This window comes from Beta vulgaris, chromosome 7 (assembly GCF_026745355.1).
Source record: "Beta vulgaris subsp. vulgaris cultivar EL10 chromosome 7, EL10.2, whole genome shotgun sequence".
In the NCBI taxonomy this organism is placed as follows: Eukaryota; Viridiplantae; Streptophyta; class Magnoliopsida; order Caryophyllales; family Amaranthaceae; genus Beta; species Beta vulgaris.
The window spans coordinates 47,222,655-47,294,400 of record NC_079208.1 but is presented as its reverse complement, the minus strand read 5'-3'; the positions used below and the strand labels follow the sequence as shown (position 1 = coordinate 47,294,400).

The 71,746-nt window shown below is 37.0% G+C and overlaps 5 protein-coding genes and 1 long non-coding RNA gene across 8 annotated transcripts; 3 read left to right on the top strand and 3 right to left on the bottom strand.

Moving 5' to 3' along the window:
- The first annotated feature begins 1,277 nt into the window (after window positions 1-1,277).
- LOC104908558 (BTB/POZ and TAZ domain-containing protein 2) lies at window positions 1,278-8,190 on the top strand. 2 transcript variants are annotated; one of them, XM_010697676.4, is made up of 5 exons: window positions 1,278-2,126; window positions 2,495-2,631; window positions 4,055-4,358; window positions 5,301-5,617; window positions 7,596-8,190. In XM_010697676.4, exons 1-5 carry the CDS (start codon window positions 1,977-1,979, stop codon window positions 7,765-7,767), a joined length of 1,080 nt encoding a protein of 359 aa, XP_010695978.1. In that variant the 5' UTR covers window positions 1,278-1,976; the 3' UTR covers window positions 7,768-8,190. The 2 variants fall into 2 exon arrangements, with proteins under 2 accessions (XP_010695978.1, XP_048503796.1); XM_048647839.2 differs by lacking the exon at window positions 2,495-2,631 and having other exon boundaries at window positions 1,985-2,126.
- Window positions 8,191-17,361: 9,171 nt separating this feature from the next.
- Window positions 17,362-20,749, top strand: LOC104908559 (peptide methionine sulfoxide reductase). The gene is made up of 2 exons (XM_010697677.4): window positions 17,362-17,811; window positions 20,263-20,749. The coding sequence occupies exons 1-2, from the start codon at window positions 17,494-17,496 to the stop codon at window positions 20,515-20,517; spliced, it is 573 nt and encodes a 190-aa protein (XP_010695979.1). The 5' UTR covers window positions 17,362-17,493; the 3' UTR covers window positions 20,518-20,749.
- A 206-nt stretch (window positions 20,750-20,955) lies between these two features.
- On the bottom strand, window positions 20,956-23,441 carry LOC104908602 (probable cysteine protease RDL5). Its single transcript, XM_010697726.1, has 2 exons — window positions 23,139-23,441; window positions 20,956-21,156 (listed from the first exon to the last, which is right to left on the bottom strand). The coding sequence occupies exons 1-2, from the start codon at window positions 23,439-23,441 to the stop codon at window positions 20,956-20,958; spliced, it is 504 nt and encodes a 167-aa protein (XP_010696028.1).
- Window positions 23,442-49,504: 26,063 nt separating this feature from the next.
- LOC125499544 (uncharacterized) lies at window positions 49,505-56,183 on the top strand. Its single transcript, XR_007276444.2, has 3 exons — window positions 49,505-49,936; window positions 54,454-54,504; window positions 55,278-56,183. It is a non-coding gene; the product is annotated as an uncharacterized LOC125499544 (long non-coding RNA).
- On the bottom strand, window positions 53,828-55,710 carry LOC104908560 (vignain). Its single transcript, XM_010697678.3, has 4 exons — window positions 55,254-55,710; window positions 54,780-55,015; window positions 54,407-54,547; window positions 53,828-54,306 (listed from the first exon to the last, which is right to left on the bottom strand). Exons 1-4 carry the CDS (start codon window positions 55,708-55,710, stop codon window positions 54,037-54,039), a joined length of 1,104 nt encoding a protein of 367 aa, XP_010695980.1. The 3' UTR covers window positions 53,828-54,036.
- Window positions 56,184-63,168: 6,985 nt separating the features above from the next.
- LOC104908561 (autophagy-related protein 16) lies at window positions 63,169-71,262 on the bottom strand. Of its 2 annotated transcripts, none has more exons than XM_010697679.4 (5): window positions 70,936-71,262; window positions 70,675-70,807; window positions 66,126-66,307; window positions 65,830-66,025; window positions 63,169-64,376 (listed from the first exon to the last, which is right to left on the bottom strand). In XM_010697679.4, the coding sequence occupies exons 1-5, from the start codon at window positions 70,950-70,952 to the stop codon at window positions 63,354-63,356; spliced, it is 1,551 nt and encodes a 516-aa protein (XP_010695981.1). In that variant the 5' UTR covers window positions 70,953-71,262; the 3' UTR covers window positions 63,169-63,353. The 2 variants fall into 2 exon arrangements, with proteins under 2 accessions (XP_010695981.1, XP_010695982.1); XM_010697680.4 differs by having other exon boundaries at window positions 70,675-70,804.
- Window positions 71,263-71,746: the final 484 nt, after the last annotated feature.

Genomic DNA, 71,746 nt, shown 5'->3' with positions numbered 1-71,746 from the left:
AAGCTATTACCTTGTCATTTGAAATTCTCTCCTCATATATATCCAACTCCATGAGTATCTATATCCCAACTTCACTTATTTCTCTCTCCTTTACTAAATCCATACTTTTTCTCTCTCCTCCATCAAACCCCCATTTATATCTCCCCTATCAAACCCTCTTTACAAAACAGTGATTAGGAATTAAAATACAAAATTTAAATTCCAAATTTCAGTTCCATTATTTGAAATGAAATACAAATTTTCAAGCACTACCTTAAGTTAAAATCTTTTATAAGATTCAATTGGATAGGATGAAAACTTGGAATATGTCATATCCATATCCAAAACCATAATCCCAATTCCAATCCATTTGAATCAAATTTAAGAGAACGTATTGTGTCGGACTTGTCCGACCATAATCTTTGGTCGGACAACTTTCAGGTGGTTCCAATTTTTTTTCAGTTAGTCTTAATTTTTTTTTCAGGTAGTCTTCATTTTTTTTCAGGTAGTCTTCATTTCGTTTTTAGTTAGTCTTCTTTTTTTTTTCAGTTGGTTTTTGTACTTCAGTTAGACTTACTTTGGGTTTCAGTTGGTCTTTATTCTTTTTCAGGTAGTCTTCACTTTTTTTCAGGTAGTCTTCGTTCTTTTTCAGGTAGTCTTCATTTTTTTTCAGGTAGTCCAACTGAAACAAAACAAAGTCCAACTGAAAGAAAACAAAGTCCAACTGAAAGAAACACAAAGTCCAACGGAAAGAAAACAAAGTCCAACTGAAAGAAAACAAAGTCCAACTAAAAAGAAAACAAAGTCTAACTGAAAGAAAATAAAGTCCAACTGAAAGAAACAAAGTCCAACTGAAAAGAAAAAAAAAACACTAACCTATGTTTTCTCTCACTTTCTCCTTCTTCTTCATTCCTCTTCTGCCAGCTTAACAAAATTTACACTTTGTCTCGACATCTTCCGCTCACAATTGCTGTGGGAAAATATCTAGCTAATTTTCTTACTGTCCTCCTCATCTATATTTTCCAAAAAAGATAGAAAAAATCAACCTCCTTCAACATGTCCACATGGCCAAACTAAATGAGCTCATCATCGAGTTTAAGTGAGAAGCACATGGCGGCTATTGAAGAGTTGAAGGCGAAGTTTATCAAAATAGCTGTAGTTTCATCATCAGTCAAGGAGAAAGAGGCTGAGACAGTGATTATAGGAAGTTACATAGAAATGGAGAAAGATGATTGGTCTGGTTCCTCTTCTTTTTTATTTTTTTTGTTGTTATATTAGTCTTCTTCTTCTCCCCTCAAAAAAAAAAATCTTCTTCTTCAATATGAGAGAAGTGGCTTTGTTTTGTATATTAATCTTCTTCTTCAATATGAGAGGAGTGGCGTCGCTGTGTAACAAAGCAAAAATTAAAATTATACAGTACTGGGCTCAGCCCGTCTGACAATATTCATTGGGTCAGACGGTCTGACCCAATACTTTCACTTAAATTAAATGTATCTAAATAGTTACATGTAAAAATGAAATTGGCTCCACTTTTACCATATCTACTTATTCGCATGATAAATTGAAGGATTCAGGTGACCGGCAACTTATTATACTTACCAACAAAAAAAACCTCTTTTTCCGATATTTTTTTCTCTAGTCAATTTATTGAGTACAATAACCACAATCTTATTTAGTAACTAAAATAAAAAGTACCAAAAAGTTGATGCCAGAAATTGTCATTTGCTAGTAACCGGATAAGGCCTTCCCTAGTCATTTATTTATATTTAGCTGCTGTTTCGTTGTTTAAACGCGCACGACATCACGCGTGACAACACAAACCCATTCTCTCTCCTACCTGTCTATATAACCCACCACGCACTTCTTCCACTTTGATCTCTCATTCCACATACATTTCGCAAAGTCGACTCTCTTTTTCAAAACCAAAATCACCATTTTTAAGCTTTGCCAAAAATAACAACCACTTAAACCATATCATAATTCATAAAATCACAAATATGTGTCCGACCAATTTCTCTAACGAATTCGCCGTAAAATCAATGGAGTCCTCTCTTTTCACCGATAAACTCGCCGGAAATCTCCCTGCTCCTGACATTCACGTCATCACTTCCGGCGGTCTTCGCATTCCCGCTCATTCTCACATTCTGGTATTTTTTTTCTATCTTTTCTTTATTATTTTAATTTATGGCATATTGTTAGAGATACATTACGATACTAAAGATATGATATATCTCTAACACATATATAAACTCAAATGTATTCAATATCAATTATCAAGTGATATGTAATGTTAGATTCGTCTGTTTTTGTAATTTTTATTTATATATAAATTTGGCTAAAGTTTGTATTAGAGTCCGTGAAAAATATATATGTCATAAATTTGTAATTAAAAAAGAGTCGAGCCCGCATAGTGGTTAAGATTGACTTGCTATGAACAATAAGTTAAAAAAGAAGTATTTAAGGTTATTTTGATATGTAGATCATATTGCTAAATATTTGAATTTTTTTGGGGAAGGCAATGGCGTCGCCGGTGATGGAGAGGATATCGGGAAGGCCAAGGAGGAATCGGAAAACAGGGGAGAAAGCGATTCCGATTCTTGGAGTGCCTTGTGATGCCGTTTCTGCCTTCGTGCGATTCCTTTATTCATTCCGGTGAGAATTTTGATTCTCTCTTATCCTAAGTTTTTTTATACGTTAAACTAATTTACGTCTATTATTTTTCCCTTATTGTGAGAAGTACAAATAAATGCAAAATTTATATAGATGGCCATTCTTTCTCATTTTGGCTTTCTTGCTCTTATTCTGAGAGCTAAAACATGATTTGCTCGTCATAGCTCCAAAAACGAGAAAAGGTAGTACTTCCTCTGTAACAGAAAAAATGCAATAATTGAATATTTTACAACTTACAAATAATATTCAATTGTTGTATTCTTTTGATTTTGGAGGCAGTAAATCGGATATATCATGTTTATGGTATATTCGAACGTGATTTATTATAATAATTGTCTAATTGATAAAATGAGATGAGGTTTTTACTATTAGTGAATTGAACAAATACTTTCCAAACAAACCAAAAATTTGATTGAGGGAGTATTTTGAGAGAGAATTAATAATATGGAAGAGTAATTTTTTTTTCTCTTTCGATTTGTCAAAATAATGTCTTGCTCTATACACGGTCATGTATTACGCCATTACGATTGAACACTGGTTTGATGTCATGATTATGAATCCTAGTATGTGTTCCTTGTGAGTTGTGGCTTTTACTTTTCTCGTTACAAATTAGAAACATTTGACGATATTATAATAAGCTATGGCGAAATTTATTATTTTTAAAAACAATGCATATCATTTGCGTAGTTGATCAAGCAATTATTAATAAGCATATTATATATATATATAATTGATGATGATCTAAGAATCTGATGCAATTTTTCCCTAAGTTGAGCAATTTAATCTGTTGGAATCTGTCGGATATGATCTCATTGCATGAATAGTGTAAGGATTTTAATATCTATATCGAAATCAAAAAGTGCTAATCAAATGTAACATGAGATTTGGTAATGAAATCTCCATATTCATAGGAAATGACGCACAGATTTTGGATAGGATTGAATTTTTGACACATCGGATTTAGAACATAGTGTACCTTAATTAAAAAAATATTGAACTTTGCTTCTAAGTCCGAGTAACATAATTGACTATAAACATAATTTGACTCATATATACTATATTGTGAATTGCTAAAGGTTTAAAGCTTAAAAAAAGCATCTATATTTTACTAATTGTGGAAATAGATGGGTTGAAATTATGGATGCAAATCGAGCAAAAAAATTAAGCGAAAATTTGATGCATTTATATGATTAGTAATTTAAATAAATGAATTTCATTTATTAATATAATACTTTATGATAACAACACGAAATATAACTTAGTCTGGCGGTTAAAACTTTAGAATATGTATTTGAGGTCTTGACTCTTGGGATCAAATCCCTATACTATACAATTAGATGTTTGCATTAATCGTCGTAAAATCGCAGTAACGCTGATGATGTGGTGTGTTGTGAATTTTGATCAGATGCAATGAAGAAGAGATGCAGAAGTATGGAATTCATCTCTTGGCACTTTCCCATGTATTCTCTGTGCCAAAACTGAAGCAGAGATGTGCCAAAGAATTAGCTCAAGGGCTAATGGTTGAGACTGTTGTTGATGTACTTCAATTAGCTAGATTATGTGATGCACCAGAACTTTACCTCAAGGGTATGAAATTGGCAGCAAGGAAGTTTAAGGCTGTTGAAAAGACTGAGGGCTATAAATTTCTTCAAAAACATGATCCCTGGCTTGAACTTGAAATCTTGCAGTTTATTGAGGAAAACGAATTGGTAAGCTCATATTCTTTTTTTTCATGCTATCGTTACTTTTTTATTCGACTACATGTGTTAATCGTAGTAGTAGACGATTGGATTATATTCGTCTGATTTTTACTGAACTGAAATTATCTGACCTAATAACTTCTTGTCAATGTCAAACTTATATGTATTAATTTGCGGATATTTTTTATTCATGGAATTACTTATGTTCATTGATATTTTTTAAATGTCGTCCTTGTATATGGTTCATTTTTACTTATGAACAGTTAATTATGGAATGATTTTTTGTTTGAACAAATAAATATCTGATGTTAAATCAAAGAGACAATAGGGGATGAGGGAGACTAGTCGGTATGTAGTGTATAAAGGCTACGTAAAAGCTTGGTTAACCAATAATAGCCGTGTGTTTTAACCTGGAGAACGATATTTTCAAACATGAATTCTCATTGGAAGTGGTCAATTTTCTGTTGCTTTATGCTAATCAAATCAATTCTTCTCATTGCACGATTTGTGGTATTTTAATATTGACCAATCGCGTGGGTTTCCTGTCAAATTTGATGTTTGTTTTGTTAATACCATTATACCATTATTTGTAATTGTCATATTACACCTTCAATTTGTTTCTCTACAAGATACACACACCTTTTCATACTTTTGTATACATTTACACGTGATTTTGTAGAAAATTATTGGTGTAGAAATTAAACTGTTTGAGAAGCAATTTTTTCTAATAGCAAAAGTTATATACCCAATTTTTGTACAACTATCTTGACTTATTATTAGATGATCTTGATTCTTGAAGTTGAGGGTACACTACACTACTAGCAATGTAATATGGGCAATATGAAGTAACATACAAATAAAATGATGTAGCATATGTTGTTTGTTTATGAGTGTTACCACTTGATGAATATAAATACGAATAAGTATGGGAAATTCTGAATGAAAATGCAGAGAAAGAAGAGGACAAAAAAGCAAAAAGAGGAGCAGAAGTTATACATACAGCTAGGTGAAGCAATGGATTGTCTGGTACATATATGTACAGAAGGGTGCACAAGTGTGGGACCCTATGATATGGAACCCTCCAAGAAGAAGGAGCCTTGTAAAAGATTCTCCACGTGTCGCTGTCTCCAGCTTCTGATTAAGCATTTTGCAACGTGTAAGAAGAGGGTTAATGGTGGCTGTTCTAAATGCAAGAGGATGTGGCAACTTCTTAAGCTTCATGCTTCCATGTGTGAGCAACCTGCCAAATGCAGGGTTCCTCTTTGCAGGTCAGCTTATTACTAATTTTGACCCTATTATCTTACTACATGATTGTTTCATTAATTTATGTTATATACTGTCTGTATGTTCTTATATGAGTATTTTTTTTAACTATGTTTCTTTTATGGTCCCAAATTTGCCAATCTTTATGTTTATCTTAATCAAAAGAGAAATCGAAGAAAGAGTTTTGTAGTACAATGACCTACAATTTTGTTTATTAGAGCCTTGTCCTAGAGTCGAACTCTAGTCTCACCTAATTGTAAATCTCCTGTACTAGCATGTTTGTGTAGTATTCTCTTCGTTTCTAATTTTAATTTTTTAGAAAATAGTGTGCTGGAGAATGGAGATCATGATTTTATTGAAAAATGACTAATATTTGCGAGTTATAGGTTGGAAGATTGATAAAAATAAAGGGAAGTATGATTCCTTAGTGAATCATAATTACGAAACAAAGAAATGTAGGAAAGAACATCCATTTATAGAACATGTAACAAGTAAAAAATGAAGAAAGGATACTATAGCACATGCCAATAACAAAACTTATGAATACAAGGCTAGAAATTAGTATAGGGAACAAATCAAGTATGCCCAAGATCCAACCCTACACTTTAGGAACGTGCTTTCTACTTTCATTACAGTTGCAAACTTGCAATTGAATATGCTTTAGTGGTCTGCCAATAAAATAACAAGAGGAGGTACATCTTCTCTAGTAACAAAAGGGAAAGAGTTTGTCTATCTATCGATAGACTACCCATTATTAATGAAGACTTGTTGAAGATTTTAATAATGTAATTCAGTTTAATATAATAATTATTTTTTTAATACTCTTATTGATAGTGGGTTATTTAACCGCTGAGTAGGTGTAACAATGTCCGTAATAAAAAGATCAGGCTTTTTCCATCTTTTAACTTTGGGATGACAAAGTAATTAATAAAAGTAGGCGAGATCTTTTGAATTAATGTTTGTTTCAACCATCAACACCCTAAAGTTGAGATCACGTAGGTAGGACAATCTTCTCCAGTAAAGGTTAAAATTAGTTTGACAACTTCACTTGTCTTAACTCTTATTTCCGCAATATTAGGATCAAATCAATTATAGTTTTTTCTCTTTTGAGATGCCATTTGTTAGGTGCAAGATGATACATATGGGGTCTATTGTAATTTCTAAGTAGTTTCAATTTGTGACATTACTTTAACTGGGGAAGGCTGATATTATCATATCACCCCCATTTGCTATCTTTCGGCAGCCTAAAATTTTCAGCCTAAAATCAATATGTAAAGATTCAATGTTCCAATTGTCCATGAGTTGTCCTCATAAAATACTTTTTGTGATATTTTCTTTTTCACTATTTTAGCCTTTTAAAGGAGAGTAGACCATACTAATTAATAAAAATAAAAATTATAGAACAACAATATTGTGAAAGCATATTTTGTGATAAGAATTGCCTAATGTAAGCTTAATATTTTTCACTAATACGATAGTTTAAATCAAATAAATCTCGACTTTCGATATTATTGCATAATGATTGCTCAATATTTCACTTATGACTTCTTTTATGTAACCTTTAATATATTGTTTTCAAACATATAAGAAATTAAAAATATTTTTTTCTTCTAATATCTCTAATATTTCTTAAGGGTTTTTTTTTGTATATTACCCCAGCATTAAAGTTGTATTAGGGAACAAGTATTAGTTGTTCTGTTATTAGTTAGTGCTAAAAATACGGTTGGTGGTTGCATTATATTTGACATATTGTCGCTCTAATGTGCTACTCCTATCATGATTTGTATATCTTTGATGTGATTATGCTCCCTCGAGTAGCATGCTCTAAACTCATTTATCATTGCTTTAGAGATTTGAATAATATGATCATTAGGTGATGGGCCTACCTAAATTTATCATAGTATATGATCAAACAGCTAGGATGTCCATTTCTATGTAATATTGGACCATTGATGCTGATATTTAGTTTGTTAATTTGGACAGACAATTCAAGTTGAAGATGCAACAAGAGAAGAAGGGAGATGATGCAAAGTGGAGGCTATTAGTGAGGAAGGTTGTTTTGGCCAAAACTATATCTTCTTTATCTCTGCCTAAACCACAAGAATGTAAACCAATTCAACACGCATTCTCACCAATGTCATGCGTCCATCCTTAACGACTTTTTTTTTCTAGTGTTCATAATTTTGCAAATTGTGCTCAAATCACAAGAAACCGACCCGGCCCGGCAAGCCCGGGTGCCCGACAGCTGGTCTCTTTTTTTTTTTATCTTTTTTTATTTTTTGGGGTTGTGTACAGAGTTGAATGGGTGTTTTTTTTTTCTTTGGAGAGTTGGTGGTATAGTAATAGTACTACAGTGTAGCTATTAGTCAAGTCTATTTCAATTGCTCTCTCCAAGGTGTAGGTAATTAGGTTATAGAGGAGAGTTGTTGAAATAGTTTGATGGTGTAGTATATTGTGAATGGTCTTGTAGAGTGTAGACAACGTGGAATTTAGCTATCCATGTATTGAGAAAGTTATGAGATATCTTTGTTGTTTTGTTCATAGAATTTTCGAAAGGTAACGTTCTAATATTTAACAATCTTGTGTGGTTGTTACTACTATTTTCGGATGTCAAGTAACATTTATTATGGTGCATTGAATCAAACCTCAAAAGGTTTAATTTATGCTTTAACATAAGGGTCTAATATAAATATAAAGTCCATCAAGCGAAGTCAACAGAGGTCAAAATTAACAATCTACAAAGGAAGCTTATCAAGAGATGAAAGTCAAAGACAGTAAAAGAATAGCAACCAAAAGATAATCAGAAGATGGTTTAACATGAAGAAAAACATGCACTATAGGGTGATGGTTATTCAGCGTTAGTAAACCGTTAAGGTTTGAATCAAATATCTTTCGAACATTTTTCCTCCCCAGCAGGCAGTGAAGTTAAATGTTATGATTCTCTATAAATACAAAAACTATTATCAAGAAAAGAACACACGAACAACCCGTCAAAACTCTACCATTTCTTAATTCCTTAGCATAGCGCTAGCATAGCCCAACCCCCTTAAGGGGTGTGGTTTAGTTCTTTAGATTTAGCTTAGGCATCCGGGCATGTTATGATGCCATTAGGCAAAGTCTCAAATTCTCACTCCAATTGAATTAGGGAATCAGGAAGGTAGCAACTTCCGTCTCTCATCTTTAGTTGTCCAGCTCGGCTTATCCCTTTGTGTGTTGTAAAATTCATCTCTAAGTTTGTGGCATGTATGGGAATTTTGTGCTTTAATTAAAGGATTGATTACTATTTGCTCTATTTATTGCTTTTCGCTTGAAGTTAATTTATGTTGTAGTTTGATCATTAATTAAATTGCAACAGAGTACGTTAGCAGGGTTTTATCTAATTAAAATTGGTTATCCCCACTTCCGCAGGGACCAAGTCTTCCAAGACATTCAATATAAAACTATTGAGTGTCCATTGACTTGTTTGCAAGGTCAATGAACTGATTTTGCACCAACAAGTTTTTTGGTGACCACAATGGGATTATCAACAAGTCAACGAACTTCCTCATTGGCATCCTTATTAATGAAGAAATCAACAAATTTCTGAAAGCCACATTTGTTGGCACTAGAAGTGGGATTAGTGATTCGGCGAAAGATTGATAGACATTGACTAAATATATGATTATATTCTTTAACATGGTGAAAGATGGGAAGGTCAATTTCATATTTACCTGTTAGATAAGTCCCAGTAATAAAGGCAATATCAGCTAAGGTTACGATCATTGTCCCCCCACCGGAATAAGAAACTAGTCTCAAGAAGCTAGTAAAACAGTAGGCAAAGCCCCATCGAAGGGAATGGTTTCATAAGAAGCTAGTATGAAGAAGGGCAATATTCTGTTCTTGGACCGTTTATCATGAAAAGGTTTCATTCGCAGAAACCATGCTCTTTGCAAAGACCCCTGAAATCCAACCTTTAAAGGGCTTGTTAGTTAAGGGCCAATTCAAATTTGGGAGGATTTTTGGGGCAAAGGGAAGTATTCTAAGCTTATAATCCTCTAAGATAATATGGTCGAAGAGCGGGTAACATTGTTGCTCTAAAACTATTTGGCGCTTTGGTTTTTGAATTTTTAAAGGGAAACAGAGACCAATAATGTCAATTCTATCCTTTAAAGGAGTGTTAGGATCAGTGCTTCTTTTCACATACCAAAAAACTTGAGATTTATAAGTCACAAGGTTCACTCTGATGACGTTACATAATTGGCGAGTTGCTTCAGATTGCATGGCGTCACGCTATTTAGCGAGTGCTTCACGAGTCTCATCTTCAAGAATTTTTTCATTAGACATGGTGAATTGAAGTTTGGTGATGTCTGTGAAATTGTAAAGAAAGTAATAAAATTGTTTGAAAAATCTTAAATTTTTCTAAAATCCTTGAAAAATGTATTAATGAGGAATACAACTAAAATGAAGCAACAAAAGAATAAAACACATGCATAACGCGCGGTATGCTTCATTTTGGGTCATATCTCATTCCATGTATGTAACAACCCGAATTTATGACCAACCTAATAAAGACCTAAATGCAGCGGAAAATCTAGTCCGGGCTATTACCATCACACTCATCACGAGTGTGGAGCCCAAAAAAAACCTTGACTTATTAAAACTTTTAGATGACCAACCTAATAAAGACCTAAATGCAGCGAAAAATCTAGTCCGGGCTATTACCATCACACTCATCACGAGTGTGGAGCCCAAAAAAACCTTGACTTATTAAAACTTTTAGATGGTAATGACAATATTGAAACCTTTAAATTCTAATAAACTATATTAAGTGAATGATCCTAAACTTTTAAAGAATTAGATTTGTTTTTAAAATCCTAAAGAAAATTCGACAGAGTTCCATTTGTAATACTCAAAAAACGCCTAAAACCACTCGCGTATCCGATTCATAAACTTGTATCCTCAAAACCCAGCAACCAAACTAGTCTAGACTTTACAAACTCAAACCTTTTTAATTTAATTACAATTTTACTATTAACTATAATATTACAAAGTTGATCGTCCTTGTCGCGATACAAATAGTATAAGCATACAACAAACTTCCAACATCGAACCTTCTTCATAATACATTACCTTCATGTACCTGCATATACCGGACATGTAGTATCAACCAAACTGACTGAGCAAGATTTCATACCATAAAGCCAAATATATATGTAGGTAGGATACATTAAACATATCTAATAAATCATTTTCTATTACAACCACAATGCTAAATAAAAACATTATAAACACTTTTCTTCATTTCTTTTCCAAACCAAATATTCTTCTTTTTCTTTGCTAAAACAATTTCTTCTAGAATCTTAGAATCATAAATCTATGGAATGGAACAAACTTTGCTTGCCATTGGGCTAGCTAGGCCCTCCGGATAACTATAGACAAAGACCCCTAGTGTGCACACCCTACATACGGCTAAATCGCAACAGAAGATCTAAGTCCGAGGTACTGATCAACGTACCCCCCAACTATTCTGTATCTGTAAAGTCGAGACGAACCTGACGAAGTTCGAATTCCTTGAGATACCACTTACATAATCCCGTCAACTTTCAAAACATAAAACTATTCGAAATATCTCTCCATAATCTTTCCTTTAATCGCGGTTCGAAAAAATAAACTTTCTATATTTGGCGGAACATCCTCCCATTTAATCCATTCTCAACAAAATCGAGATATAAATCTTTTAAAAACACTTCTTGTAAACTATAAAAGTTTCTTTGGAAACTAAACTTTCGATCTGTGGAGGAACATCCTCCTTTTCAAACCAAAATCACAATTTTCAATACTTTGCTTGTAAACTATAAAATATTTGAGTAAGAAAAATTTTACCTCTTACGAATCACATCAAAACAACCACCTCCAAAACAACTCTTTAGTGAACTGGAAAGCTGCATAATAACATATATTTATTCAATAAATAACAATAGACTTAGCTAACTAGTAATGAGCTTTAACTAGTTCCAGTTTTATAAAATATGAGCCTCTTACTTCAAATGACATAACTAACTAATACTAACAATACTAAAAATCTCGCTTAGTTTATATAAACCCAACACTTAAGTATCATAATCTATATTTAGGTACTCCAAAATCCATTAGGAAACATTCACAAGAAAACATTCAAACTTAAAACGTACACTCGAAACTAATATACAATTTATTAATTTAAGCAGAAACTTAAAATTGGCATAACTTCCTCATTCGAACTCCAAATCAAGTGTTTTTTGATCCTATCTTGAGTAAAATTTTGATACAAACAACTTTTGTGAAATAGTATATTTGCTAAAACGCCCGAAAAATGTTGAAACATACAATTTACAAAACTAACCTATTCTGCTTACGAATTACAACACTTTATTGTTCTACATAGCATTAAAATACAAACCTTCCATTCAATCAAACCTCAAGTCATCCCAACTCACACTAACAAGTTTAATCATCATTTTACCAATCCAAACTAACTATTCTACTCAATCAATTCATACTCACAACCTTCAAATCGAAAACCCCAATTCAATTTCAATCACAAAGCTTAACTTCTTAAACTTGGGAAAAACTGAAATTAAATTAAGAACTTAACTTACCCATTACTATGGAAGATTAAGGATGAAGTAAGCCTAGAGATTTGATCATAAAACACGCACTAAACGCCCCCATACGAACAAAACGTGCTCTTACTCCCTCCTCTTCGTGTGCCTTCTTTCTCTCTTCCTTCTTGTGCATACGTGCATCTGCTTCGACGCCATCGACGCCGTGAATGGCTCGCTGGAGCCCGCCATCCTCTACTTTATGTTCTCTCTCCTTCGAACTCCCTCTAAGTTATGTTCTCCTTTTTCCCTTTCCTCTCTTTCACGTTGTTTCTTTTCTTTTTTTTTTACACCTTGTTTTTCTTTTTTTTTTTTCCACCTAAATGACTCACCCCCACCTCCTTTCCTTCCTTCCACATATTTCTTCCCATCTATTTTTCTTTTTCCCTTTTTTTCTAGTTTAATAAAATTCAACCTTCCCCATTTAACTATTTGGTCCAATTACCTTTAAATCCCTCTCCTTTTATATATATATCTTAGTACATCTATTTACTTTTTGAAATATGATAAAAAAAATACTAATACAACTTCATATACAACAATAGTAACTCATACTCGTTAAAAATAAAATAAACTCAATATTTCTTAAATTGATTCCATTACAACAAAGTTCAATAATTAAATATAATTAGCTTTTCAATAAGTGTATAACCAAATTCAAATTATTTTTTATAAACTCGGGGAGTATTAATATATATTCACCCAATGATCATACTTAGCTATTAATAAAATGCTCTTTAAAAATAGGGGGATTACAATATACCACCATAACAAAAAGTTTCATCCTCGAAACTTATAAGCAAAGAGAATGAATACCAAACAATTTATCAAACATCAAAATCCATAGATTTAAAACCAAGAACTCTACTCTTCACAATTAAGAGTCAAGCCTCCATTTCGCCATTATCTTTGTGTCTCGCTTCAACTCAATGCCTAGGTTCATCGAGGAGCAAAAACTACAAAGGGGCAACCTTGTTGGCATTGAACTTTAATCATTCTATTTCGAGCAATCAAGTTTCAAAACTATATCAATTTGTTTTTGTAGCTAAACCAATTTTTCAATAATCTACTTCTAAGCAAATACTTCCAATTTCAAGCCTTTTCGAAACTATTTCAAAATGCTTCCAAGGTAAATCGAACTTTCAATCTTAATCAAATGAATACTCTTTTCTTTTAAATAAAACAAACAATAATTATAATAATATAACTGAAAGATAGGATTTATAATAACTATAACCTACTACCGATTACATGCTATTAAAATGTTAAAGCTAGGTTTTAATGCAATTAAAACGCAAAGTCTTGAAGCCATGCTAAAAAAGCTCATTCCAAAGGATGCGTGCCTTTTCATTTTTGTAATAGCCCGCACTTCCGAGCTGCTAGCTAATTACACTTAACATTTATAAATCTCAAATAACACTTAATAACCTCGAATTTACTATGTATAGAAGTCAAGTTAGATATCTAAGGATAATTATTTTGAAGTGAATTTTGGAAGTTCAACATTATCTAAGGGTTAATAGAGTGGTTACAATAGGTTTGTGAGTCCAAGAGATGTTATAACCAAAATAAGTATTTGAGACGAAATATTAAATATTGAGAAGTAAAATCTGAAATGTGAAGGTCATATTAGAGAAATAAAGGATCAAGATATTGGTGGTGGTTCAAAAGAATATGAAATAGAGAAGTGTAACTTATAGTATTTAAGTTATGAAAGGTCCTATCTGGAACTGGATTAAGTAAGAAAGTTTAAAGGTATAATTTTCTAGTAAGATAAGTAAGATTATGTAAATGGAAGTTAGGAGAAAGGTAAATCTAGTATAATGAAGAGTTTAGGAGTTAAAAATGTGTATTGATATTGAAATAATATAGTGTTAAGACTAATATGAACATCAACTTTAGATATTTGGGGTTGTAGGGTTATGAGTTATATAATTAAGATTGATTAAGATAATGAGTTTAAGTATTCGTAATTGTAAATATTTGAATGAATAGTTGAATCATGGAATATTTGTTTATGACATAGAAATATGGAATGAGATATCCTGACTTACAATAATAAACGTAGATGATTTATTATGATATAATATGGTCGTGGAAAATCTGAGATGTTAATGTGATAAGTTGGACATACAAGTATCATTCTAGCAATGTTAAGTTCATGTATTGGGGATAAGTAATGCTTCAAGGAGCATTCATATCTTGAAAATTCTTAGAGGCTATAGTGAGATGCTAGAAGTTAAAGATGGAAGTCCAAGGATAAGGGACTAAAAGAAGGGGAAATTGCCAGAAGGAGTTAGAGGGAATATTATGATCTATAAAGTTAAAAACTATAACTTATACTTGCTTAGTGTGTGGTTTCGGCAATAGTTCACCACCTTGTAAATTTGTGAGAAACATATGTTACATTTTGACTACGTTATCTGTTCCAATTGTGAAAAACATTTAATATCAAAATCTGTCAAATGATGTTAAGGAGATGAAGATAATTCGAGATTTCAGATTTTGAATAATACTAAGTAATTTATAATTGTGTAATGGATTTGGCATATGATTTCTAAGTCAAATATCCATCATTTCCGAAGTATGTTTCCGAAATATGAACATGGATTTGTTATCCTAATATAAGATATGAATATTTGTTATTTGAATTTTCAGAACCATGTATATGAGTTTCGAAAAATATGAGTTTGTGAAATTAATAATTGAGTATTGCCGTTATGTTTTGTTCTAGAAGGGAAGTAGCTGCAAAAGTAGTGACGAACAACATTTGTGGAGCAGGTTTGCTCATTATGTGTTGGAGCAGGTTTGCTCATTATGTGTTTTACGTTTTCAAATTTCGAGGACAAAATTTATTTTAAGGGTGGTAGATTGTAATAGCCCATATTTTGATCATGTTTTAGTTAACATTAATTATATTTATTAGTTATTAAGTGTTATTTTAGATTTATAAATGTTAAGTGTAATTAGCTAGCAGCTCGGAAGTACGGGCTGTTACAATTTTCCAGAAAATGGTAAACAAATCTCTTTATAAATAGTGGTAAATGTAATAACAATGATACATTACTCATCTCTTGATCAAATACCAAGCTTTTCATCTACCAAAACCCTCTAAAAAATTATCTTCTCCGAAAATCGACTCCCCCACAATCTTCAACAGAGTCCATAATCAATGGACCTCCTGGGGAAGAGGTCAACCCACAGGAGGTTGACCAAGCTGTTCTTCCTCCTCCAGAACTACAAGAGGAAAGAGAGGAAGAAGAGGATAATGCTGACTCCCCAACATCAGACCCTAAGTATAATGATGATGATGATGATGATGATGATGATGAACTCTCTACCAAGAGGAGGAGGCACTCAGACTTTCCTAAGGAAACCTCCAATGGGGAGAGTGGCTCTACACTTTCAGGAGATGATGAAGAGGAGGGTCCTGCTTTAGCCTTCGAAGAGGATTATGATGCTGACAAGCCTCCATCTCCAAAGGATATGACCCACAATACGCTTTACACTTCTATTTTAGGATATGATCCACTATTATTTTAAGGGTTTTTTCACCAGGTACCCCTGTGGTTTTTCAAAATTCATGGGGTACCCCTGGTTTTAAAAAAAATGCACAAGGTACCCTTATTGTTTAAGTTAAATGCACCAAATACCCTTAATGACTAACGGTGTCAAGTTTCCGTTAGTCATTAGGGTTAATTAACTCCTCTAACCCTAATTAAGCCCTAATTAAACCCTAATTAACTAACTAAACCCTAACTCCATAACTTACCCTAACCCCACAACCACCACCCAACCCACCCCCACCCCACCCCCACCCCCAACCCGGCAGCATACCCCTCCCCCTCCCCCCACCCCCACCCCCATCCCCTCCCCAGAAACATCTCCCCTCCCCCACCCCACCGCCGGCAGTATCCCCCTCCCCTAGCAGTCCCCCTCCCCCGATTTCCTCCCCCGAAACCCCTGTCGATTTTCCCCACTCTTCCCCTGAAACCTACCTCCCCAGCCCACCATAAGACCACCCTCCTTCTTAAAACCTCACCACGCACCACACCGTCACCACCGCGTCACCCACCACCGCTCATTACCTACCGCCGCTCAGACCACGACCAACGAACAATTTTCGCAATTATTTTCAAAATCAGTTTACAAATTCAATTTTCGAAATTATTTTTGAAATCATTTTTGAAATCCTTTTTTGAAATCAGTTTCGAAATCCTTTTTCGAAATTATTTTTGAAATCATTTTCGAAATTATCAATGATGAAGGAGGAGAGAGAGATTGAGAGTCTAAGAACAGCAGGCCATCGACAGATTTCGACGGGGGTGGGGGTGGGGAGGGGAAATTCGACAGGGTGGTGGCGGTGGGAGGGGAATTCACGAGGGTGGTGGGGTGGGGAGGGGAATTCGACGGGGGTGGTTGGTGAAGGGTGGAGGGAGGAGGGGTGGCGGTTGCGTGGGTGGGGGGAGGGGGTGGTTGGATGGTTAAGGTAGGGGTGAGGTGTTAGGAGGTTAGGATTAGGGTTCAAGGGTTAGGTTAGAGGGTTAATTAGGATTAAAGGGTTAATTAGGGTTAATGACTAACGGAAACTTAACACCGTTAGTCATTAAGGGCATTTGGTGCATTTTATTGAAACAATAAGGGTACCTTGTGTATTTTTTTAAACCAGGGGTACCCCATGAATTTTGAAAAACCACAGGGGTACCTGGTGAAAAAACCGTTATTTTAATCATTCTACCTTTTAACTATAGGCTCATACTCTCTCTTCCAAATAAAATAATACCACTGTTATTATGTACCAACTCTAACAATGACCCTCATTCTCTCCTCAAAATAAAATAATATTACTTTTACTAACTACTAGCTCCTATTATATCTAGTTTTAAATAAAATAACAATTGATAACCAAACAAAAATCTATAATTTAAAACTACGTAACTTGATAAATTTCAAGAGTATTGTAGAATGGAGGGACTAAATAAAAACCGAGGGAGTAGTTGTTAACCCTTAACAACAATCTTAACAAATAAAACTAATCAGCTAAGATTTGGAATCACTTAATACTTTAAACAAATTTAACACAAGAAATAAAAAAAGCTGGGAAAGGTAAATTCAACCCATTGACTTGATCAAAATCTTTGAATGTCTGTCAAATTGACACCTCTTCATTCCCCATATCCCAATAATCCAATCCTTTCATTACAGTTTACATACACCCACCAAAACTAAAAAACCCTTGAACCATTCACACATTGACAACTATGGCGGACACCAACAACAACCCAGCACTTGAACCCGATTCAGACAACCCGGTACATCTGGGTTTGGAGCTAGCCCTATTCGGGGCTGGATGTTTTTGGGGCGTAGAGTTGGCCTTTCAGAGGCTTGAAGGTGTTATCAAAACCGAAGTTGGATACTCCGGTGGTCATATTCCTGACCCAACTTACAAGCTTATTTGCTCCGGAAATACCAACCATTCTGAAGTTGTTCGGGTTCATTTTGACCCCAATGTTTGTCCCTATACGAAGCTTCTTGATCTCTTTTGGTCTCGTCATGATCCTACCACTCTCAATCGCCAGGTACTCTTTCAGTTTATTGTTATTTATCTTGGGCTTTATAATGTGAATTGTTATTTTTTTATGGCTAAGCATATTGATGTAGACGGAATTTGATTTCAGCACCATCCTCTACACGTCTTTACCAACTAAGTTAGATGATGTCCACTAATAATGTCAATATGTAAATTGTCTTTTTACTGCTGTTTTAAAGTTTGTGTGGAAGATTAATTATTGCGGTATCTTAAATTGGCTATGTGAGGGTTTATATGTAGCACGGAAATGGCTGGGGTTTCGGAAACGGACACGTTTTGAACCGGTGAAGCTTCAAGTTCTAGCCACTCCGGACCTTTATTAGCATGGAAAGAGTTGGGTTACAAGAAAAGATATGTTTTGAGAATGGGAAAAGGTTTACGTCCTAGAGGTTTCTATGCTTCTTTACTAGTAATGATATGCAAGGGAAAGCTTTCTTTAATTATTATTAGCCTTACATGAGTTTTTTTTTTATTGGGAAATTAAGTCAGCCCAAGTGCTGACCCCTACCAAGGCTACTAGCCTTGTAGGAACTACCAGCACATTGGCTGGTAAAGCATGCAAAGTATGCTAAGAAAATACCCCAACATAATGCTGGGGGTAAGGATCGAACCCCTGACCTCAAGGATCAGAGGGGAGTGCTCTACCACATGAGCTAGCTCCTCATCCTTACTGATGTTTAGTTTAAATGTCCTACTTTTCCCCCTTTTTTCATTCAAAATGAAACGGTTAGTTATCTCTCTATTTTTTCTTAAATTCCTTTTTCTATTTTTTGGTGTCCCCATGTGTTACCTTATATAATAGAGATTTAGGATGAAAACATTGTCATGGAATTTTGTGGGTCAGAGTAGCTAAGTGCTTAAAGAAAGGAAATTGGCTTTCCCAACTGTATGAAGAGGAAGGGTTAATGGGTTGATTTGCAACAGTGTTATTATATGCTTGTGCATTATAATGTCCCATAATTATCTTTTCAAACAAAATTGGGACCTTAATTATGGTCTGCTTAAGTGGATGAATGATTTACTGATCGTTGATATCCACTTCCTAGACGTCGTCTACGCAGAGCTTTGAGGGGTGTGTTTGAGTTCACCATTACTGATCTTTGCTTCTCTGTATTTGTTGGCTGAGAGAATTGGAAGAGTAAATGTGTACCTTGGCAAATGATATGTAGGGGAAATTTGTATATCTTGTTTTTCTTCTTTCTTGAATAGGCACATGGTAGATTATTGATTGGTTCTTTGTTAGGGGATCCATGTGACTCCTAACTTCCCAAGGGTTGGGCACACATGACCCTGTTGCTTCATGAAGCCATAGGGCTTAGAAGTCTTGGTAAGTTCTCGGTCTTACAGTCAGTTCACTGGTCGCTCGGCATTGTACCCAATCATGGGTAATTGGAGAACATAAACCAAACATTGCATCTCCTACATCACCCAAATCTTCTCAACTACTGAAGTAATCTGCATTTAGGAAAGTACTCCAGTCAATCGCAGTTTAGAGGCAAGGCTGCATATGTATGGACCTGACCAAACTCTGCCTCAGTTATTCTTATGAGGCTATAATTGCTGCTAGAAGTAGTATGCATCAATGCACCCACCCTTGCGGTCATTCATTGACATTTCAATCAAGTAGCAGCCATTGTAGTATCTTTGTATTTGAGGGTGCAAGCATTCACTTGTATGAGAACAATATCTGAGTCATGCTAAAGTCTTGGTATGTGCTTATTTCGAAATTGTTGTTACAGGTTTGTGTTTCAGTAGGGCTGTAGGGGGGAGTATGATCCAAAGTGAGAAAAAAATTTATGCTGTGAAGGGAACACATAGATGGATTAGTGTCAATATCCTGTGGTGGGTGAAGAAAGGATTATGTAATTCTAAGTGGTCTCCTTCGTTCTATGACTTTAAAGGTATAGTGGGAATTAGTTTTTAGTGACTATGATAGGCGAATTTGAGGACTGGGATTTGATGTTGGTCTAATTGGAAGTGTTACTGTGTCGTATTTTTAGGTGGTTCATGGGTTAGACCTGAATACTTTTCAACTTGGGTTGTAATGAAGAATTTGACTAGCATACCTAGCGAGTTTCGAATAGAACTCAAGTCTTGAGGTATCGTTAAATGTGCCTTGGACTTGTGTTTATCTCCAACTATGAAATACACTAAGAAGCTGTGGATTATGTTCCTATGTATTATGATACAGCTGTCAGTATATGCATCTTTTATTTTTATTTTTCTTGGTTTTTGTTTTTCTTTTTGAAACCTGTTTGATATCTCACTCTTGGGCTGGCCCGTGTCCCATCATCACTGGAGAACTGCGATGCAGATTTGTCCTCTATGTCCTTATCATAGATTTGATGATATAGTTAACAAGTAGAATAGGAAGCTTGTCTGGATATGTATGTATTGAGCATATTATTTTGCTAATGATACTCTTGTTGTGTGTTGTTAGGCTGGTGATGTAGGAACTCAGTATCGATCAGGGATATACTACTACAATGAAAATCAAGCACGTCTAGCTCAGGAATCGAAGGAAGCCAAGCAGTTGGAGCTAAAAGACAGGAAGATTGTAACCGAGATTCTGCCAGCTAAGAGATTTTACCGGGCTGAGGAATATCACCAGCAGTATCTGGCAAAAGGTGGCCGTTTTGGTGATAAACAGTCTGTTGAAAAGGGCTGCAAGGACCCCATCAAATGCTACGGCTAATAGCAGATATCATTCCGTGAACAATATATATCATAAATTTACTAATTATGTCTTCAAACTTGTTTTTATGCTTGGTTTTACAACAAACATTCTCTGGCCAAGCTCATTGAGTTCTATATGAATAATACGCTGTATAAGCATACTTCTGAGAAATCACATGTATCAGTATTCAGTCATAATATGATGTTGTCAGATAGTGTTGAATATAATGATTGAACATTTTATTTCGTCACTACTGACTATTATCCTAAATCTGCTTTAAAACAGATTACTGAACTGTTTTTCAACAATTGAAATGTAGTACTATAATTCAAATCACATAAAAGGCCGTTAAAGTTTTGTGTGATTCTGTAAATAGGCATCAAGCCTAGAAATCAAACATATTTAGAGTTCATCCTCAGAAGATGAACGGTTTCAGGAAGAGTTCTTGATAGGATACTAGGCCATCATTGCAATCTCACACAATCCTTCTTTTTCAGATATACCGCGCTTCATACTTATGTAACCCTTCTCACCCCATTCTTCTCCTCGTGAAATCTTCACGATCCAGTACTTGGGACCGTCGCCAAGGGTAGTTCCATATCCCACAGCTGCGACACTGTGATTCAAGTCTGTCCCACATTCTCCAGTGAACACCCTCTGTGTTATTTGATCACCATTGAAGAACAGTTGGCATCAATATTTAGGATTTCAGAATTATAAGCAGTTCACTAGAACTGCATATCTGAACTCCCAGCATCAATGGCCACAGAAACAGGTTGTTAGTCAACAGCCTTGAACAGAGCCCCCTCATCATTCTCATGTCTATCAATTGATACTTTTGGAGCATCCATCTGTAATGTTATTGTTAATACTAGTATATTATTAGATTCTCAAGTTTATTATGGATCAATGAAGAAGGCTAAATGATGGAGTACTTATTCTCTAACGAACATATAAGAGGAACTGATGTGGGGCCTACTGCCTAGTGCAAAATTCACCCTCCTCACATGCTCTAGAAGTTGGATAATATCCATGGCAGATTGATAGTGGAATATTCTAGAACTTTGGAACTTGAATAAGGTTTGAAGTAGTATAAATTGAGGTGAAGACATTTGTTGTGGAGCATGGAGAATTCCTACACAATCACTCGCACATAATTAAGAGGTGAGACATGAGCTCACCATACATAAAACAGTGAGAGATATGTAAAACATGAGCTCTCACAAAAAAAAAGTACACGAGAATTGTTCTTGTATAGGTGTGGAACAAGTGTTCTACCAAAATATATTTGTTGTACAATTTTCTATATAATCAATACTTTTGCAATTTATGAAATTGTAAAATAATATTTCCAGGTCCATTACAAATTCTATGTGCACCTAAAAATTATGGAGATTGATTGAGTGATGCTAAGGGTTGTCAACCCTCTTATTATTAAATTTTCAATGATTAGAAATACATTAAAATATTATTAAAGAATTGACAACCCTAAGAGTTTTTTTTTTTAAAGGAAAAGGAAGCACATACTATATTAAAATAACAAGAGTCCTTACATCATAAGAAAGTAAACTGCAAACATTACTTAAAAGCAAAAAGAAACCATCACCCCCTAAGAATAGAGGCTGGGTGTGCGGAAGCATCAGAGAAGGGCTTCAGATTGCGGAGGCAACCTAAGAGTTACTTAAACATTTTCCAAAAATTCTATCACACTTGATCTTCTAACCTATTTTTTTTGTTCGTTTTGTTGTGCTTTGTGCGGTCTTGTGATATAGAGAAGTGATAGTTGATGAATCAATTAGGAGGAGATCGAAAAGAGGTATTTATAGATGAGTGCTAAAGAAACATGACAAACTAAAGGTGTGCAATTATTGGTCTAGAATTCTAGATGAAGGTGCCTTATAGGTTAGAACAACTTAACAAGAGCACTGTATCTGAAGGGAGTCTACATGGGTCTTATTTCTTATCATTGGACAAGATATCTACTCATGGGAGGTGAAAAGTTAAAGTTCATATTCTATGGAGTATATTTTTAGCTTACTTTTTATTGTTAATGGAAAAACAGAAAACATTGACCTATGATTTGTACCATATTGCATGATTCTAATTTCAACCGAATTTATAAGTAATCAAATCAAAATGTTCTTATTCAACGTGCAAAAGAATAAGATAAATACTGATTGATCATAAGCTAATTGACAATAACTCTAAGGCTTTGTCTGTGTAAACATTTTAACTACCTTAACTAATAAGGACCTAATATTTTAAGTGCTAAAATGATAAATAGTGTTTGTGAAGCACGAAAAATAAAATTTCAGGTGATTTAATTGACTTAAATGATAAGTTAGAGTTTTTACCTTTTCAAAATCAGGTGATTGAGAATTTGGCAAATCTTTCCAAAATTTTGATAACTAATTTTGCACCCCCGTGGCTGGGCTCGAGCTTCCTCGTCTGGGATGAGCTTCGAGCTCTTCTCCTTCTTCGTCTTCGAACAGAGAAATCAAGGCATCAAATAACAATTCTCCACCCGACTTGAATTTTTCCAAACACCTCCGATAACACCCAAAAAACACCAATCAAGCTCCAAGGCTCTACCCCTTAGGAGCCTACAACAAACAAGAGGAGAGACCCACCTAGTTCACACACAAAGTGCACTTAGTGGTTAGCAAAGGCTTTGTCAACATGTCGGATGGGTTCTCCTTGGTACGAATCTTCATCAATGTCAACTCTTTCTTATCAATGACATTCCGGATGAAGTTGTACTTCACATTAATATGCTTCGTTCTTCTATGGAACATGTTTTGGTTCTTAGCCAAGTAAATGACACTTTGGCTATCACAAAATACGGACACCTCCTTAGAACACGAGCTAATATCCCCAACCAAACCATTGAGCCACTTTGCCTCCTTGAATGCCTCGATAATCGCCATGAATTCCGCTTCCATAGTTGAAAGAGCTACAACATCTTGTAGCGAGTTGTACCTCCCAAGGTAAACACATAACCCGACATTGATTTCCGATCATCCGAGTCTCCACCATAATCCGAATCACAATACGCAATCACACTGTTTGCATCTTGGCCAAACTCCAAGCAAACATGTGAGGTACCCTTCAAGTACCTTAGAAGCCATTTCAAAGCTTCCCAATGCCCTTTTCTGGGCCTTGACATATAACGGCTCACCATGCTCACCGCTTGAGCAATGTCCGACCTAAAACATACCATGGCATACATCACACTCCCAACGACACTAGTATAAGGAATGTGAGTCATGGCCCTTTCATCTTCTTCGGATTGAGGACAAAGCTCCTTTGAGAGCTTGAAGTGATCGAGAACCAAGAGGAGTGGAAACAGGCTTTGCATTATTGTTTATTGAGAACCTCTCAAGAACTTTCTTGATGCACCTCCTTTGGCTAAGGTACAATGCCCTCTTTAGATCGATCTCTCCAAATCTCCATCTCAACTATCTTCTTGGCTTCACCAAGATTCTTCATATCAAACTCGCTACTCAACAACTTCTTCAAATTGTTGACCTTAATCATATGCTTGCAAGAAACCAACATATCATCAACATAAAGCAAAATGTAAATGAAGGAACCACTAACTAGCTCTTTGTAAAAGACACAACTATCATAGGAGTTTTTTGTGAATATATTCATGAGCCAACATAAACGAATCAAATCGCCTATATCATCGCCTAGGGGATTGCTTCAACCCATAAAATGACTTTACCAAACGTCACACATGCTCTTCTTTCCCTTCAACCTCAAAACCTTCCGGTTGTTTCATGTAGATTTCCTCCTCCAAGTCCCCATGGAGGAAAGTGGTATTAACATCAAGTTGGTGTAGCTCCAAGTCTTCCATATCTACCAAGGCAAGCAAAACTCTAATGGACTAGTGCTTCATGACCGGTGAGAAAACTTCATGAAAATCAACACCCTCAACTTTAGTGAAACCCCTTGCCATAACTCTTGCTTTGTAGACGGGACCTGTCGAATTCGGTGTACTAAGGAGATAAAGGGTCTACTTGACAAATTACTCTTGACAGGAAAAAAGTTTCTTCGATAATACAATTAACTAAAACAGAAAAAAAGACAATAGTAATACATTGTCGTAGCCATTCTATCCATCGAGAGCAGAAAGCCAATTTCTCAAAAGTAATAAAAAATGAACTCTTATTCTAAACGATCATATGTTTTCTCCATATCTAATTTCAAAGCTATCCATCCTTCTTGCCCTTTTTTTATTTCTAAAAGAATGAAAAACTTCATGTGGTATGAGCACATTATCTTGAATTAATCTTTCAAGGACAAAAGCTCCCTATAGTGGGTGAATAATCTTACCAATAATAACTTTTTAACCTATTGACCATAATTTTAGAAATAATCTTATAAATAGTAGAACAAAGACTAATAGGTCTGAAACCTTGAAACTAGTTTTTTCTTTGTTTATTAAACCCAAAATTGCGTTGTTCATACACTTAATGCTCTTTAGGCCAATACTCTTCATTAGCTTTTCTAAAATTTTTATTTCCCCCATAACATTGTATTAATTGTTTATTATTTGTGAAAGTATTGGGTCAGACCGTCTGACCCAATACTTTCCGTCGGACATCTTCCACCAGTGCCCATACTAACCTCACCTCCTCTTCCTTCTCTCCATCGATGAAGAAGCCCAAGTCCCAGTCTATTGAAACCAGAAATCCCTATGATGATGGAGACGAAGAATAAGAGAGTGACTGCTATATACTTTCCGTCGGACCTCTTCCACCAGTGCCCATACTAACCTTACCTCCTCTTCCTTCTCCCCATCGATGAAGAAGCCCAAGTCTCAGTCTATTGAAACCAGAAATCCCTATGATGATGGAGACGAAGAATAAGAGAGTGACTGCTATAATAGCGAAGATTCATCAACTGATTAATCATCTTCATGTTCGAGCAATCGAAAAGAGAGCTTTAGTAGTGGCAGGTTGCAAGAGTTGCTTAATGTATTACATGGTGCCCAAACATGTAGAAGACTGTCCCAAATGTTCTGGTCAGCTTCTTCACTTTGCCGCCAATCATTCCTCTCCGTAAAAAAATTTTCACAAATTAAACATGGTATTAATTATCATGGATTTAAGTAACCTCTCCCATTTATGACGATTTCTGATGTTGTTCTTGGAGGCGACATGGTGGTGGACTGGTGGTGTTCTGAACATGAGTATGGAGTATCAGCTAAGAGGAATGAAGAAGAAGGAGAAAGTGAGAGAAAGCAGAGGTTAGTGTCGCCAATCATTCCTCTCCTAAAAAAACTTTTCACAAATTAAACATGGTATTAATTATCATGGATTTAAGTAACCTCTCCCATTTTTGACGATTTCTGATGTTGTTCTTGGAGGCGACATGGTGGTGGACTGGTGGTGTTCTGAACATGAGTATGGAGTATCAGCTAAGAGGAATGAAGAAGAAGGAGAAAGTGAGAGAAAGCAGAGGTTAGTGTTTTGTTTTCTTTTCAGATGGACTTTGTTTTCTTTCAGTTGGACTTTCTTTTCTTTCAATTAGACTTTCTTTTCTTTCAGTTGGACTTTCTTTTCTTTCAGTTGGACTTTCTTTTCTTTCAGTTAGACTTTCTTTTCTTTCAGTTGGACTTTCTTTTCTTTCAGTTGGACCAACTGAAAGAAATAATGGGCCAACTGAAAGAAATAGTGGACTAACTGAAACAAAATGAAGACTAGCTGAAGAAAAATGTAGACTACTTGAAAAAGAATAAAGACCAACTGAAACCCAAGTAAGTCTAACTGAAGCACAAAAACCCACTGAAAAACAAAGAAGACTAACTGAAAACAAAATGAAGACTACCTGAAAAAATATTAGAACCACCTGAAAAAAAATGAAGACTACCTGAAAAAAAATTGGAACCACCTGAAAGTCGTCCGACCAAGATTATGATCGGACGAGTCCGACACAATACGTATTGTTATTATTTTATGTTTGGCTTACCTTAATTCCTATCTAAAATAAAAATTGAAAACTATATTATGAACGCAAGAAGTATTATTATTTTGTCAAGAAGGTGCTTTAATAATGACAAGTATTATGATCATAGTAATGAAAAAATATTGATCTTATTAGCACATAATTAAACTGTTCCTTCTAGATTCTAATGCATATCGGTCCATGTATACAATTCATTCGGCTCTCGGTAACTTCACGACATTAGATTTAATAACTATTAAATACAATTCATTCTAAGAGGGTGTTTGGTATGGGAAAATTTGATGTTAGAAACAAATGAATAAGCGTCTTCATTTTTAAATGTTTGGTATGAGAGTTAAGTAAGAAATACCGTTTTTGTAGGAAAACATAATCCCCAATTCGTTACCCTTCTCAAACTAATAGAAACAAATTACCTTTCCTTCCTTAATCATAAATCTCTCAATTGATTCCACTCCACTAAATACCAAACAACTATTAAGGGAGGGTTTGATATAATTAGTATAAATGAAATGGAAAAAATTTTAATAAGACAGAGAAATGAATATAATAATAGTTAAAGTTGTCCTTCATTTGCATCAAAAAAGCAATTCATTAGTTGTTCATTTGTTTAGTACTTAAAATAAAATCCTTCCTAAACAAAACAAAGGAGACAGAAAATTTATCCATAATTATCCCCTAGTTTTTAATGACCGTTATACCTCTAACTCTAACGGCTAGTTTCTCTACAGCTGTACAACGTCACAATCTCTCTCCTCAACGTCACAATCTTCTCCCCTCTTACCTGTTTGACTTCCTTTCTCACTCTATCTAAACTACCTTCAAACCAGATCAAAGTTAAGGAAAGAGAAAATTCAAAAAAAAAATCTTTAAATTTCTATGGTTTCTCTAATCAATTCGATAATTTTACCCCATAAATCCTCAAAAATGGCGTCGAAAAACCCAAACCCCCAATCATCATCGAAAATTTCAACTTCTCAAAAATGGCGTCGGATCAAGATTCGTGTCGCTATTGCCGAAAACTCCGACGATCTCTAAACAAATCCCTTCAACACCCTAAAAATGGTAGGATATCTGGTTTCCTACATGATTATTTTATGTTCAATAGGGTTAAATTTTGGGTTGATCATTTGTGTGATGATAAATTAATAAACAAATCCATTTACATGATTATTTTAACGAGAAAATTTGCAATTAATTAGCCTATTCGTGTATTTTTAACTCAATGGTAAGTTGGATACTATATGCTTTTTCCTTTGAAGTTACAATTTAATTCCTTTTATCTTAGATGGAAGTTCCTCGTTGAATGAACACACGAATTAAGAACACAAGAAGTAATGTATTGGGTTGGAAAAATTAAAATGATTAGCACAATATTATGTAGTCAATCAAAACATTATTAATGTTTGCTGGGGCATCTGAAAATAGAAGATAGTATATATTTGTATGGAGAGGAGCAAGTAAATAAGATATACCAGTTAAAATATCTCTAATTAGAAAAATGTAAACTTTATTCTTATATGCATGATTACTATTACTCATTTTTTCTTTTGCTGAGTTATTGTTGGTTCACACTTTTGACTTGATACATATGCTGCATCAAAGATCATCGAGCTCTTGTCTGATTTGCAAAAATCAAGGATTCACACAATTTCTCAAAGTTGAGGTGAGTATTTCTTCCTTGCTTATGTTTTTTGATTCACACAATTTCTCAAAGTTGAGGTGAGTATGTCAAGAAGGTGCTTTAACTTTCATATTTCATCATCTGTCTTGGAACATTTATATGCGCATTTTCTGCTTATATGGATCTTATAGAAAAGGAGTATAAATTGATAATGTTGCATGAATGATATTCTGATCAATCAACTCTAAAAGGTGAGATGCATATTATATTCTGTTTTACTCAAGAAGGAGGTTATCTGCGCTTTTTATATATGTTTATCTTGTCAGGTTCCAGTGCAAATGAGGGAAGTACACTAGTAACGCCCAGGCCCAATTTTAAGGAACAAATGCAGTTGGACGGGTAAATTTTTTCCATTAACTGTGTGAGAGAGTCATCTAACCTTTGGTATCTTGATTGTTTTATGATTTTGTGAAGAACATCTCCTTCAAAATCAGAGGTAAAATGTTCACTGTGTTGAACCTTTTTTTAAAGAGGCTGGCATGATACCGTGCTGTCAACAGAGCTTCTGCTGAAAATGTAAATTTTCTCATATGATATGAAATGCAAGCTCATTTTGTCATACCAGGTTTTTTTCAGCTAGAAAATTGCATGTATTAGGAGCTTTAGTATTGATGTTGAATATTAGTTACCTATTTGGGGGTAAACTTTTTTTTTTTTTTTTTGGTTACCTATTTGATTCCTGCCTAATAAGAGACTTGTCATAAATAAGTTCCTCTTTAGTCACATTAACTCTGAAATTTAGATTAAGAGGCTCCAGTCATAAAGTTTGTGGACTTTAAAACTTCTTCAACTTCATTTACTTGACAAATTGGCGCCGCTCATCCTTCTGCAGTCTCAGATCCAAATTTTTCATTAATTGTTTCTTGCTCTAACTTTCGTGTCCTCTCCTTCAAAGTTAAAGGATAGCTTTAATTCTTGTGCCATGTATGGTCAGAGGGCTCATCTCTAACTTTTATATTATATATGATTTTAATTTTGTCATTAATTACGAGAAGGTAGGGCGGGGGAAGGGAAGCAGAGAAGGGAGATAAAGAAGAAAGGGTAGGAGAGAGGGGAGAGAGAGGTGGGAAAGGGAGATAGGGGGCGGGATTGGGGAAGAGGGGAAGGTAGGAGAGAGGGGAGAGAGAGAGGACAGGGAGGAAGCGAGGGGGGAGGTGGGAAGGGAGAGAGAGGGGGGAGGTGGGGTTGGGGAAGGAGGGGATGGGGAGAGAAGGGGTGGAGGTGGGGGAAGGGAGGGAGAGATGGGGAGAGAAGGGGTGGAGGTGGGGGAAGGGAGGGAGAGATGGGGAGAGAAGGGTGGAGGTAGGGCAGGGAGGGAGAGAGGGGTGGGGGCAGATGGAGGGGAGAAAGGGGGGAGGCAGGAGGAGAGAGGGGGGGGATAGAGAGAGGAAGGCAGGAGGTGGGAGAGAAAGGAGGGGGAGGTGGGGGCAAGGAGGAGAGAGGGGGGAAGAGAGGGTGGTGGAGGTGGGGTAGGGAGGGAGAGGGGGGAGGCAGAGGTGGGAAGGGAGAGAGAGGAGGAGAGGGGAGAGAGAGGGAGAGGATAAGTGGATGGGGGAGGGAGAGGAGAGGTGGGACGGGGAGTGGGGAGAGGGGTAGGAGGAGGGGAGGTGGGGGAAGGGAGGAGAGAGGAGGGAAGAAAGGGTGGTGGAGATGGGGTAGGGAGGAGAGAGGAGGAGAGGGAAAGAGAGGGAGAGGGAGAGAGAGGTGGGGACGGGAGGGGGGAGGGGGAGAGAGAGGACGGGGGAGGGGGTAGGGAGATGAGGGGGAGATAGGGGGTACGGAGGGCGAAGAGAGGGGGCAGGAGTAGGTGGGAAGGGAGGGAGAGGGAGATGGGGACGGGGGAGGGAGAGGGAGAGGGAGAGGTGGGGAAGGAGGGGAGATGGGGGAGGGATGGGAGAGGATGGGGGAGAGGGGTGGTGGAGTGGGTTAGGGGAGAGAGGAAGGGGGAGCAAGAGGTGGAAGGGGAGAAAGAAAAGGAAGAGGTGGGACGGGAGGAGAGATGGGAGAGAGAAGGGGAGGTGGGGGCAGGGAGGGAGAAGGGAGGGAAAAAGGGGAGTGGGTAGGGGAGGAGGGGAGAGGTGGGACGGGGAGGGGAGATGGGGGAGGAGGGAGATGGGGAGAAAGGGGGAGGGGGTGGGGGACGGAGGGGGACAGGAGGTAGGAGGTGGAAGGGGAGGGAGAGAGAGGTGGGGAAGGAGGAGAGGAGAGGAGAGGTGGGACAGGGAGGGAGGGGATGGGAGAGGATAGGGGCAGGAGGGAGAGAGGGGTGGTTGAGGTGGGGGTAGGAGGGAGAGAGGGGGAGGCAGGAGGTGGAAGGGGAGAGGAGAGTGGGAAGGGGAGAGGGAGAGGGAGAGGTGGGAAAGGGAGGGGAGATGGGGGGAGGGAGAGAAGGGGGATGTGCGGCAGGAAGGAGAGAGGGTACAGAGGAGAGAGGGGAGTCAGGTGGGGGTAGGAAGGGAGAGAGGGGGAGGCAGGAGGTGGAAGGGGAGAGAGAGAGGTGGGAAGGGGAGAGGAGAGGGAGAGGTGGACAGGGAGGGAGATGGGGAGGAGATGGGGAGAGAGGGGCAGGAGGGAGAGAGGGTGGCTGAGGTGGGAAGGGGAGAAAGAAGAGGGAGAGGTGGGGACGGGAGAGAGATGGGGGAGAGAGAAGGGGAGGGGATGGGGAGAGAGGGGGAGATGGGGGCAGGGAGGGAAAAAGGGGGAGGCAGGAGGGGGAGGGGAGAGGGGGGAGAGAAGGGGATGTGCGGGGCAGGAAGGGAGAGAGGGGTGGAGGTGGGGTACAGAGGGAAAGATGAGGGGAGCAGAGGTGGGAAGAGGAGGGAGAGGTGTGGCGGGGGAGGGGGAGGGGAAGGGAGAGGGGGAGAGAGAGGGAGAGGTGGGACGGGGAGGGAGATGGGGAGGGGCAGGAGGGAGAGAGTGGGGACGGGGGAGGGGAGAGAAGGGGGAGAGAGGGGCAAGGAGGCGAGAGAGGGGTGGTGGAGGTGGGAAGGGGAGAGAGAGGGAGAGGTGGGGACGGGGGAGGTGAGGAGAGGTGGGCGGGGAGAGAGAGGGGGGGAGTGGTGGGGCGGGAGAGAGAGGGGGATGGAGGAGAGAGGGTGGTGGAGGTTGGGACAGGAGGGAGAGAAGGTGGTGGAGGTGGGGGTAGGGAGAGAGAGGGAGATGTGGACGTGGAGGGAGAGAATGGAGAGAGGGGTGGAGTGGGGTACGGAGGAGAAAGGGGGGAGGCAGGAGGTGGGGTGGGTGGGTGGGGTGGGGAGGGAGGAGAGGTAGGGTGGGGGAGGGGAAAGGTGGGACGGGGAGGGAGATGGGGAGAGAGGGGGATTGAAAGGGGGAGAGAGAGGGGACAGAGAGGAGAGGTGGTGTAGGGACAGAGAGAGGAGGGGGGAGGCAGGAGTGGAAGGGAGAGAAGGGAGAAGAGAGGGAGAGGTGCGGACGGGGAGGGAGATGGGGGAGAGAGAGGTGTGAGGTGAGAGGGGGAGAGAGAGTGGAGGTGAGGGGGAGAGAGGGTGGAGGTGAGAGGGGGAGAGAGGGGAGGGGATGGGGAGAGGAGGGGTGGAGGTGAGGAGGGGGAGAGAGAGGTGGAGGGGGGAGAGAGAGGTGGAGGTGGGTGAGAGGGGGAGAGAAAAGGGGAGGGGATGGGAGAGGAGGGGGAGAAAAGGCGGAGGTGGGGAAGAGAGGGGTGGTGGAGGTGGGGGTAAGGAGGGAGTGAGGTGGGAGGCAGGAGGTGGGAAGGGGAGAGGGAGAAGTGGAGGTGGGAGGCAGGAGGGAGAAAGGGGGAGGCAGGAGGAGGGGATGGGAGAGAGAGGGGTGGAGGTGGGGTAGGGGGATGGGGAGAGGAAGGGGAGAGAGAGGGGAGGCAGGAGGTGGGAAGGGAGAGAGAGGAAGGGAGAGGAAGAGGTGGGACGGGGAGAGAGAGGTGGAGAGAGGGGGACAGGGAGGGAGAGAGGGGTGGTGGAGGTGGGGTAGGGAGGAGTGGAAGGGGAGAAAGAAGAGGGAGAGGTGGAAACGGGGAGGAGAGATGGGGGTAGAGAAAGGGTGGTGGAGGTGGGGCAGGGAGGGAGAAAGGGGGAGGCAGGATGGGGAGGGGGAGAGAAGGGGATGTGGGGGCAGGAAGGGAGAGAGGGGTGGAGGTGGTTGTACGGAGGGAGAGAGGGGGGAAGGGGAGGGAGAGGTAGGGCGGGGAGGGGAGAGGAGAGGTGGGACGGGGGAGGGGAGGTGGGGACGGGGAGGGGAGATGGGGGGGAGAGAGAGGGAGAGGTGAGGACGGGGGAGGGAGGTGGGACGGGGGAGGGGAGATGGGGGGAGAGAGAGGGAGAGTGAGACGGGGGAGGGGAGGTGGGACGGGGAGGGGAGATGGGGGGGAGAGAAAGAAGTGAGACGGGGAGGGAGTGGGGAGAAGAGAGGGAGAGTGGGACGGGGAGGGAGCTGGGGGAGAGAGAGGGGGAGGGGATGGGGAGAGAGGGGTGATGGAGTGGGTAGGGAGAGAGAGAGAGGGAGGCAGGGTGGGGGTAAGGGTAGAAAGAAGAGGGAGAGGTGGAAACGGGAGGAGAGATGGGTAGAGAAAGGGTGTGGAGGTGGGGTACGGAGGGAGAGAGGGGAGCAGGAGGTGGAAGGGGAGGAGAGTGGGGGAGGGGAGAGGGAGAGGGAGAGGTGAGGACGGGGAGGGAGATGGGAGGAGAGAGGGGAGAGGTGGGGACGGGGGAAAGGAGCTGGGGGAGAGAGAGGGGGAGGAGGATGGGGAGGAGGAGGGAGAGAGGGTGATGGAGGTGGGTAGGGAGAGAGAGAGGGGGAGGCAGGAGTGGGAAGGGAGAGAGAGGTATGGGACGGGGGAGGGAGAGAACGGAGAGAGGGGTGGAGGTACGGAGGAGAGGTGGGGCGGGAGCGGGGAGGGAGGGAGAGGGGCGCGGGGAGGGGAGCTGGGGGGAGAGAGAGGGGGAGGGGATGGGGATAGGAAAGGGAGGGAGAAAGGGTTTGGAGGTGGGGTAGGGAGAGAGAGAGAGAGAGAGAGGGGGGGGAGGCAGGAGGTGGGAAGGGGAGAGAGAGGGAGAGGTGGGAGGGGGAGGGAGAGAAGGATAGAGGGGTGGAGGTGGGTACAGAGGAGAGAGGGGGAGGCAGGAGGTGGGAAGGGGAGGGAAAGGTGAGGGCGGGGGAGGGAGGAGAGGTGGGGACGGGGAGGAGAGAGAGGTGGAGGGGAGAGGGGATGGGAGAGAAAGGGGAGAGAGGGGACAGGGAGGAGAGAGGGTGGTGGAGGTGGGTAGGGAGAGAGAGAGAGAGAGAGAGGGGGGGGAGGCAGGAGGTGGGAAGGGGAGAGGTGGGACGGGGGATGGAAAGAGGAGGGGGGAGAGAGGGGAGAATTATCTATAATAGTCTAGAGCATAGGTTTGAATCCACGGAGAAACAGTTTTCTTCCTAATTGTCAGTCAAATCTAGAGTATAGGAACGAGTGTTTGTGAGTAATTAAACTAAAAAGAATTATCAATAATAAAAAGTCTAGGCATAGGTTCACCAATGATCAATATTTCGGGATAAAATACAAAAGTCAACAATTAATAATGCAGTTAAATAGATTGATTCGCTCTCTCAAGTCTAAATCAACATAGAACGTATTAACAGGCTCTCGCAATTTATTAATACCAACTCTACCTATTGAAACTAGCCTTAATATCAAGTTTATACCTCTCGGCGCATAACCTAATATTGCAACACTATAACAATCAAATCTGGCCAAATTGGATTGAATAGAAATAAAAACATTCAATAGGAATCAACATGCATCAATAAAAATCAATACTTTAATAAACATCCCTTCCTAATTGATCATGGATCCCCTAAACCCTAGAAATAGACTACTCAATCATAATTGGGGAAAACATATTCATAATTAAATAAGCAAACATGAAATGAATAAAGAAGAGAAAAGAAATAATACCAATTGTAGAACCAATCTTGCAAAAATCAAAGCTTCTATTGAAAATTCAATGTAATGTGGGAAAAAGCAAAACTAGGGTTCTTCACTAATTGAGAGAAAAAGAGTTCTAATCTTTAATGAATTAATGATGGAAAAACAAAATAGAAAATAAGATAGGAAATAATAATATTCCCTTGAGTCTTTATACCTTTCTATTTCCTAAAACAACTAGAAAAATAGAGTCTAATTCGTCAAAAGATAAAGCCTTATTCGACTAGGAAACCCGGAATAACCGCGGCCGGGGTTTTCGGCTGCAAAACAGCGTCAACTTAAAGACCATATCTGCAAACTAGAAGTCGTATCGGGGCATGTAATATACGTTGGAAAGCTCTTCAAGTCTAGTTTCCAACCCCACTGGAATCACTAAATTCCGATCTCTGGATAATGAGTTATGATCAAAAGAGTGCACATGACTCAATTTCCATACTTCTTTTAATATGTTTCCGCTATGTTTGGTTGCAATCCGACTCGAAGATGCCCTTTGGACTTCTCATTTGACTTAGCTCCTTCCTAGATGCTTCTCATGCTTAAGCTTGTCCAATAATACTCCAATTGTGTTCTCAATACCTGAAAACTATCAAAAACACCGAAAACACACACAGAGTGATATCTTCTCAACTTAAGTAACTATATGCAATTATGGACTAAGAATGCAACTAAATGATCCTAAAATGCAACCTAAATGCATCATGAAATACCTATATTAATATGACTCATCAAACTCCCCCAAGCTAAACTGTTGCTTGTCCTCAAGCAATCAAACAATAGACACGGGAAGAAAATGATAACCTACAATATGGGACAAAACAGGGTCAAGCACACAATCCAAAACACGAGAGATATCAATACTACATGAACCAAGCATCGAGTATCAATGAAACAAAGCCGCATAGCACGTCATGTGACCAATCAACTCAACAATCTTACCACAAACCCTTTCCCCCAAGCTGGACTTAACAAAACTTGACAGACCTCACTATAGATATGTGAACTAATACTCTCTTGTGTTTAGGGCGAAAATCAATGACACTCAACGATCTCAACCTATATATATCAACTCAGAAGAAGCATACTCTTTAACTTTGACCTTTTGACTCACTTTCAACACGAAAAATGTAACACACAAAGATCAAGAGGACTTTCAAGGGTTGTAATGAGGCTAGGGTTAAGGGTATGGATCATATTTTGGGAAATGTGGTGGAAAAGCCAAGAAGGGGAGCAAATATCAATGTAAAACGGCCTAACAAGGCATTCATCACAACTTCATATAACACCATCATTACCAAATATCACCACAATATCTTTCATGCATAGTAACCCATATATAACCTTTTCACTTTTCTTTCAAAATATGTTCACTTTCTTTGTTCTTTCATTTTTTTCTTCATTCTTTTTCATATTGCCAAAATCTCTTTGAACCACATTCGAATTCGATGATAAAGCTCATTAATAACACTTTCCTTCAACAAAACCACGCATTAACTACATCCATGTAATACAGTATGACCAAAACTAACACTTGCTCCCCCAAGCTAGGCTTGGGACAATAATCAAATGAGGTTAAGGGTTGTAATATGGGTGAAAGTAGCAAGCAAAGGTCAAGAAAGCTCAGCGGGGCTAGAGACGGGAAATATGTAAACAAGTAGAACTACAAATGCAACTATGATGAAATGAGCTAGCTAAAATGCCAACAATAGTCCCATAGATGAAAACTATGATGAAATGAGCTAGTTAAAATGCAACTATGATGCAACTAAAAAAGCAGTACATTTTTTTTGGTTACACGTAAAATCCTATTCCTAATGAACAGGCAAAAGCGTGTAACAACTACAAAGCAATAAAAACTACACTAGAAAGCAATAAAGGATAGAATATCCCTTCCCCAAGCTAAATACAGCAAAGTGTCTACACTGTGTAAAAAGTAAGGAAAGGGAAAAAAAGAAAGCTCACGCATCGGGAGCTTCGTCCATCGAGGATGGCTCAGGAGTAATGTCGACGCCAGAAGCGATGGGGCCAGAAGCGTCGAGCGGCCGACGTAGATCACGGACCTCGGCACGAAGGTCCTCCATATGACGCTCTACAATCTCAAGACGAGATAACATCGTCGTCTGAAATGATTCAAAAGAACTCATGAAGCGACTGAAACGGGCTTCCATGCTCTCAGGAGACACAGTACTGCTGGACGAGGGGTCCTCGGAGACTGGAGGTGGGGGTGCTTCGAGTGTGGGAGAGATGACAGCTGCTGGGGCTGATAATGCAACACACTGAGGGAACGGGAATGTCCCCTGAACCTTGCCGCATACCTCTATAGTTTCAGAGATAGCACGGGGATTCCACAACCAAATACTAGAATCCTAAGGAAGAGCACTAGGTAGAATATCGTAGATGATTCGCTTTTCTGTGGAATGACAAGGCTTTACGAACCAGAGATACCTGTTCTTAGCTTGGTGGACAAGCCATCCATAACGATCCATAGCGGTGGTGTTAAGGAGGTTGGTGGAGGCAGAAGTCACTTTAGAGGCTAAATCGATGCCTTTATCCAGAGCAAACACAGAAACAACCCCACCCATGGAGATATCACCTTTTTTTACATCCCGCTCCCAAAGAAATCCACCCATAAGAAACTTGGCAAAGTTCAGTTTTTCGTGCACAGTCGCGGGAGACATAGAAAGAAACCACAGAAGTTTCAAATCTTGTAGAGTGACTTGCCCTGATTCCGCTTTGGGACGGAAAAGTTGAAGTATAAAGCGGTGAAGCAGGCGGAGAGCAGGACAACCAATAGAAGAGGACTTGCTAGGACCCAAAGCCCAATCAGATTGCCCAGTAATCTGCTTCCAAAAGGACATGGGATCAAAATTATCACAACTGGGGCCATCTTGTAATTGCATGAAGGTAGATGGACCGACATGCCCCTCTGTAGGCCAACCAAACAGAATATTTATCTCATCCCAAGACATGATATGCTCGGTGCCCTCAAGGGTGAATACTACATCACCTTTCGCCGTTCCCACGGCAAGGAAATCCAGAAATTCAACTACGAGCTCAGGACAAATCCGCTCGTTCAATCGGAATACGCGGCCCCAATGATGTGTCTGCTCAATGTACTCAAAAGCCCAATCAAAGCCTATCTTAGTCACGGCATTCAGAGAGAAATAGAGGGTGGGGGAGATGGTGCGCTTTTGGAGTGTAGCAAGGCGCGTGTGGGAAGTGGAGGGTGAGAGGGAGAGTGAAGGTGGAGGGGGTGGAATGGATGTGGTGGCTTTAGAAGTGGTGGATTTAGATGCTTTGGATTTTGAAGTTGTGGAAGTCTTTGAAAGTGGTTTGGATGGGGTTTTCTTTTGTATTTTACGGGAGTGCTCATTGGGATTGTAGATGGGTTTTGGCTTAGACAAGACTCTCGCGGAGGATCTCATGACGCTTTTGAGCACACAACCAAGAACAATCACCACATAACAATCACAACAACTTCACAAGAATCACCACACAACCAATGTAATACCCATTAATCCAATCTTAACAATGTCGCCACCAAGGGACCCAAAATATTGTCAAGTGCAATTAGAAACTCAACACGATCGAAACCACAATCAAGATTGATCAACAACAAACAACTTGAATAGCAACCAAGTATCAAAAAGGAGTAGTAAGCACAAACAATAAGTGTTCAAAATTCGGAATGAAAGTGAACAAATCGAAAACTTACTACCACGTGAAGTACACGATTGATTGATGTACGAGACTTGATTGAGGAAATCCAATTATGTGTCCAAGAGTCCTAATAGAAATTGCAAAGCACATCCAAGAAGAAACCCCAATTCAATGAGAAAGGTTAGGGTTTGAAGATTATGTGAGTGGAAGAAGTGGGAAGGTGGCTTTGTAGGGGGTGCGTAGGTTTGCGTCGCCGGCGGGTCGGGAGAGTCTGCGCCTGGCGGTTGAGAGAGGAGGGTGGGTGAGGGCGATGGTCGAATGTGGGGGGTTTGGGCTTTGAGGTGGTTGAAAAGTTTAGAGGGTCGAGAAAGGGGGTCGCTGCGCTGGCGCGGTCGGGGCGGGTCGGACGCCGCCGGTCGTCGGTACAGGAGGCTCGGAGAGTGGGCGAGAGGGTTGGTGGGGTCGAGGGGTGGAGAGAGTGTTTGAGGGTGGGGTGTTTTTTTTTTTTTTGGTTTGGGCGGATGGGGTAGGAGAGATCGAAATCCCGCGGGCGGACAGAGAACTTGTGATGTGGAGGGAGTTTAGGCTGCGGGCGCGGGATGTCGGGTGGGAGCGCGGGGTGTAGAGTGGTTCGAAATCCCGCGGGCGCGGGATTCATCCCGCGGGCGAACAGAACTGGAGTACAAGTGGGGGAGTGTAGTGCTGCGAGCGCGGGCTTCAGGGGGGTTTGGGGGGCGCGGGTAGCTGCGATTTCGAGAGGACCCCGCGGGCGCGAGCTAAAACCCGCCCCCACATCACAAGTTCTCTGTCCGCCCGCGGGGCATACCCCGCACCCGCAGGATTTCGATCTCTCCTACCCCATCCGCCCAAACCAAAAAAAACAAAAAAAAAAAAAAAACAAAACACCCCACCCTCAAACACTCTCTCCACCCCTCGACCCCACCCTCTATTTCTCTCTGAATGTCGTGACTAAGATAGGCTTTGATTGGGCTTTTGAGTACATTGAGCAGACACATCATTGGGGCCGCGTATTTCGATTGAACGAGCGGATTTGTCCTAAGCTCGTAGTTGAATTTCTGGATTCCCTTGCCGTGGGAACGGCGAAAGGTGATGTAGTATTCACCCTTGAGGGCACCCAGCATATCATGTCTTGGGATGAGATAAATATTCTGTTTGGTTGGCCTACAGAGGGGCATGTCGGTCCATCTACCTTCATGCAATTACAAGATGGCTCCAGTTGTGATAATTTTGATCCCATCTCCTTTTGGAAGCAGATTGCTTGGCGTTCTGATTGGGCATCGGGTTCTAGCAAGTCCTCATCTATTGGTTGTCCTGCTCTCCGCCTGCTTCACCGCTTTATACTTCAACTTTTCCGTCCCAAAGCGGAATCAGGGCAAGTCATTCTACAAGATTTGAAACTTCTGTGGTTTCTTTCTATGTCTCCCGCGACTGTGCACGGAAAACTAAACTTTGCCAAGTTTATTATGGGTGGATTTCTTTGGGAGCGGGATGTAAAAAAAGGTGATATCTCCATGGGTGGGTTTGTTTCTGTGTTTGCTCTAGATAAAGGCATCGATTTAGCCTCTAAAGTGACTTCTGCCTCCACCAACCTCCTTAACACCACCGCTATGGATCGTTATGGATGGCTCGTCCACCAAGTAAGAACAGGTATCTCTGGTTCGTAAACCTTTTCATTCCACAGAAAAGCGAATCATCTACGATATTCTACCTAGTGCTCTTCCTCAGGATTCTAGTATTTGGTTGTGGAATCCCCGTGCTATCTCTGAAACTATAGAGGTAGGCGGCAAGGTTCAGGGGACATTCCCGTGCCCTCAGTGTGTTGCATTATCAGCCCCAGCAGCTGTCATCTCTCCCACACTCGAAGCACCCCCACCTCCAGTCTCCGAGGACCCCTCGTCCAGCAGTATTGTGTCTCCTGAGAGCATGGAACCCCGTTTCAGTCGCTTCATGAGTTCTTTTAAATCATTTCAGACGACGATGTTATCTCGTCTCGAGACTGTAGAGCGTCATATGGAGGACCTTCGTGCCGAGGTCCGTGATCTACGTCGGTCGCTCGACGCTTCTGGCGTCGACACTACTCCTGAGCCATCCTCGATGGACGAAGCTCCCGATGCGTGAGCTTTCTTTTTTTCCCTTTCCTTACTTTTTACACAGTGAGACACTGTGTTGTATTTAGCTTGGGGGAGGGATATTCTATCCTTTATTGCTTTGTAGTGTAGTTTTTATTGCTTTGTAGTTGTTACACGCTTTTGCCTGTTCATTAGGAATAGGATTTTACGTGTAACCAAAAAAAATGTACTGCTTTCTTAGTTGCATCATAGTTGCATTTTAGCTAGCTCATTTCATCATAGTTTTCATCTATGGGACTATTGTTGGCACACCTTCGAGAACTTTGTGGATATCTCTACTACAGCTCTTCAGCTTTGTTTTACAGTGGTTTCATGATTCTTCATAGCATAATTGTGATACGATTGATTGGCCGTGGTAAGACAGTTTGATCTCTCTGGCTGGCTTTAACTTTACTGTGCAGAAAAAATTGACCCATGTGAGCTTCTGTGCCTAATAAACTGACGAATCTTGTAGTTATGTTCTTTCATGAGTGATTAGTTCCTCAGTTGATGTATTGATCTTGATTTTGACCTGGTACTTCCTTGATACTTATTGTGTACACTATTTGATATGATTGAGGCGTTCATTTCATGATTTTAGCTCCAGAGTTCTACTTGTTTACATATTTCCCGTCTCTAGCCCCGCTGAGCTTTCTTGACCTTTGCTTGCTACTTTCACCCATATTATAACCCTTAACCTCATTTGATTATTGTCCCAAGCCTAGCTTGGGGGAGCAAGTGTTAGTTTTGGTCATACTGTATTACATGGATGTAGTTAATGCGTGTTTTGTTGAAGAAAAGTGTTATTAATGAGCTTTATCATCGAATTCGAATGTGGTTCAAAGAGATTTTGGCAATATGAAAAAGAATGAAGAAAAAGAAATGAAAGAACAAAGAAATGAACATATTTTGAAAGAAAAGTGAAAAGGTTATATATGGGTTACTATGCATGAAAGATATTGTGTGATATTTGTGGTAATGATGGTGTTATATGAAGTTGTGATGAATGCCTTGTTAGGCCGTTTTACATTGATATTTGCTCCCCTTCTTGGCTTTTCCACCACATTTCCCAAAATATGATCCATACCCTTAACCCTAGCCTCATTACAACCCTTGAAAGTCCTCTTGATCTTTGTGTGTTACATTTTTCGTGTTGAAAGTGAGTCAAAAGGTCAAAGTTAAAGAGTACTGCTTCTTTTGAGTTGATATATACAGGTTGAGATCGTTGAGTGTCATTGATTTTTGCCCTAAACACAAGAGAGTATTAGTTCACATATCTATAGGTTTGTCAAGTTTTGTTAATCCAGCTTGGGGAAAGGGTTTGTGGTAAGATTGTTGAGTTGATTGGTCACATGACGTGCTATGCGGCTTTGTTTCATTGATACTCGATGCTTGGTTCATGTAGTATTGATATCTCTCGTGTTTTGGATTGTGTGCTTGACCCTGTTTTTGTCCCATATTGTAGGTTATCATTTTCTTCCCGTGTCTATTGTTTGATTGCTTGAGGACAAGCAACAGTTTAGCTTGGGGGAGTTTGATGAGTCATATTAATATAGGTATTTCATGATGCATTTAGGTTGCATTTTAGGATCATTTAGTTGCATTTCTTAGTCCATAATTGCATATTAGTTACTTAAGTTGAGAAGATATCACTCTTGTGTGTGTTTTCGGTGTTTTTGATAGTTTTCAGGATTGAGAACACAAGTGGAGTATTATTGGACAAGCTTAAGCATGAGAAGCATCTAGGAAGGAGCTAAGTCAAATGAGGAGTCCAAAGGGCATCTTCGAGTCGGATTGCAACCAAACATAGCGGAAACATATTAGAAGAAGTATGGAAATTGAGTCATGTGCACTCTTTTGGTCATAACTTTATCCAGAGATCGGAATTTAGTGATTCCAGTGGGGTTGGAAACTAGACTTGAAGAAATTTCCAACGGTATATTACACGCCCCGATACGACTTCTAGTTTGCAAGATATGGTCTTTGCAAGTTGACGCTGTTTTGCAGGTCGAAAACCCGCGGCCGCGGGTTATTCCGGGTTTCCTAGTCGAATAAGGCTTTATCTTTTGACGAATTAGACTCTATTTTTTCTAGTTGTTTTAGAAATAGAAAGGTATAAAGACTCAATGGAATATTATTTTCCTATCTTATTTTCTATTTTGTTTTCTCCATCATTAATTCATTAAAGATTAGAACTCTTTTTTCTCTCTATTAGTGAAGAACCCTAGTTTTGCTTTTTCCCCAATTACATTGAATTTTCAATAGAAGCTTTGATTTTTGCAAGATTGGTTCTACAATTGGTATTATTTCTTTTCTCTTCTTATTCCTATTCAATCCTTTATTATTAATTCATGTTTGCTTATTTAATTATGAAAATGTCTTATGATTGAGTAGTCTAGTTCTAGGGTTTAGGGGGATCCATGATCAATTAGGAAGGGATGTTTATTAAAGTATTAATTTTTATCGATGCATGTTGATTCCTATTGAATGTTTTTATGTCTATTCAATCCAATTTGGCCAGATTTGATTGTTATAGTGTTGCAATATTAGGTTATGCGCCGAGAGGTATAAACTTGATATTAAGGCTAGTTTCAATAAGTTAGAGTTGGTATTAATAAATTGCAAGAGCCTGTTAATACCGTTCTATGGTTGTTTTAGACTTGAGAGAGCGAATCAATCTATTTAACTGCATCATTAATTGTTGACTTTTGTATTTTATCCCGAAATATTGATCATTGGTGAACCTATGCCCTAGACTTTTTATTATTGATAATTCTTGATATAGTTATAGTCTAGTTTTAGTTTAATTACTCACAAACAATCGTTCCTATACTCTAGATTTGACTGACAATTAGGAAAAGAAAATTGTTTCTCTGTGGATTCGACCCTACTTCCCTGACTACTATTTGTTAGACGACTTTAGGATTACTTTTGATAAGGTGATACGACTTTAGCCTGTCAGTTCATAGAATTAACACAATCATAAAAATTAACACATTGATGTACCCGATCTCTGGTCCTTGCTAAATAATGCGTTGCCTAAGGACGAACAAATGGAGAAGCAACTTGAAACTGTGAAGGAATCATAGGGCTCGGATGTCCTCAGCGAAGTTGAAGCCGAATGACCCTAGATGAGCTATGGCTAACTCCCTTTGTGGCAGGCTCTGCCCCCAACATCAAGTGGAAAATTGTAGCTAACATATCAATACGTCATGTAAGAGAGGAAAAGAAAAATGTTGTGCTTATATAGTGGTTCACAATGGGGTAAAAGTCTGCAATGGCCTGCATGTAATGTTCCTCCCCACAACATGCACCTTCCCATCGAATATGCCTAATTGCCTCTTTGAGATCCCGGCCATATACCCAATGAAATTGAGCACCATTTTGATGCAATTCACTCACTACTGATCGAAAAGCATATGCTACGCATCGAAAACAACAATTACCATCGGCAATTACATCATGTCAGCCTTTTATGTGTTCTTGGATTGCTAATGGATGTTTATGAAAGTATGGAAGATTTTCCATATTGAATCTCTACCCTTCAAAGTTATTATAAACAAATTTAATTAAATGTGTACAATTATACGAAACAAACAATTCAAGTATATAAATAAATATATTACTATCAAGGGATGATGACTATTGGCCGACCTAGATGGTTTGCCACGACCCTTAGACGACCAATTCAAGTATATAAATAAATATATGCTACGCATCGAAAACAACAATTACCATCGGCAATTACATCATGTCAGCATTTCATTTTCGGTGCCACATTATTGACAGAAGGGTGGTTGCGACAAAGGTGACACTTTCGATTCCCAATCATTAACCATAAGGGCGATCACGACAAAGGTGACACTTGCGGTACCCACGAGATACTGCCAAGAACCTTCTTTCACTTGAACTTTATCATGTTTCGTTTATTTTAACATTACATAATTATACACATAATCATCATTATATTCTTGTAATATCAAAGTCGTCATACTTCATAACATCAAATCATTTAATAAATATCGTTTACATAAACAAATATTTCATACCCCGCACACCATATAAATCATCGCCATAAACATCGTATAAAACATAGTTGGAAGGGGGAGTGCGGGTGCTAGTGGTAGGCGTTACCTGGATTCCTCCTTCACAACCTTGATAGTCGGGGAGGCTTGTAATATCCTTTATCCTTTTCAATCTACCCTTCTCAGCCTCATTAACTAAAAATAGTGATCTCATTATTGCCTATTCTAGCAAAACCGCCCATCAGAGCCATTGTTAACCATTGGTCGTTAAGGCGTATTCTTAAAATTCCTATATCTACCGATGTAGCAATTGGGCATGATTTGATAATACGCCAATTTGGCCACTTAATGTAGATAAAATGATTTTTTTTTACTTTTGAATTCCAAACACTTAGTCAAGAATAGTAATATTAATAAATGGTGAATTTCCTAAACTTAGTTTTATGCCTTATTATTAGAGCTTATTACTTAAATTATAATCATAAGGTCCATCATATCATTATCTTTCTAATAATGTAATACTTATTGTTTTAAGCCATAAGATGATAGATTAGCAATAGTCGATTTGCGTTACTCTTAACTTATCATTAAACCAATCATTATTAAACAAGATTACTACTATTAATCAATTGATTTCCATAATATTATTATTCAGTCGTACTAAATTGATAAAGCGAATTAATTAAATATCATGTGTATAAGATGAGTAAAAATATATGTTACAACTTATACTCAAATTATATAATTAAGTAAAGTTATTAGAATTCATTCATTAATTAAACCGTAAAATCATATTAAGTTTCTTAGATTAAGGTGAGAATATTTATAGTATACCTGGGTGTACCATGTTCATGGTACACCCAAGACTATTTTCTTCAAATGAGCGAATAAGCATATGAGCAAATGAGCAAAATGAACAAATGAGCAAATGAGCAAACATTTCTACTCATTTAAGAAAATGAGCAAACACTTTTATTACAAAATGAGCAAAATGAGCAAATGAGTAAATGAACAAAATACCCATATGAGCAAATTTGATGTCAAATGAGCACCTGAAGTTCTAATTTATTACAAAGATACCTCTGGGTGTACCATGCTCGGGTGTACCATGAGTAAACTCGATTAAGGTCATAGTTAACTAATGAATTAAAATAATTGACACAAAAACATTTATACAACTCAATTATTTCTACTACTCATTCATTAAATTCAGATTAATCTAGGTGAATAAATGGTTTTACATAATATAATCAAATTAGCTTGGTCCAAATATCCATAATGTATATTCAGCCTATCCAATTAACTAAATGAATTAGTCCAAACTATTAAACTAATGAACAATTTTGGGCTCAAACTATTAAACTAGAAAATTAGAAAAAAATTGAAAGTGGTACGTATTTATATCTGTGCTCAACTTTGAGCAGCGACGAAGGTGCAGCGAGGGTGAAAAAGAAGCTCCGACGAGGCGGCTTCCGGCAAGCTGGGCAGCAGTGCAGGCAGTGCGACGCGGCGGCAAAAGCTTAGAGGCGTTCGTTGGCCTCCGGTCTCGGTGCGGAAGCAAGAAGGTGATGCAGGGGACAGAACGCGAGAGAGGAAGACGAGAGAGAAACGGGGCGGGGTTAACGGTGGTTGTGCTGCGGCGAAGCGATTGAAGGCGGCAGGGGACGCAAAGGATGATGGCGGCAAGGTTCGCAACCCAAAAACCAGAGGAGAGAGGAAAGAGGAGATTTTTGGGCCCTCTAAAACTGGTTGTTTCTGGCGATCTTTGAGGGAGGAAGAACTGTAGTAATGAAAAGTCATGAGTGTGCTTGAGCAAAGGTGGCTATTTATAGCCATGGTTGGAGCCTAACCATGAGTTTTGTTGAGGGTAATCCGTAATCGGCAAAACGTGCATTGAAAACCATGGATTTTTGATGGAGTTGGAGGTCTGGGGAACCAAGTCTCTTGAAATGTTGACTTAGATGGTGTTTGGCTTGGGCAGAGAAAAAGCTGATCAAGTTGGGTGTGTTTGCTGCTCCCTCTATTTCATTTTAATCTACACACTTACACTTTTCACGCATGCTAATGTAAAACTTTGAGGACATATATTTTTAGTTTCGTATTTGTAAGAATTATAAAAAATACATATTAATAAAATACATACTAAGACGAATCTAACAAGATCCCAGATGAATATGTTTTTATTCACGTATAAATCACAAACAAGGGTCAAAGTGCAATTTGTGAATAATGTAAAATGTCAAAGTGTAACAATTAAAAATGAAACGGAGGGAGTATATGTTAGCTATAGAAGAGGAAGAAATGAAGGAGGAAGAAAGGAGTCAACTTTAATTGGATAATGTTTTTTTCCTTTCATTTATAAAATCAAAAAATTGTTTATTGTTTCAACTTTCATTATACATGTACGTTGTGGTGATATCTATATTTTATTTTTTGTCCTAAGGGTTAAACAAACAGAATAGGATCAACCTTTTTCATTCATGTTATTTTAAAACTAAATATAACATGATAATTTATGTTTAACATGGTAATTTAAAACAATTAAATCTTAGTTAAATTAGTGGTAATTATCACTAATTAATGTTAAGTATGGTTAAATTTTTAGGATATTACACATCTTATTTTTTCCCACCACACCTCTTTATGAGTTGTGCCTCCACATCATGAATTCATGATTGATATGCCACGTGAAAAGTAGATGATTAGAGTTGGGAAAAACTTCCGAGATATATTTTACCAAAGCTATATTTCGGTCAATCACAATGGCATTGGGAGCCACACTCTTTCCAATGACGTTTTTCAGTCTTTCCAACATCCAGCGATAGCTCTGAGCATCCTCATGCTGCAACAATGCCCATGCAACAAGAAAATTCTTGTCGGTTGGTGTCACTCCAACAATATCCACCAAAGGATATATGTACTTGTTTGTCTTGTGCATTGCATCAATGTGGATCACGTGCGGATACATACGCATTAAATTCACGAACGTTGGGAGTGCAATGAATGAATTTGTCACCTTACTCATCTCGTTGAAGCCAAAGCAGATATTTGCTTTCAACGGCCTGATGAAGAAACTACTAGGCTGCATTTCTGCCTTTTGATCTCGCCCTTATCAATACATCTCTACAATTGTAGATGTGCCTCATGTTAGGCTTTAAAGACGGAAATGCACCTTTAATGGCTTTCATGATGTGTCGTAGTTTTACATGGGATGAAGTTAGTTCTCCAACAAACTTCTTGGCAAAGGGATTGAGACCGCTGATTTGTCGATGGCCCTCCGGGTATAACATCATTGGGTGGTTTTTTAACCTTAGTCTCGGCTACCCAATACGCATAGTCGTTTTTCAGAACAAGGAACAACCTAAATTCACAACCACATGCATGCTTTTCTCTTTGTTTTTCATCTAATTGTTGTACTGAAATCACAAGGTTCTTTCTTCTTGCCACGATCACAATCCAAAAGTTGACAATTCTTTTGTGAAGTAGATCGTCAAGAAAAATACAAGGTCAACGACAATGTTCCTACACCACTCGGTAGCAACATCACGAGCTTGAAATTCTAGACTATTGTCGAAATACGGGTTATAATTAATCTCATCAACAATAGGCTCCTGAACAAACAAATCACCGTTAATTACATGAAAGAATCATCACGTAACAATATTCACATATAAGTTTAACCAAATTAATCTTATTTCATTTTTTTTTATTTAGTACCTAATTGAATTTAATTTTACATATAATATAAAATATATTTTTAAAAGTTAAATATTATCATTTTTAATATATAAAAAAAAAAAATTAGTAAAAAAAAAATGTGTCCATGGGCCTAACGTTTGGCATGTACGTTGGACCCATGAACACAACGTCTGGCCTATACGTTCGACCCATGAACACAATGTCTGGACATTGTGTCCATGGGATAAACGTTTGGCTCAGACGTTGGACCCATGGACACAACGTCTGGCCTAGACATTGTATTCATGAGACCAACGTCTAGGCCAGATGTGTCCATGGGTCCAACATCCAGATTAGACGTTGTGTCTATGGGTCCAACATAGAAATTGGTAAAATAAAGATTTGAAATGAAGTTAAAATTTCAAATGCTAAAGTAAAGTAAAATGATAAAAAGTAGCCAATGGTATAACGATACATTCAGATGATAGTTAGAGAGATTTTAAATAATTTTGAGGTGACGAATAGAAGTTGAATATTTCATACTATCACACACTCAAATTCAATCATCAGCATGAACCTTATCCATGGAGGAGACAAACACCAAAGCAAAGACACGAGGAATTATCTATTTTTGGCATACATTGTATGGTAAAAAGCTTAAATGGACCTGATGCACACTAAGTTAGTGTGCACCGGATTGATAAGTGATATTAACTTCATATAGTGAGTTATACAGAGATATAATGAACTTATATACAATATAGTAGATTTTATTAACCGAAAACATATAGTAAAATTATATGCAATATAATGGAGGAATCAATTAAAATGTCTTAACATACAGGAGATCTAAGTTGTGTAGTATATATTGTGAAATGTGTTCTAACATATAGAATGACTTGGTTTTTGCATGATATAATGAGTGTTTGAATGATATAGTGTGTTTGCATGATATAGTATGTGTATGAATGATATAGCGAATTTCTGCATGATATATTGTGTATCTGAATGATATAGTGAGTTTCTGCATGATATTACGTGTTTGAATGATATAGTAGATTTCTGCATAATATAGTGGGTTTTCGAATGAAACAATTGGATTGTTCAGTAATAATACGTGCTTTTGGCCTGGTGGATACTAATGTTAACGTGAATCGGGTCCACGCAAGTCATATTGATCATATCTCTATTACATAAGCCAAGGGGGAGTTATGGTGTCCCCTCTTGAAAAGACTTATATACCCTTAATCTCACAAAATAATAAAAAAAGATTTTCGTAATTCTTTCCTCATTTATGGATATGGGTAATGAAGAAAGTTCTACATTACCAATATGTGAAAAAAGAGAAAACTCACAATTGAAAATATAAATTGATGACTAAAACCAATTTTCAAACAGTCATAAAAGCAAAGATTTGTAAAGATTATTATTATTATCTAAACTCTCAGTTGCAATAGAAATTTCAAATAACATGTATTAACAAACCATAAAATTAAATAATTAAGAAACTTTAGAGAATTTTAATTTTTATTTACTTTTTTTTGGGGATCATAATCAAAGGGATAATAAATAATTAAAGAGATGAACATACATTATCATATAATATCAATATATAATTTTTTTATTGAAGCACTACTAAGCCTAAAAACATCAACTATCCAGTGAAATTAAATTGAAATACTACTCATAAAATACTCCTATAAAGTATATGTATTTAAACAAATAAAAAACATAACATAGATAATTGTTTTAAAGGAGAGTTGTTGAATTGTTTACCAAATATTAACATAACATGTCCTACCTCAACATATTACACTAGAGCAATGCAAATGCTCATCAATATTCAACATAAATATTACACTCTTAAGTTAGTTGATTAACACCCTTCTCATGTCACTATTAATATTAATATATTGTCACATGCATCGCGTGTATATAATGATATTTTTGCTTATATGAACCTATCTAAACTGATTCAAACTTAATTTTGCTGAAGATAACTTCTAATAATGAGTTTAACAAAATATAAATTTTATTGAAAAACTGTCAACTTAAACTACTATAATGAGTTGTCACTACATGCATTGCGTTCACGTAAAACTACCTACTCGACATTACAAAATATCACAACTAAAAAATTATCATCGCACATGCGTGCTTAAAAAGCTAGTGGACTCAAAAACCAAGTAAAACATGCCCATGTCTGAAAAAAAAAAAAAAAAAAAGTCTGGTCACTGTAGACTGTACTGTATATAGTTGCAATGCTTTCCCGGTATTTTTGTCTCTCCATTGACTATGGGTTGACTGACCATCTCCATTGATCGCGCTTTTCCAGGTACTCTAATCTTTCTTAATTTTTGTTAATTATGATTATAGTTGCTGCTTTCTAGATTTATTTTGTATTCTGAATTCGTCTTTTTTCAATCTACTCTTGTTTAATCTTCATAATGAGCATCATGAGTCCATTTCCTGAGCTAGCAGCTTTATAATTCAATTGGAATTTCGCATTTTGTTTTCTAAAAACCTAATAACTACTACTAATTGATTCACTCAGAAAATCGATTGAGAGCGTGTTTGGTATAGAAAAATTTGATGTAGGAAAGAGATTCAAATAAGTGTTTTCATTTCAAATTGTTTGTTTTGAGTGTTAAGTAACAAATACCGTTTTCAAAGTGATTCACAATCCCCTATTTGTTACCCTTATCAAACTAGTGGAAACAAATCACGTTTCCTTCCTCAATCATAAAACTCTCAATTATTTTCATTCCATTAGGATACCAAACAACTATTAAAGGTAACAATTATTATTTACATTCCCACTCCTTATCCAAATTCTTTCCATTCTGTTTCCATTAATCATACCAAGCGCCCCTTAAGGATAGGAGTTAGCTCAAGTGGGTAGAGCACTCCCCCTTGGCCCCTGTGGTCAAGGGTTTGATCCTTGCCCCCAGCATAATGGTGGGGTATTTCCTTAACATGCTATGTATGCCTTATTAGCCAATGTGTTGGTGTTTCCTACAAGCTAGTTGCCTTGTAGGGGTTAGTCTTTGGGCTGACTTAATTTCCTAATCGAAAAAAAAAATACCAAACGCCCCCTAAATTCTGAAATTGCTACCTGATAACGAGTAGAATTGTGAATATTGGGTGTTAATGCAAAGTCTCGCGTTGCACAAATAGGCGCAGACTGTTTACTTGGACTCAGGTACTCGGATACGTGCCCAAGGATCCAACTCGGCTATTTGGTAAAACTTTTCATGATTTTGCACCAAAATGAAGTGTCCAAGTGTTCCAACCACGTTTGAGTCATTGAGATTTGAGTGTCAAGAATCCGACACGGGTACTTAGGTGAATTGAAGAGTTCGAGTAACATAGGGCAAGCAGATTTTCTCCCACTAGATGAAATATAAATTTATCTGGGATTTTTATCCTTTTTGGCATTTTTTAAATTTCGGACTTGTTACTTAGGCTATGTTCAGTTCACCTTATTTTTGCTTATTTCAGATCTAATCAGATCAGATCAGATCAGATCAGATCAGATCAGAAAAAATAAGTTCAGATCAGATCAGATCAGAAAAATAAGTTCAGATCAGATCAGATCAGATCAGATCAGACCAGATCAGATCAGATCAGATCAGATCAGATCAGATCAGTTCAGATCATATCATGCTTATATTTAAAAACTTATTATTATTAAATATCTTTCACTACATATTAATAAAAATTATAATAATTGAATATTAATAAAGTACTCATTGAGACGAATCAAACAAGACCCCACATGACTATATTTTTTCTTATATATTGAGAAAATTTTAAAAGATTATCTCTTATTGTGAATAGTGTCAAGATTCTAAGTGACAAAGATAAAAAAAATACAAAGGGGGTATTATTATTTACTAGTACATTTGTTCAAAAGAATTATTATTATTGTTGTTGTTGTACTTATTAATTATTAATATTGGTAATTATTATTAATCTTATTGTTACCATTATAAATGTCATTGTTATTATTATATTAAGTTATTTTGTTGTTATTAAATAATAGAAAATTAAAAGCCACGTGTTAAGAACATAAGATTGACGCAAAAATAAGAAATATATAAAATATGATATCTCAAATTCATGATAACGAAACTACTATGTTCGGATTACATTTCAAAATAAGCTAAGTGTGAGATACAAATTATAAATTTAGATTCGGTATACCTCTTCCTACCGAATTTCAAATCTCTCTAGCTATTTGAAGTTGCACGATATTTATTTATTTTTTGCTCAAGTCATAGTTGTTTGTATATCTTGTTCTATTTTATATGGAAAAAAAAGAGTTCAGTTTGCCGACTTCTCAAGTGTGAAAGTTTTTTTAAGGAAAAGTGTGAAACATTGTATAACTGCTCTTATAAAATAATGACTTGAGTTATATAATTATTTTTAGTAATAATAATAATTATGATTATAATTATTATTGTTGTTCTTATAATAATGATAATAATAATAATTATTATTAATAATAAAAGTTGTATAAAAGTTGTAATAGAAATAAAATGATAATAATAGTAACACTATAAAGAATATCTTATAATGTATTGCATAATAATGATTTACAAAGTAATAATATAATAGTAATAATATATACTTATAAAAGATAAGATCTTGTTGAAAAAATAAGTTCAGATCAGATCAGATCAGATCAGATCAGATCAGATCAGATCAGATCAGAAAAAATAAGTTCAGATCAGATCAGATCAGAAAAAATAAGTTCAGATCAGATCAGATCAGAAAAAATAAGTTCAGATCAGATCAGATCAGATCAGATAAGTTCAGATCAGAAAATTTCAGGTGAACTGAACATAGCCTTAGTTTGCTATTTATTTTCTGGTAATAGTAGAGATGTGTAAGTGTAACTAATTAAGGCCCTTCTGAAGATTCTTTTTGTCGAACCATTAGTAGGTTACATCCTACGAGAGCACCAATTAAGATAATGTAATATAGTTCCGTTTCTTGATATTTTCTCTGTAGTATTACTTCAAAGGCCTTGCATTCTTTCACTTCATCTCTTCTCTTGGGAAAAAAAATCTGCACTAGGTTTACCTCGATGTTATGGTTCTTTACCGAAACTCTAGCAAGAAGTTGCAGTAGTAGCTGTCAGCTGACAGTTGTAGAATTTCTCCAACTGCACATTTTCTTAAGACGATTGGAGAGGAATGCGAAGCAAGCGGAGCGAAGATTTTTGTAAAACGAATTTTACACGTACTGTTCTTTGGTTTGATAAATGTCGTGTAACTTACACTTCTTTGCTACTTCTTGATTTGGGTTTGATTGGGTTTGCGTAGACAGTGTAGGACTGCCGTGCAATCTTATTTCCTGAGCTTGTCTTGCGAAATGTGCCCCCTTAACTTTCTTGTTAAAGTCTCAAAGACTTGAAATGGGAGTATGGGTGCTCCCATAAGTCATGCATAGCAATCATCTTATTGGAACTAACCATACATTTTCCTTTTCTATTTACCCCACGGGTCATCGCCTATTTCCTAATCATAGGAGTAGCCAACAACTTGTATAAGATTATCTTGTATAACAACTTCCTCAGTTTCTCCTTTCTTTAGATCAGCAATGCTTGGTTTTGTTCTTTTCCCCTGCGATATCTGAAGGGGTTCCTGATCCTAATATGTTTCCGTTCATCAGAAATTTTACAATTTGAGTGGGACGATCTATTTTGATTTTGGTATTTGTGAAGTATGGGAACCTGTTTCTAACTCAGTTTACGTGTCCATATATGTTTGTAAAAATGGCTAAAATTGAGACAAACTATTGCTGTTATGTGCAAATTACTAGTACCAATTGGGCTATATTCTTTGCGGAGTCTTATCTTTAATACTAATTGCGCATAATAATATGGGGCTCAACGCTTCCAGTAACGTCAACAATAGAAACAAATTAGAATGGCAATTCTTTAAATAAAGAAAGAAAAAGGAAACCCACCCCACTTCCCTCTGGCATCTTCAAGGCAACGACATACGAGATACAACAATAGCAAGCTACTTTGGAGTGTGGATCTTGGTGTTGGCAGGATTCAAGGAACTGTTTTCTTGTAGTAGTGCATCATCAATTTACTAATTTTGTTTTCAAACTTGTTTTTATGCTTGGTTTTACTACAAACATTCTCTGGCCAAGCTCATTGAGTTTTATCAGAATAATACACTGTTTAGGCATACTTCTGAGAAATCACATGTACAAGTCATAATATGATATTATGAGATGGTTTTATTTCATCACTATTAAGTATTAACTATTATTCTAAACCTGCTTTAAAACAGATTACTGAATTGTTTCCAACAATTGAAATGAAGTATAATTTGAAATCACATAAAATGCCTTTAAAGTTTGAGTGATTCTGTAAATGTGCATCAATCCTAGATATCAAACATCTCTAAATCTGGTTTAGAGTTCATCCTTCTTGGAGTATCCATCCTCAGAAGATGAAGGATTGCTGGAAGAGTTCTTGATAGGATATGAGGCCATCATTGCAATCCCACACAATCCTTCTTTCTTGGAGATACCGCGTTTCATCCTTATGTAACCCTTCTCACCCCATTCTTCTCCCCATGAATTCTTCACGATCCAGTACTTGGTACCGTCAAGGGTAGTTCCGTATCCCACAGCTGCGACACCGTGATTCAAGTCTGTCCCACATTCTCCAGTGAACACTCCCTGTATTTTTTAATCACCATTGAAGAAAAGTTGGCATCAATATTTCAAATTTCACATCTATAAGTTGCTCTATAATTTCTTTTCTTTTATATGATTATACCTCTGAATAGAACTGCATATCTAAACTCCCAGCATCAATGGCCACAGACACAGGTTGGTGGGCAACAGCCTTGAGCAGAGCTCCCTCATCATTCTCAGGTACATTCTCATGTCCATCAATTGATACTTTTGGAGCATCCATCTGTAATGTTATTGTTAGTATTAGTATTTCATGGAATTCTGAAATTATGATGGATCAATGAAGAAAAAGGCTAAATGATGGGCTACTTGTTCTTTAACGAACATATAGGAGGAACTGATGTGGGGCGTACACCTAGTGCAAAATTGTCCCTTCTCACATGTTCGTCGAGAACAGTTTTCCAAATAGCGTGACTCAAGTACAAGAATGAAGTTGGTAAATCATGGAGTGATACCTTGAGCTTATCGCATTTGCCATCTTCAGCGGTGTAAGGGTAGTTTTCTTCAGTGTTAAGGCCACCCTTTTGCTTGATGAATTCGAATGCCAATTCCATGAGACCACCATTGCATCCTTGGTTCTGTGAGGTGTCGCAGTCAATAAGCTCTTGTTCAGACAAGGAAACTAGCTTCTCTGTTTTGATGTGGTTTATACCCTCAACTGATACAACTGTTGAGAATGCCCAGCAACTCCCTGTGAAGAGTAAAAAAGTTGAGCAAATAAGGAAATAAAGTTAATTAATTGGGAGGAAACTGTCATTTTCTTTATGGACTCTTTTTCAGTTGTTAAAGTACTTTGAAGTTCATAATTAGTGCCAAAAGTTTCTTACAAGTCTTATCTTGATTAGCATGGTTCCAAATTAAGCAATATCTTATTACTTAGAAACTATCTTATATGGCAAATTTCAATGAACAAGTAACCCTGTACTTACCACATTGGCCTTGGTTCTTAACAGGAGTAACAGCACCCTTCTTCCTCCAATCAACAGATGGCGGGACATTATCGGCATCTGCATACATGAAGCCACCGTTACCGCTCGTCATCTTGCCATGGAGCATCCTGTGGTGACTGATCTTTGAACCAGCAAAATGGTTGAGGAACTCGTGACTTGTCATGTCAGCAAACTTGTTCAACTTAAGCTTGTAAGGCTTGTCCATCTTATTAACTTTATGAACATGCTTCACATTTTCCTTGAACACATTGAATCTCTTTTGCTTGTCATCAAGGCTCCTCGACACAGTGTGGTGACTACGCCACCTCTCATATAGTTCCCACAAACGATCCTCAGATTCTAGTTCCTTCTCATGGAAATCGAACCCCTCCGAGAGGCCGATGAACATTGCTAAAGCTAAGGATACAAGCAATATGCACTTGATCTTGTAATCCATGTTGTTTTTTTATGTTTGTTTTCGTTGGGTTTTTTTTTTTGCAGACTTGTGATATAGAGAAGTGTATGGTTGATGGATCAATTAGGAGGAGAAAAGAGGTATTTATAGATGAGTGCTAAAGAAACATGACAAACTAAAGGTGGGCAATTATTGGTCTAGAATTTTAGATGAAGGTGCCTTATAGGTTAGAACAACTTAACAAGAGCACTGAATCGTTTGAAGGGAGTCTACATGGGGGTTATTTCTTATCAGTTTGGACAAGATGGAAAAGTTGAGTTCACATCCTTTCGAGTTACTTCTTTTACTAGTTAATTAGGCCCGGGCTACGCCCAGGTAATTATATCTTTCATTTATCAATATTTTATTTTGAAATATTAACATCAAGTATCACTTGGTTTAGTGGTTTAAGACATTAGTATATGTGCTTGTGATCTCGGGATTGAATCTTACATAATGTATTTTCTGTTTTTTTAGTGTATGTGGATTACATAGCATAAAATTCTCCAATTGAAGGCGCCACGTGGCAACGTTCCATGCTTAGGAACGTCTTTTAATATATTAGTATAAATGGAAAAACAGAAAAGTATTTATGATTTGTACCAGATTGCATCATTCTATTTTCAACCAAATCTAAAATTAATTAAATCAGATTGTTCTTATTCAACGTGAATAAGATTAAAGAAGATTAATACTGTGACTAATCACAAGCTGATTGGCAGTAACTCTAAATAGGAAAATTTTCAAAAAAAAAAAAAGCTACCTATAACAAACTTCTTACTCTGTAACGGTTTTAGTTAAAGCTGATCATTAAAACGAGGTTTGACTATCACGTGCTACTCATGTGAGCGCATTACCAGAAGTTCCCCTCCCATCGGAACGACCCACGACCTCGTCAGAGCGCAACTCCCCTCCCTCCCAAATGATCCGCAATCTCTTAGTAGCTCAACTATAATCCATTTGAGTTTATGGTACGTGCTTAACGTAAATAGCACGTGATTGTCAAACCTTGTTTTAACTATCAAACATAACTAAAATTGTTAAGTGATAACGATTTAAAAGAAAAATATTATATAAAAGGTAATTCTATGAAATTTACCTTTTAAAAGTTAGTTTTGAAAAAAATTTGTTATATCATGTAGTATTTTGAAATTTTTTCCTCTAAATATGACCAGATTGATCCAAAAACACTCCCTCCATTTGTTTTTAATCTACCCACTTTCCTTTTTATTCCATTTTTTTTTTTAATCTACACACTGTTGCCTTTTCTATTTTTGATAACATATTATATATCTATTTTCTCCTCTTTCTTCACCCATGTCGTTCACTTTTTAATATTTTAATCCACGCTTTTATTTCTCTTTTACACTTTTCAGTTTCTCTTTCATACTTTTGTACTTCCTCCTTGATTCTCCTCCAAAGTGAAATGAGTAAATTAAAATGAAACGGAGGGAATACTAAACAACTTATCACCACTTCTATGACCATAGGCAAAATTGGCTGGAATTGAACTCGATCTGAATAATTTGCCTACCTCTAGGATGAGGGTGAAAGTTTGCTTCTTGAGGTAAAAAATGCTTACATAAGAAATACTCCCTTTATTGTTATGGAATGACGATCATAACTTTTCTTAGCCATACAACTTTTTAATTTATTTTGGTAGACATAGCCATACAACTTTAGAGCTGAACTTTGTATTTTTGTTAGTTTTCTTCGTCATTTTTCCTCGCTTTTTTCCTTCTCAGTGATGAAGGAATGGGTTAAAGACTCAAGAAGTGTATTGTGGGAGGAGGAGGATACTGGATACGTGAGTTATTTGGATGCGTAAGAATGTGAGATGACGACCATCTTAGATTTTGGCAAGGTTCGTTTTGCAAATAGTTGTGACAAAATTACAACTGCTATTGTCCTTTTCTTTCATACGAAAACTTCTGATGATATTATTTCTAGGAATTGTCAATGGATCAACTAGCATATTTGTCAATGAAACAATGCAAAGCTAGTAAATATGCAAATAAAAAGAATTTATAATCAAAATCTTAGGTTAAATTTGAAACCCTCATTTTCTTTTTCCTTCATCTAAATAACAAAAAATCTAAACAGATTTTTTTTTTTTTGGTGAAATATGGAAACATTAATTACTTAACTTGTCCTGCCAAAAAGGCTAATACAATCCGAAGACAAAAGTTCTCGACAATAGTTAGGGATAAGGGGGAAAATCTAAACAGATTGAAGATTACAATCTTTGCCTGATCTATAAAAAGGATATTCGCCTTTTATCACTTGATTTTTTTTTTAGCTTTCATCAATTTCTTTTTTGCGTTTGTCAAATTTCAAACAATATTATTGTCTTAATATATTCATGTCATAGTCCAAAATTCTGAAACTCATGCAATTCTAACCTTTTATGTACACTTGTTACACCTAATAAATAAGGATGTAATTTTACAATATTATCATAGAATAATATACACAACGATAGAGGGGGTACACAACAATATTATTGTAGCACAAGCATTAAAAAGAAATAAAAAAATTGATGAAATATTCTATCTCTATTAGATAAGTGAAGAGGGAGAGCAATGATGTCCCTCTTATTAAATTAAAACTCTACCCTCAATAATAAGAGATAATAAATGGAAAATATTTGAGTAACCCTTAGGGTCGCTAACCCTCTTAGATATATTAGAATAAAATATTGATATGTATGTAATAAATGAGGAGAGAAGAGATATAAAAATAATATATTAATGTATTTCTAACCAATGAAAAATCAATAATAAAAGAGTTGGCAACCCTCAGAGTCACTCAATCATACATAATAATCGTATACAAAACATTCCAAAGTAAATTCTCAATCAACTCAAAACCTTCCTCAATCAATGCATATCAATAAATATAAAGTTTAAGTACAATCAAGGCATATTGAATATCACGTTTGACAAAGAAAATTAAAAATGGAAAGTTACCATGTACTAAACCATACACAATATACAAAATACGTATAATACATTGAATAAATACAATCTCAAGAACGTTTTTGTCTAAAAAAAATCTCATTTTCAACTACAGACACTTTAAGGAAAAAGAAAACTCAAGAGGCTTGGAACATCACAACTTTTACGATTTGCGTACGCGTTATATACTTTCAATTAAGTATGCAATTCGTTTATCTTGGTATACAACACATGCTTCCCTGCTAAATTTATAAAAACAGTAGTGTGTTAGTTAAACACAAGTAATAAAAAAAATTAAAAAGGAGTATTACTCACAACCATGAATACACAGTAGTATTTAAAAGTAGGCAATCCAAAATTACAATAAAAAATTCACCCTTTAGGTTATGAAATAATCATTAATATAAAAAAGTGTATATAATGCGAATAGAAAAAGACTCTTAGAATTTTACAAAAAATGTTATGTAAGTGCAATTTTTCTTAAAAATAATAAAAATCAATGCAATTTTTAAAATCGAAAATAAAAATAATTATTCTTAAAAGCATAATGATTCAATTAAAATTATAATTTACCATCCAATTTTATGTTATTTTATGACTGAATAACAACACTAAGTCAAAAATGTCATCGCACGCAAAGCGTGCATAAAAGACTAATATATCAATGTCGCGAGCCCAACACTTTCTTTACTCAATTATCTAATAATACAGAACTTTCCCATCCTAGCATGAAGAACAACTTCAATGATATGCCTTTAAATAATGGAAAACTTAAGTTTTATGCGATTAACTGGAGTTCTAAGAAGCCTCATAAGGACTTGTAATTAATATCCTATATTTCCATAATTGAACATCAGAAAACTCCAAGCTATACTTTTGCTTGCGCCTTTGGAATAAACTCCAAAGTGATGTGATCTCCACCAACATTATTGTTTAGGCCTAATAAATTCAATGGAGCAATTAAACAGAAAAATTGAAGTGTTCTATCTACTAATCATTAGCATTGTGTATTTGTCTTCTACTTGCAAAGAAATGCTGTATCTTAAGCAATACTCTCCATCAACAATCAACATATGAACATATTAGCAATGCACTACATTTTAATCAACATTAAATTAAAATAAAAAGGTAATTGTTTCTTCGGTGTTATTGCTCCATTTGTCTTTTTGCGGTATTCAACACATATTTGTTACTTCTTTCTTAATAATATGTGAAAAACAATAAAGTTGATATACCGAAAATACATATTAATAAGTTAGATTTTAGAAGAGCTCACGCAGTAATACCTCCCATCGATTAGTTACAAGATCTCACACGGAGCAAAAAAAAGATAAAGGGAGTAGAAATTAATAATCGATTAGTTATAAAGTGTTATTATCATGGAATTAAATTCAACTATCATTTACATCCAAATCAATATATTATTAATTGGGCAAACTTTAGCAATATCTTTACTATTTAGCAATCAGAACCGACCTTAAAACCACCAACCAGATAGATATAGTAAGAGAGCTATGATGATGGTATTGCTTGTAAAAGCAAGCTAACGTAGTGAGTTGGGTGGTAATGACTTCTTCAACTGAAATTCTAAGATTAAAACATGACAAAGAATGAAAGACAGAAACTTGAACCTTACAGTATAAGTTAATTTTTAATATAATTCGAATGAACCTTTATTGGAATCTGAGATCAATGTTTATAGCTTCAAAGTCTGAATCTGAATAGAATCAATTATTGGTGAAGAGCTTGTATTCTAATTTCTATAAAAGTTTTCTTGCCTTTCATGCTATGTATTGTAAAGTAAACCTAATTAGGGTGGTTTGATTTGATTGATGCTATGCCAAATTTATAATTTTGGGGATTTTGATGAGTTCAAGTTAAAGGGTTCCCACATTTTTTTGCTAAGTATGTATGGTGAGGCATATGGGTAGGTTGGATTGGGTTCTTATTAAGAGATTAGGCATTTAAATAGTTTTATTCGAGTCATATCTATGATCTATTAAAAATAATAAACCTACATAATAAAGAATCTTCTCTTGTCGGTTCTTTTTGACATAAAACAACTGAATTGAATTGAATAGAATTGATTTGAACTGAACTAAACTAAATTGAACTGACTGAACTGAACTTAATTAAAGTATAACTAATAGTAATGATAATAAATAAATTAGGAATTGAAATGAGATGAACTGAACTGATTGTGAATGAACTAAATTGAAAATAAGTTGGGGAGAACAAGCCTTTAGTCCAAATTCCAATTTAGCTTAAATAGGAGATATAACAGGTTTGAGCCGAATTGCATTACTTATTAATGTAAAAGGGGGGATTTCATCAAGATACTAACTTAGCTGAGGCAAGAGTAGTATCACAAAGTAAACAATTTAGAGCAAGATAGGGGTAAATTTTTCTAATTTCAAACAGTAGTTCATTACCGTTCTTATCATAGATAACTTTAAATGTCTTATAATAAGCTAATTTAAATCATTGTTACCTAAGACTTAGTGTGGCTTGCCATGCTATTTGTTCGAAAATCCTTTAATTTTTTGACGGATAATCCTTTAGTTTTTTGTTATAATTGTACGTTTTAACTTTTACACTTGTCATTTGTCAATATAAATTTTTGTCCATTTATATAAAATACAAAAGAATGTTAGGTTTTGCCAAATCAAGTATGTATGCTTGCTGGTTAGAGTTTTTTTACTTTTATAGCGTGATAACATTAGGATCTAATGTTTGATTCTTTAACTAAAAAAGTTTAGTCTTTGCTTGAAGGTTGAAGCATGGTACTTGACTATATTATAATCAAGGAAATTGCATGGCCGTGTAAAATACTAAATATAAAATGTCCACTCCTACTCCTTTGACGGTGTGAATATATATTTATATCATTACAATTGTATTACAATAATACACGCATGAGGTATGATAATTAGCGCATTTGTTAATTCAGGTAAAGCCCAAATTTTCATTACAAAAAGAAATGTTTAGCAAACTTCAGTTTTGATTAGTGGGTACTAATGTTACTCACTAAAGATCATTAATTATAACGTAGAAGTCACTAGTAAACTAACAGTCTTAATTTTAGGAAAATGATATATATATATATATATATATATATATATATATATATATATATATATAGCTTTAAAGGATATAATGGCTAAAAATTATAAAAATATTATGCAATAACCAAACATTAATACCACCAATCAATGCATAGTTTTGTCATAAATCAATGTCATCATAGGTAACATTTCTAATACTTGTATACAACCCTAAATTCATTAAAGTAAATTGCACATAGCCTAAATTCACTTATGCTTTTTTATATATCTTCCTCTATGATGACAAAAAGGAAAATAGCAACAATAGGGAATGTTACTATTATCCATGGGCAAAGGCGCATAGCCACATGGGGCTAGCAGGGGCCTAACTCATGTAGCCCATCCCCACAACCCATATTAGTTTTAGCCAAGCCCATGTAGATATTTTGTTTATATTAATATCAAATGAGGCTTTTTATGGAGTTGAAAAAAACTTATGACTTCGGTTAATGACTTAGTGAGATTGATGAGTGATTAGAAGGTCGAGTCCTTTTGACAACAGAAATTCTACTCTATCATAAAGTTGCTTAGTTCAAATGATAAGTTATTGGTCATTCAATGTTTCATCCATCATATTTCCAACATCAACCTTCCACCAATCACCCTCCTCCTTTCCTTTCCTTGTGTTCCATGTATTATAGGTCATCCTGATATAAGAGATATATGGAACCTCTCGTATAATTTAGGATTGTTAATATAAACAACTATAAAGAAAAATATAAAATATGTATCATAGAGATAACATGCTAGGTCATGCAAATGATATGTTAGTATTAGATCGATAACACCATAAGAAGGAATGAGAGAAAAATCAACAAATGTAAAATGTAAATCACAAGTTAAATTTTCTACATTGAGTTCTCTTTTACAAATATATTATTCCAAAAATCATATAATGATCATGGTTCATATAAAGCTCAACCCTTGTGCCCATCGGGCTGATTGAAGAGGGATAAAGAGGGTAGAAAAGGTATTAGCCTTGGCAATAATGGATTGATTGCGCCTTGGCAAAAACTCAAAATAATACTATCAGAGAGATAGAGAGGAGTTATTGTAAGTTCAACCTATCCCAAATATTACACCCAAAAATAACATATCCCTAATATCCTTCAAAGAATCCAAGTTACTATTTTCTGATTTTCTCCTTCCAAACCTATAAGCCACATTTCAGTTTAGTTTGTCCTTAAATAACTGATCACTGTTTTTCACCGCCACTTAAATTTTGGACTTTTTCATAGTGGTCTGTATTCTAGAGACGGAGAAATATATGATGTAAAAGAACAAATTTCAAACTTTCATTCCAAGCAAATACGAATATGTATAATTTCCTCGACCAGTAAAGTATATACATTTAACTGAAACCAGCAAAAGAGGAAAAAATAATAACTGTACACTGCAGGAGAAGAAATCAAATTATTTCATATCCATAAAAACTAAAATCATTTCATTTCATTATGGAGAAGAGAATAGCTGTACAATGCAAGAGAATAAATCAGATCATTTTCATATACCTTCTGAGCACACCAATTAGTTCAGAAAACACTTTCAAGAACATCTTTAACGCCATAGGCAGACATAAAATGCATCACATCCAAGTGCAAATAACTCCATTCTTGTCCGAAGTCGCCAAAGGCTTTCCTAAACCACTCCAAGCACAGCACAAAACCGGAGATCCATGTTCCTTAAGAGTGCTAACTATATCTCCCTTCTGAATTGACCAAATATGTACAGATCCATCAGCAGATCCAGCAGCAACATAACTGTCGTCTGCACTAATACAAGATCTGCTCCAATTAGATGCCACTCTGTTACCACTCGCCCTTAATGTCCCATAAACCTCGAGTGTCCTCATATCAAACAGATTATGAACATTATCTCTCCCACTCGTCAAGATCGTGTTTCCATTTCGAGATAAAGAGATTGACGTCACAGCAAGAGAATGAGCAGCAACTTCACTCAAAAGCTTCCCTGTCTGTATGTCCCAAAGCCGGAGATTCCCATCAACATGACCTGAGCATATTGTTCTTCCATCCATGCCGAAACAGATGGCATTGCAATTGCTTGGGAAAATGATCGTATTCGTGCAATATCCTCTCTGCAAATCCCAAGCTTTTATAGTTCGATCATAAGCTGCACTGACAACCTGTCGGTTGGAGACTTTACTCACGTCTACTGCACAGACTTTATCAGTATGTCCAGTAAGTGTATGACGGATTCGGCCTGAGTTTACATCCCAAACATACAAGTTGTTTGAGCTACTAGCTGCTATTATAGTTTTGTTATCGTGGGTAATAGTGAGATCAAGAACAGAACCCAAGCAACCATAAAGAGTGCGATTTAATGATCCTGTGCTTGTATCCCACATCTTAATAGAATGGTCCTGCCCTCCAGTGACCAATTTGCTTGAATTATACTCAAACAATATGGAAGCACAACCACCATCATGCGCGTGGATTCTATTCTTGCAAGTTGTAGGAATGGTTGATTCCACGAAAAACTCAGCACCTTCCTCACTTTGACGAACCACGCCGTCAACTTGTTGGCGAGCAATTTGCTGTATACTGCTGGCCTTAAGTTGTTGAAGCATGTCTTCATAAAGAGCATTTGCCTAAACGAAACAAATAGAACTTTAGATCTTTTTAACATAAAAATAGGAGTATATATGGCAGCAGATTAACAGAACATGGCAACTAGAAAGTTGACAGTTATAGATATTGCAGACCATATTCACTTGTGAATTTTTTCGAATTAATGGAAGCCTTGGCATTTAAAAAGAAGGAAAAAGGTTCTCTTCTAATCTACTATTGTTTCACTCTTGTGATGTTCCCTTTGTTTTCATATAACATGCACAAAGAATATAAGAACCTCCCGCTTTTGCATTTGCCGTTATTGTACATACTGTTTGGGGATATATTCTTTCTTTTCAAAGCTTCTCCAAATGGAAAATAAATGGCTTATAAGACATTGGATGTCATAATTGCAAAGAGACTATCTTCATTAAGACTCTTGGTCATGAAAGCAATTAATCAGCTTCTTCATATCATATAGAAGTACAAAGTAACTTAAGAGTTACTAGTATGAGACAGTTGCATGAAATGTTGTATCCATCTTAGTCGAACATCATAAATTTTCCTTACATTGGATATCAAATATGTAGAATTATGTATGAAACTGAAACATATAACCTAAATCAAATAAGATCACATGAATTCTTTTGCTATAATTCTTTTAACTAATTGGCCTAATCTACCTTACTATACCATTATCTAGTGCCTCAAATAATGGTGTGGCATCTGCCTAAGGCACAATAAGGTGGGTAATATGGAAGCAGCATTTCCCACCCTTGCCCCTATTCTGCAAAACCCTTAATCTAAGTTATGACTAATTGGCTAACTACACAGCCAATAAGAAAGTTCACATAGATACCATGGATTGGTCCATTAAAACCAAAGTTGAACTTTTTCCAACTATGTTCAGTCTGGGTGGTATCACCAGGAAATCCAAAATAATATGAAGTGTACTTCAAAAACTCTGACATACTCCCTCTATGACACAATAACCTCAATAATTTTTGTGACACAAGAAACATGAAAAGAGAGAGAGAGATCTAGAAAGAAGAAATGGACTGACGAAATAGGAGAGATAACATACCTTAAATAAGGAAAAGATGCAAATGTGAAACTTATTTGGAAAGCCCCATCTTTTGTAATGTTAAGCTTATTGAGAAATAGATGAGAGTAGTTTTTCAGTCATCCCATGCTTATAGCCTATAGGGCTTATAAACTTTAAGTATCTATGTATTTCCAAAAGATGATGAATTATATAGCTCAAGATGATTATAAATGTACATTCATGGTCAATGGAAATTTCTCCTATAGAACTTATAAGTTAAGTCCACTAACTTCTCAGGTCTTAACCATTAAATGCTGTCATGATATATCAATTCCCTTTTACAGTGGTTCATACCGAGTCACAGACCATACAAAATCCCAACAAAAATTTGCTCAAAAAGCCATATTCAGTTCAGTCCCACTTGAAGCAAGTATTGCGAAATAAAATACCTCATTGATCCGCTCAGCATCCTGCATTTTCTGAAGCATCCAACGATCAACCAACATTCTATTTTCAGCTTCTGCATTTTTTGCTTTCGTACTCAGCTCTTCAAGTTGGCTTTTCAGCTCTTGGTTCTCACTTGTCAGCAATTCTACACCCCGAGTCTTCTCGTCTAATAGGTTCTTTAACTCCGAGCACTCATCGCTTAAGCAGTGTATAGCACACCAATTCAATATCCAAACAAACTGCTAGAACTCATAGTCAAAATACCAAAACTTTATGTCAGAAAACATAAGTGGCTAACCTGAGCTGAGTAACCTCCTTTTCCAAGTTAGCTACAGCAGTTTCTTTCTCTTGAATCAAAGCTTTGGCAGCTCGGCCCTCCGCAACTTCAACCACAAGTTGCTCAGATAGTCGAGATTGAGCTTTGTAACATTGCTGAAGTTCAAGCTCCAATTTTTCTGCCTTCTCTTTCCATTCCGAGCCCTGAAAGAAAAAAGGTAGAAGCATTCAGTCACATCATCCCAAAAATTGAAGAACTACAGGAGATATGTACGCAAAACCTGTAGATTCATGCAAACAGAGCTTATTAAAGATTGGACAACAAATTAACCAAACAGAGACTTGATGTAGAGGCCTAAAGCACTAAACTTTTGGAGAAGTTCCCAGTTCCCACATCAAAGATGATTTTGCAAAGAGAAAAGTTGACATATTTATCTCACTCGTTTCTTGTTGGTGTACATCCCAACTCATGGTGAGTCGTGGGCCAACATACCCCCAAAGCTGTTAATTAAATATAAGACATCACATGATTCTACTTCAACACATCCTATAAGTAGAAAATTATTTATGGTTCATAGTATCACTGGACAAACTTATTACGTAAGTTGAGCATCCACACCCAAGGAGGAGACATTCTAAAGTGAAAGCCAACACAAGAGACAAGCAGCATACAGTGTGAAGTAGAAAAGAATATGAAAGCAAATGTCTACAAGGAATTCCAAACCAAATAATGCTTAGTTTCGTTACCAATATTTAATTTTGTATTCTAGATTCAATAAGTCTTTGAAGAGACCATCAGATGTTAAGATTAATGTGAGACGCGATGATTTACACGCATTTGATTATGGTCTAACAGTGGAATTTAACCAAACAATAAAAATTGTTAACTAATTGCAAAAAATGTGCAACTATTTTTACAGAATAACTTTTAATGAAAGATGTGTTAGCTAATAAATTAAAGATGTGTTAGCTAATAAACTATTAACCGATAAACCATAATTATCAACCAAAAAACATAACATCAACCAAACCACCATGATCATAGCCCAAAACAATAACTTTTTATTAAATCTATAACTAACAATCCAAAACAATAACTATTAACCGAAAACCATAACAAATAACAAGCAAACCATAACTATTTAGTATCCACCCAAGACCATATTTTATCTCGAAAACTATAACTAATAACATGAAAAACTAATAATGTATAACTAATAATTATTAATTACTTAAAGCCATAACTATTAACTTCATATTTATAACCATTTACCCAAAACCATAACTATAACTAATTACATGAAAACTATAACTATAACGTGTTAACAATTATTAATAACTAAAAACCATAACTATTAACCTTATAAATACAACTATTTAACCAGAAGCATAAATATTTACATGTCTCATAACTACTTACCTAAAACATATATTACGACGAAAACTGTAACTATCTACCTAAAAATCATAACTCATAATAAGAGATACATGGGAGTTTAGACCATTGAAAGAGGAAAACAATGAGATCTGAGAATTCAGAACATACTTCTTTTAGGGGAATAAAGAATATACTTCTTTAAGGGGAATAAAGAATATACTTACTTGACTTTGATGCAACAATGTCGTTGTTTAAGTGGGAGAAACTAAACTAAGCATCACCAAATTCCATCATCAAGATTGAAGAAGACGCGAAAAAAGATGTTAGTTGAAAGCTTCAAATGTTCAAAAAAAGAAAAGAAAGAGATGTAGGCTTTGGAGAGACATGGAAGTTGGGTGAAGGAGAGGGGCATAGGAGAGAGAAAAGAGAGGTAGAGAAGAGAGAAAGAGTTAGTAGAGGAGAGGGGTATAGGAGAGAGAAATATAGATTGAGGGAGAAATGTGATGGTTTTACTAACATAACTAATAGGTTCAAGCAATTAGTTAATTCCAATGTTTGCATGATATTGTCTTTTCCAAGAATTTATGTTCTAGATTTGGGTGAAATATATTGTTTGGATGGGATAGAATTTGAAATTATGGAATTTTCCCAATAGGTGTTATATCGAAAGCCGATAATAATAGAATTTGAAATCCCCTTTAATACATTCTTATTTGAAATTTACTAGCCTACACATGACATATCCCAGTTTCATTTTCTCTGTTTTTCCTAATTCTCTCTCCTCTACCAAACCGACCTCTCTTCTTTCTAGCAGAACCCCTCTCTCTTTCCTCCACTCGACCCCCTCTCTTTCTAAATCCTCCATCATCAATACTGAAAGTCGTTCATGAATTTCTTTTGGAAGCCATTGATTAAACTAATTCTGTTGGAGCTTAGAACTAATGCTCATAAATTGCCGTAAATTATTTCTCCTTTGTTATGATTTGATGGCTAAAGTATTGACAAAAGAACAACTAAAAGATAGGGTATCACAAGTTCTTTGTGTTTAATTAATTGTGTTCTAGTACTTGATGTTGAATCATTTTTCTTTTGAATTTTAACATATGAAATTTTAGTAAAGTTTGAATTATGGAATTAAAATTCTTAAAATTCCCAAACAGATGATTTGGAATTGAAATACAAAATTACAAATTCTAAATTTCAATTCCATTATTTAAAATGAAATACAAGTTCCCAAACACTACATGAGGGGAAAAACTTAGCTAATTGCAAGGAGCTCTTGAGTAAGTTTGTGATCATCTGTTAACAAATGTTTCCTCAGTTTACATAGTTGACTAAACTATTGAGTTGATAAACATGTCGTTCAAAAGATTCTCATGTTGATGAAGGTTAATGATTGTGTGCATTTGGAAATTGGTTGGTATGCAAGGTTTGCACTGATGATAAACTAGGAATGATTCTCTCACCAAGGTCAAACTCTTCAAGATGTATAAAGAGACACTGAGTAACTGAAGTAAGTTGAGAAACAGTACGTGCAAGTTTTCTGCCATCTTATTATTGCTAGTACTGACGTACTATATATCGTTACTTCGTCATCATTCTCAACGTAACTGATTGTCAACGAAAAATCATCTATTTGCTAAGAAGAAAACACTGAAGCTATAGTTTCTACAGAGAACACCTGAGCATATTTCTTGGGAAGAAAGCCAGAAACAATTTTCTTTCCTCCTTTTTCCAAAGAGACAGGAAAGATGAAAGCTAAGGCCTAAACAATAGTTCCTGTTAAAGCTGGTGATTACTTAATCACAAATTCACAACAGTGAAACAAGGCCACCAAGTAGTTCAGACGTGCAAAAATTCAGCAGTAACAAGCAATGCTGCAATGAAAATTTCCTCAAGCAAAAGGACTACTATGTTGATTTACAAATTTGGAGAGAGAGGAACATGTAGGTAAAGCCACTTGTTGAAAGCTAGCCTCAACTCCACATAGGTATAAACAAGACAAGATGAAACCAATTCAGAAGAAAATGAAAGCAAAGAAGTATTTTAACTTTTTAAGTACATTTAAGTACTTAATACTTGACATCAAGTCCTAATAAAGTGAAGACTAACATAAGCAAGAGATAATGAAAACCTGAAGACAGCATCCAACAATATCTATTAAGTACAAGCTAATGCGTGAAAATGTTGTAACCTTCATGATCCACACGATCATATTTAAAGCACAAATTCGGCCAGATGAACCATCCAACAGCACCAACACAATAACACTACACATCAATTCAAACCACCAACACCTCAAAGCACAAGAACTAGCCCCTAAACACCACCCACTGTTTTCTCTACACCTTACGCCACAAAGGTACAACCTCATAATGTAATATTTATATATATAAATTGGTCTCTTTCTCCGTAATAGTAACAAATCGACCCCTTAACAGAACGTAATTCATTCTCAAGACATTATGTAACACAGCCATTATTCACATTAAACCTACTTCAAAGCTATAAGCCAAAGTACATTCCACTTGCATAATCGACAACTTAAACTATGGCCCTGTTTGGCACTAGCGTTTGAGGTAGCGGTTAGCGGTTGGACAAGATTGAAACGCTACTTAAGAAAATTATGAGTGTTTGGTAAGGTAGTGGTTGTAGTAGCAGGTAGCAGTTGGAGTAGATTATGAGTAGCGGTTGTGGAACGTTACTACAAGTAACGTTTGAGATTGAGAGGTAGCGGTCTACCAAATAAACCCTTCATAATAGCATAATGTAGAATTATTAACCAATGTTTTTTTTATATTTTACAATTCCAACAGCTACTTTTGCCAAACACTTCTAATTAAACCACTAATTTAATCGCTGACCGCTGACAGCTACTAGTAGACAGCTAGCAGCTACCCCCTACAGCTACCGCTACTACAACCGCTAACAACTACTAGAACCGCTAGTTTTGCCAAACATGCCCTATATCGAAAACAAGATAAACTCCCTAAAACTAGTACTCATATTAGTGTCTGCACACTTATGATCAAAATTTCCTAATACATCTCCACATTGCAGCTTCAAAATTCCACATTCTATTATTACTATCCAATTTTTTTTTCCTTGTCATTAATTAAAACAGAAAATGTAATATAAAAACTTGAGAAAATTACAGAACACTTAAATTAAAATAAAAAGGAAATTGTTTGACCTGATAAATAAGAGGTCTGGAAATAGAAGTAATCGCGGGAGTATGAGCACCTTCTTCCGCCAAATGCCGCTTTCGCAGAGATTTCAACGCTTGCTTAATTGCGTTTATCGCAACTTCTTCATCATTCGACCTACTTCAGTAATTTCGAGTTGATCAATTAACAAATTGAATTTAACCAAAAAATCAAAAATTGAAGCTATTTAATTGAATGAATCGAATTCAATTTAAAAATAAAAAATAAAAAAAGCTCGATATTCTTACAATTGAAGCGTCGCCATTTATTTCTTCGCCGTCATTCGCTTCTTCAACGAATTTTTTTCAATTTGTTTCGATAGCAGATGGATTGATTTTTAGAATATGGAAAATTCCTTCGTATTTATCAATATAATTATGCAAATTGTAGTGGAAACAATAAAAGTTTTGCTTAAATACGAAAATTAGCAATAAAGTTAAAGAACTAAAAAAAAAAAAAAAAAAAGAAAAGAGGATGGCAGAAACAGTAGTATTATTTCTTCTTTTGAGTTTTGAGTTAAGTGTTGGAAATAAAGAGGAGAAACTGAGAAAGGGAATGAAACAGGAACTGATGTTGTGATCCGGGTTGGTGGAGCCTGGTGTATTTGCTCGGAGGGATGGGCCCTATGGCCCTATATATTACGAATTGACCTGGTTATTGGGCGGGGCGGGTTAGGGTCAGTGCGGGTCGGGTCATAAGAGGGTCATCTCATGAAGAGTTGTAGCGGGTCGGGGCAAATGGGTGGCGGGTCGATAATGGACGAATCGATAAACGAGCAAGAAAAACAAGGAACAAAGGGAGTCAAAAGTGAGTATAAATGAATGTGAATCCGAATATGTAATTATTTTTACATAACCTATTTTATTTTTCAACATTATTGGGTTTCTTTGTTGGCCCTATAACGGCCCTGTCCAATAATGACCCTATCCAATAAAGCTCTGCCCAATAAAAGCCTTGTAAATTTGATCTAACCTTTTAGCCATTGGACTACCCTGTCCAATAACCGAGTCTAATTACGAGTAACGACTCTTGGATTATTGATTTATTGGAGCAATTGGA

What these genes read in the sequence shown, in the direction of transcription:
- LOC104908558 (XM_010697676.4), top strand. Translation starts at nt 1,977, where the DNA reads ATGTGTCCGACCAATTTCTCTAACGAATTCGCCGTAAAATCAATGGAG. An exon ending in CCGCTCATTCTCACATTCTG is followed by an intron (nt 2,127 to 2,494) that starts GTATTTTTTTTC and finishes TTTTTGGGGAAG; the next exon opens with GCAATGGCGTCGCCGGTGAT. An exon ending in CGATTCCTTTATTCATTCCG is followed by an intron (nt 2,632 to 4,054) that starts GTGAGAATTTTG and finishes AATTTTGATCAG; the next exon opens with ATGCAATGAAGAAGAGATGC.
- LOC104908559 (XM_010697677.4), top strand. Translation starts at nt 17,494, where the DNA reads ATGGCGGACACCAACAACAACCCAGCACTTGAACCCGATTCAGACAAC. An exon ending in CTACCACTCTCAATCGCCAG is followed by an intron (nt 17,812 to 20,262) that starts GTACTCTTTCAG and finishes GTGTGTTGTTAG; the next exon opens with GCTGGTGATGTAGGAACTCA.
- LOC104908602 (XM_010697726.1), bottom strand. Translation starts at nt 23,441, where the DNA reads ATGGAAGCGGAATTCATGGCGATTATCGAGGCATTCAAGGAGGCAAAG. An exon ending in CCACTAAGTGCACTTTGTGT is followed by an intron (nt 21,157 to 23,138) that starts GTGAACTAGGTG and finishes CAAATAACACAG; the next exon opens with AGGGTGTTCACTGGAGAATG.
- LOC104908560 (XM_010697678.3), bottom strand. Translation starts at nt 55,710, where the DNA reads ATGGATTACAAGATCAAGTGCATATTGCTTGTATCCTTAGCTTTAGCA. An exon ending in TAAGAACCAAGGCCAATGTG is followed by an intron (nt 55,016 to 55,253) that starts GTAAGTACAGGG and finishes TACTCTTCACAG; the next exon opens with GGAGTTGCTGGGCATTCTCA. An exon ending in GCAAATGCGATAAGCTCAAG is followed by an intron (nt 54,548 to 54,779) that starts GTATCACTCCAT and finishes ATAACATTACAG; the next exon opens with ATGGATGCTCCAAAAGTATC.
- LOC104908561 (XM_010697679.4), bottom strand. An exon ending in CCAGACCTCTTATTTATCAG is followed by an intron (nt 66,308 to 70,674) that starts GTCAAACAATTT and finishes TTTTTCTTTCAG; the next exon opens with GGCTCGGAATGGAAAGAGAA. An exon ending in ATGCTGAGCGGATCAATGAG is followed by an intron (nt 64,377 to 65,829) that starts GTATTTTATTTC and finishes TGTTTCGTTTAG; the next exon opens with GCAAATGCTCTTTATGAAGA.